Source organism: Lynx rufus, unplaced genomic scaffold, assembly GCF_022079265.1.
Source record: "Lynx rufus isolate CCGP_SWC_20201006 ecotype Redwood Valley unplaced genomic scaffold, mLynRuf1.p SCAF_1, whole genome shotgun sequence".
Classification (NCBI taxonomy): Eukaryota; Metazoa; Chordata; class Mammalia; order Carnivora; family Felidae; genus Lynx; species Lynx rufus.
In genome coordinates, this window is record NW_025814823.1 from 198,773,866 (window position 1) to 198,845,954 (window position 72,089).

Genomic DNA, 72,089 nt, shown 5'->3' on the forward strand with positions numbered 1-72,089 from the left:
AACTCCAATGAACTCAACCCAGGTGCTAGCTCTGTGGATGAAGAAAGAAGCCTGCAGTTGTTTCCAGACCCCAGACATTCCAATTATCCTCAGCCATTTGAGTTTTCCCAGCTGAGGTCCCAGCCTTCATAGAGCTGAGGCAAGCCATCCTGATATCTCCTGTCCAAACTCCTCGCCCAGAGAATTCACGAGCCATAACGAGGTGGTTGCTATTTTGCACATTTTATGTCTTGTGTGGCAATAAATCATGAATAAACATTATGTACAGTATAGTCATATTTTTTAAAAAGTATGAATGTATGTGCATGCACAGGAAATACCTAGGACGTTTGACCCCAAACTGTTAACAGAGATTATTTGGGGGGGAGGGGTATACTCTTATTTATACTTTTCTCTATTTTTAAAAATTTTATTTTTAAGTAATCTCTACCCCCAACGTGGAGCTCCAACTCACAACTCCCAAGACCAAGGGTCACATGCTCCACAGACTGAGCCAGCCAAGTGCCCCTATACTTTTGTATATTTTTTAAATTCTTTAAAATGAGGTCATATTACTTAATCAGGAAAAAAGAAAATGATTTTCATGTAGAAAAAAAGATACCACTGAAATATGGTGGTTTTGTTTTCAGCCACAAGTAATGAAAGACTCCTGGTGAAGGGAGGGGCATCTCTGTACTGTAACCGTAATTGACACACCAATTATTTTGCCATCAAAGCTTGTTTTAGCTAAGTAAACTACTAATCACAGGGCTGAGTCTAGTCTCTTCAGAGCTGTGCCTCATGGAAGTAGCAGTGACTGAAAAGGAGGTTCAGGCACTCCTCTGGCACTCTCCTTCTTCAGGGCCCAGAGCTCAGACAACCACCTTGTTCTTTGGTAATGGGGGAAGGCAGTGGTTATGCAGCGGTTTAGGGAGGGGAGCAGGTGGAAAGCACAAGAGAAGTGGGTGTGAACAAAGGGCCTAGAAGATGGAGACGGGATTCTGTGGCTTCCGTCTCCTGTCAGGGAAAGGGACAGTGTACGCATTTCCAATGGCTTGGCATAGGGGGTGCCCCCACACGCCACAGAACCGGGGCTGTGTGCTGCTGACGTTATGTCTGCCACTGCTGACGACATTTCTAACATAAAGTGTGTCACTGGAGCACATCCTTTTCCTTCAGAGACATAGTATTCAAAGGTTAACAACACGTCCTGCCAAGAGCACAAACCCCACTCTTGGCATGACAAATGAGGCCTTGGCCCTCTTGAATGGCCACACTTTAGAAACTGAGGGAAAGCAGAGAGAAGCAAAAGGCCACAATTGAAAAGAACAGTCCTTGTGACTTCCACAAAAAAAATGTCAGAATGGAGCCAAGGGTGAGTTAAGTATTATATGCACAGTTTCTACGGAAACTTGAAAAGCAAATAGTGCATCAGGGAGGAAGGCACTCATTACACAGATAAGTTCCCAATCCCAGGGACCAGCCCTCCCTTCCAGCTTCTATAGAACACTCCGTGGCAAGGTTCCCAGGCACAAAGACACCCAGGGGCCTCCATCGTGGTAGAGGGAATCTCAAGAGACCAAGAAAGAAGTGGGTGCCAAGGTGCTTTGAGCTCTGCCGGGCCAACGAGAGACACTTTCTGTGTAGCCCCCAAGATGCTATCACTCTATTAACTCTATTAACAGCCAATAGCCACTTCTGCTAAATTTGCAACCTTACGTGTGCCCATTTGCCCATCAGCAGGTAGTCTGGTTAACTACTAACTAAAGTTAACTAAAGTTAACTACTTACGTGGCTCTGGTTTCTAGAGAGGAAGACACACAGTGGAAAGCAATGCAAGTACTCCCAGCTCCTTCCTTTTGTTCTTCCCATTGCATTGTCTTGATGAAATGAAACCTCTTCAACTCACAGGCAAGGCAGTGGGTGTAGGGAAAGCCCCAAACCTACCAACTTTATAATTTATATGATATGATACTCTCTGCCTGTTCTGAGGCCCCTCTGATTGGCCTTCAGTTATTTATACATCTCTGACAGTTTCACACTCCACCCTCACTAACCTTTCCGGGGCCAGAAAAATCTCACTCTAACTCATTTCCCAGTGACCTTTGTTCTCACTCACAAGTCCTGAGGATCACAGCACACCCTTACCCCACCCCATTTTAGTGCATACGTGGGTGTATTCTCTTTCTTTAATATCCTTATGAAATTTCATAGCTTATTTTATATATATTTAATGTTTATTCCCATGTGTTCATTTTTTGCTATTAGTGTGATGGTTTTTTCCTCTATGTTTTATAACTGATTATTATTTGAATATAAGGAAGCTTGATTGAATTTCTTTGATAAATAAGATTTTTTTTCTATCTACAACTATTACCTTCCAGAACACAGTTGGGGAATGCTACAGGGGGTCAGAATGTTATATGTGGTGACAGTGTAATTCTTTATGAAAATATGAATTCATAGTAGTGAAATCTGCTTTATTCTGCATTTTGATATATTATACTACAATAGCTCCTGTTTTCTCATTACAGGACACACGATCTATTTTCATAGTGCAAACACAACGTTCAGCTTTAGTAATGGAGTCACATATGTCTGTTCAAAGATTGAACTTGTTTCAATATGCCTTTGTCCACTGAAACTCTGCATCTATGAAACGTAAAATCCTAATACATTCATGTTTTCAAGCAGAAAATGAGAAGGCCTCTATGTGGTTCATCACTCACCAAAATAAAATAAATCATAATTAATTGTGGCTATTTTAGCACATATAGAATCTCTAGATCAGAGATAGTATAGTTATTTACCCATACCAACCCTCTTTCAAAAACCTATGAAGAGAACAATGGGCAAGAGAAGTATATCACCATCTGTGTACAAAGGAGTAAGCGACACATCCATACGTATAGAATAGCTCTACAATGATATACAAAAAACTGTCATCAGTGGTAGCCTCTGGGGGGGAGACTGGAAGATATAGGCAAACAGGAGACTTACTTTCCATGGTGAACTCTCTTGCACTCTCTGAATTTTCTATCACACACAGGTATTGTACTACTAATAAGCTTCTGTGTCAAGAAGATACTGAGGAACAGTAATATTTTATGGGTAGCAATGGTATGGTGAGAATGAGATGGGAATTTCTTAAATTTGCAAATGGGACATAAGTTGGTATGATTGCACTTGACATGTCAGAAGCCTCAAAGAGTTCCTTTCTCTGCATTTCTGATTCTTTATGTAGGGTAGACTCCTAGAAGCAGAATTACTGCCTGTGGTAGGCATAACAATGGTTTCCTCAAATGGTCCCACATGTCCAAATTCCTGGAACCCATGAATATGTTATGTTACACGGCAGGAGGGAATCAGGTTGCAGAGGGAACGGAGGCTGCTAATCAGACGGTTTTGAGATGGAGAGGCTATCCTGGACTATCCAGGTGGTTCCAATGTAATCACCAGGATCTTTATTAAGTGAAGGAGGGGGACAGAAGAGTCAAAGTAATGCAGTATAAGAAGTCAATCAGCCATTGCTGGCTTTAAAGATGGAAGGGGCCATGAGTTAAAGAATGTGGGCAGTTTCAAGGAGCTGGAAAAGGCAAGGAAATGAATCTTTCCCTGGAGCCTCCAGAATGCATGCAGCCCTGGAAATACCTTGATTTTAGTCCAGTGAGACTCATTTTGGACTTCTGCAGTCCAGAACTATGCTGTTTGTGGTTTAAGCCATCAAGTCTATGCTAATCGGTGACAGCAGCAATGGAAAACTAATGCACTGTGTCAAAGAAATACTCATTTATAAGAATAAAAATCTGGAGAGAATCTAAATGTCCATTAACAAAGAAATAGAAAGTAAATGGTGCCATATTTATACGAAAGAGATTTTGAAATTTTTCAAATGTTTATGAGAGCATATTAAGTTGAAAAAGCAGTTTATAAACCTGTATCTGATTCCAGTTATAGAAATTATATACTCATATATACATCACTTCAGTCAGGGTTCAGCTGCAGAAAAGAGAAATTACTCAAGGCATTTTGAAGAGAAAGAGACATAAAAAAAATCAGATCCATACAAAATCATGGGGGAAACCGTAGGAGAGGGGCTCATGAGGCCTCTTGAGAGGTCGGCCAAGCTACGGGGGTCCACCCAGATCACCAAGGGGAGTGCCAGATGGAGCCCTAGCCTGGGGTCACACATTCAAAGGCAGTGGAGAGATGGCCCCTTTTCTTCCCTTCCTTTTCTCATAACCACTGCATTCTACTCATATGGTACAAAGAATATTTAAGTGTAATCCCACATTTTTTCTGCCTCCATATTTATAAACGAGAAACAAATACCAAAGAATCTATTGTTGTTAAGAGTGCATGCTCTGACTGATGAATGGATAAAGATGATGCGGTTTATATATATGATGGAATACTACTCAGCAATGAGAAAGAATGAAATCTGGCCATTTGCAGCAATGTGGATGGAACTGGAGGGTATTATGGTAAGTGAAATAAGTCAGGCAGAGAAAGACAGATACCATCTGTTTTCACTCATATGTGGATCTGGAGAAACGTAACAGAAGACCATGGGGGGAGGGGAAGGGGGAAAAAAGTTACAAACAGAGAGGCAGGGAGGCAAACCATAAGAGACCCTTAAATACTGAGAACAAACTGAGGGTTGATGGGAGGGGGGGAGGGAGAGGGGAAAATGGGTGATGGGCATTGAAGAGGGCACTTGTTGGGATGAGCACTAGGTACTGTATGGTCGCCAATTTGACAATAAATTATATTAAAAAATAAAAGAAAAAAAAAGAATGCATGCTCTGGAGTTAGATGACCCAGATTTAAATCCAGCTTGATCTCTGCCTACATGACCCTCACTCTTGGTGTCTGAGCACCATTGTCAGTAAAGGGAAAGATTTCAGTGCCTTCCCCACAGGGTTTCCTGAGGGTCCAACCATATTGGGGAGCCAAGCACTCAGCAGAGAGTAAGGTGAAACTGCTCAATAAATGGTAGCCATCATTTTTATAATACTTTCCTATACTTATCAGGTATTATTTATCATGTATTAATTTTATCATCATAGAAACAAAAACCCCATTTTGGGAAAACCCAAGCTGGATGTTAAACTTCCAAAAATAATCATGGTCTGAAGAAAAAAACAGAAATTTTATTTTATGTTATTTTTTTTTAAATAGAAATTTTAAAACTTGTTGCCTTGCATCAGTTTCTGTCCACTGTATATCTGCTTCCTGTTGATAAGGGAAATAATAAAGACACAGGTTCTATTTAAAAGTAGAGAGTCCATAGACTATTTTCATTCTCAAGGCTATTCATTCTGGATGGCAAATGTCACTCTCAATCTTTTGCATAAAAAGAACCCTATTTTGTCATTTGACAATGAGTGAATACGTTTTGGGGGACAAAGGGAAGAATTTGTGATAATAAAAAGGGATAAAGAAGATAAGTGGTTTTCGGTTAAGATTGATTTACTACTTTGACCACTGGTTATACAGCCATCTAAATATGGACATTTATAACCGATTAAATGTAAACTCAGAGGCCACCCAGTCTGGTCCCCAGATTCAGGCACCACTATCTCTCCTTATGGGACAGGGATCCTGAAGGAATATGTTTGACAGTTTACATTTTCACATACATCCTTTGTCACTTGGTGCCATGGTCTGTCTCCCTTGGGTTAATCAGCTCCAGATTCTCCTGCCAAAATGAGAATGTAAATCCGGTGCTCTTAGCATTGTCCTGTGCTGCAGAGGATATCATCAAAGAGCCACAGGAGATGATTTAGTCTATAACAGCCATGCCTTTTAATTAATGTTAAAACTTCCATGCTCGTATGAGTCAGGTTTTACTCCTTCCAAATCCTCAGCACGTTTGTGAGTTGGAAATACATTCAGCAGAACATAGACAGTAGGTAAACCATGACTCTCACTGAATTTCAGCATGGCATATTTTATGGCTTGTCCTTTTCCTACCTCAAACAACCTCATGGTCTCCAGAGACGAAGAAGCATCCAAGTACATGAACTTTACAGGACTTAAGTATAAACCCTAATAGGAAGTGATTTTACTTTTATTTCCAAATTCCATTACACACAAGTAAAGGAAGTAAAGCTATTAATTTGGTCAGCATTACAGATAAGGACCAAGCAGGAAATGACTTCTCATATGACATCATCCAGGGCCCGGGTCAGAGCAGTGATGGGCGGGGCCTATCCTTTGGCCCTTACAGATCTTTCCCAGCCTTTTCTGAATGAAATGGTACAGGCAGGGCCAAATTTAATTAAGTTACCTCAACATGGATTGTACTGCTCTGTGGGACTGTAATGTAGACATTGATAATGAAAGAAACCAAGAATGAGAAAAGAGGAAAGGTGGGGGGAAGAAGCTAAAGCCCTGATTGTTTAGTAAGATAAACCTTAGCTGGAGAAGCCAGTGAATGTTCCTAGGAATTTTATATTCTAGTTAAGTAACTGTGTCCTTGTGTCATTTTTAATAAGAGCATTTCAACCTTAGAGAATACTTGAGATGGTGCTCGATGGAAATCACATTCGTCTCACACCTGCACCATTAATTATCAGGCATGAGGACGCAGGAGAAAGACAAGCGGACTCAAATCCCAGTTTACATGACTCTGGGCAAGTTACTTAGTTTCTCCACATGCAACATGGGTCAATTAACACCTACCCCCCGCCCCGGGGTTGTTGGGAGAATTAAATGAGACGATGCTGGGAAATGCCCAGCACAGCTGGACCTCTATAATGTTTGCAGTTTCTCCCATGACTGCTTAGTAGATAACCAATTGGTTTTTGTGAGGGTTTTTTAGATTTTTTTCTTTAAATTGTGGTAAAAAAAATATACATGACATAAAATCTGCCATCTCGCTCTTTTCTAAGTGTGCAGTTTTGTAGTATTAAGTACATTCCTACTGTTGCGCAACCGACCTCCAGAACTCTTTTCATCTTGCAAAACCCAAACGCTATACCCATTAAACATCTCCCATTTCCCCCTCTTCCCAGCCCCTGGCAACCGCCATTCTATTTCCTTTGTGAATTTGACTACTCTAGGTACCACATATGAGTGGAATTTGCCTTTTTGTGACCAGCTTATTTCAGATAATCAGTTTTTTGGATCACTTGTTTTGACCTGACAAATACTGACGCTCAGACAAAAGTTTTGGCAGCTGCATGTTATATTGCAATATTGCACGATTATCCAACTATTTAGGCAACACGTGGCTTTTCAAAAATAAAGGTGATCCATTATGAGTTAGACCGTGTAAGTTGCATGGATGGATTTTACACTAGTATGGTCAATTCCCAAATCACCTGCCACCACTTGTGCTTTATCCCTTTAACTGCTTTGTAAATTTCTGGAGGTCATGTGGTGCCTGGCATGTATTAAGAGTATGGTAGGGGGGCGCCTGGGTGGCGCAGTCGGTTAAGCGTCCGACTTCAGCCAGGTCACGATCTCGCGGTCCGTGAGTTCGAGCCCCGCGTCGGGCTCTGGGCTGATGGCTCGGAGCCTGGAGCCTGTTTCCGATTCTGTGTCTCCCTCTCTCTCTGCCCCTCCCCCGTTCGTGCTCTGTCTCTCTCTGTCCCAAAAATAAAAAAATTAAAAAAAAAAAAAAAGAGTATGGTAGGGGCTCCGGGGAGGCTCAGTTGGTTGAGCGACCGGCTCTCGATTTCAGCTCAGGTCATGAACTCACGGTTGGTGAGTTTGAGCCCCGCATTAGGACTCTTTGCTGACAGTGTGGAGCCTGAGATTCTCTCTCTCTCTCCCTCTCTCTCTGCCCCTCCCCCAAGTGCATGAGCATGTACTCTGTCTCTCAAAATAAATAAATATTTTAAAAAAGAGTAATAATGGACTAATAAATTAATAAATCAATGGATTCAGGTCCAGTTTTATGAACTGTTAGCAAGAAAATGTCTGTCATAGGGTATTTCCTTTACTACTGATTCTGTACCACATCTTTACTCAACAACTGATGTTACTTACAGAATCCAAAAGAGATCAACTTTTGGATCATGGGCACTTCTGTGTCCCATCAGCTTCTTAATGTCAACACATGTCAGATTTGTTTAGTTTTCAAATTCTGTAGTACTAATTGATTTTTAACAGCAGGACTCGCAAAGATTTAAAACATTAAACTATTCAGAACTGGCCAGGGTGAAAAGAAATAGGGGCTCAAATACAGTGCTAGTAGAAATGTAAGCCTTTAAGAGGGCAATTCAAAACTTTTTGTAACTCCCTCCCCTCCCCTTAACTCTGCAAGTTAATTTCTAGTTAGTTTATTCCACAGAGATGGTCGTACAAATGTTCACAGATATATGACTGCGGTAAACTGAATAATGGTCCCCGAGAAATGGCTACATCCTAATCCCCAGAACCTGAGAAATTGTGAATATGTCATGTTCATGATAGGGGGTAATAAACACTGCAGACAGAATTAAGGTTGCTAATCAGCCGACCTTAATATAAGGTGCTGCTGGACTATACCAGGCGGTCCTAGTACTTAAATGTGTATTTAAATGTGGATGAAGAAGGCAGAAGAGTCCACGTAGGAGTGATTCAATGTTCCTGTGAAAAGACTCAGCCAACATTTGCTGGTCTTTAAGACGGAAGGGAGCCAGAGGCCAGAGGGGATGTAGCAGCTTTTAGAAGCTAAAAAAGGCAATAGAAAGGATTATCCCCAAGAGCCTCCAAAGACAAAGGCAGCCCAGCTAACACCTTGATCTTAGCTCAGTGAGATCAGTTTTGGATTTCTGACCTCCAGAACTGGAAGGCTATAAATTTGTGTCGCTTTAAGTCACCAGGTTTGCGATAATTTGTTACAGCAACAATGACCAACACAATGACTATAGATCTTCCGAGTAACATCATTGTGACAAAATTTGTAAGCAACCCAAAGCCCATCAATAAAATCCAAATCAAATATTGTGTCATTACTGTGGATGCCTTTTAGCAAAGAGACAACTACTTGAGGTAACCTCTCTCCCTAGTTTTGGCAAGTGCTTGCTAATCAGTTTAAAATAAAAGAGAGGGGAAATAGAGCAAATAATTCAGTTAATAAATGGCCCTGCTTGTAAATGCACAGCAAATATAACACAACACTGAGATGATAGTACCTTTGGGTCAGCCAGTCTTATCTCATCCTTACAATAAATCTATAAATATGCCAAGCACTGTGCTAATCATGGGAAAGTACTGAGAAAAGAAGCTGACTGAGTAGAGAAGGGGGAGAAGCAGGCAAGAGAATTCTATTAAATGCAAGAAATGCCAAGGCAGAGGAAAGTATGGTCACCTCGGGAGCACAGGGAGGCGTACCTAACTAAGTCAGGGTAGTAGGTGGGACAGGGAGAGCTGCCAGGAGGAGGAAATGCCTGAACCCAGTCCCATTGGGGGAGCAGGAGTCAGCCAGACAAAGAAGACTTGGAAGGCCTTGCTGGCAGAGGAAACAGCTTACAAAAGGCTAGCTGGCATGACGTCCCGTGTGGTGTGTGGGTGGGGTGGCACAGGAGAAAACCAGTAAACTCAAAAACGCTACACAAAGACGTTTACAGAATTAGCTGTTTTGCATTCTCTGAACCTCAGTTTCCACGACTTCATAATGGAATCATAAAACCTTCCTTGCAGGAAAGGATTCAGGGATCTGCCCAGAGTCTCGGGGCCAGGATAGGAAGAGCTGGCTCGTGGGGGTCCCTGCCCCACACTCTTTCCTCCAGGCCACGGCTGCTCCCAGGACAAGTCCCTCTGCCCAGGCAGGCTGGAACCATTTCCGGTTCTCTAAAGCCTCAATGGATAAAAAAATGAAAGACATTTTGTGGTATATTTTAATCATTTATATTTAACAGATCACTGCTCTTAACACACACAAAATACAACGAAATAAAATTGTTATTCAAATGGATGACAGACTAAAATTATACTAATTCATAGTTCATTGCAGGCCATGTGTTCTGGTAATGGAACATTTAAATTTATATAATGAATATTTTCTTCTTTCAATCCCTTCACTGATTGTCTCTGACTCTCCATAAAACCTCATTTAGAGAGAATCTTTGAGCGCCTTGGAGAATGAGAAGCCTAAGCAGCCTGCCAGTGCTAGGCCCTGTTTATACTGCCTTTAAGAAAGAAAGCAAAATTGTGCATCAGAATTAACGGGGGGGGGGGGGGGGGGTGCAAGATAGGGGGTGGCAGAGTGGAGGGCTTTTAAAATATACTAAAGCCTGTGCCCCACTCTCTAGATTCTGATTCTGTTGGTTTAGAGTGTGGCCCAGACACCTTTAATAGTTTTGGAAGTTCCCCAGGTGATGCTCATGTGAAGCCAGGGGGGGAAAAATACCATAGCTGAATGTAGGCGAGACTGACAAAGGAATCCTTTAAAGTTTTATCAACTCATTTGCAGGTATTTGTTAAGAGATAAACAATGGGAAAAAAATAGATGAGCAAAAGGAAGTTTCAATAAAAAGTCTCATGGAGGACAGACAATGGTACAGGCAGAGGAACCCTGGCCAGCAGGCAGAACACAAGGCACAATGGAGGCCCAACCACAAAGAGCAATAGACCAGATGTTTGCACATTAAGAGAGTGAGAAGGAATCTAGAAGAATTGGGAAGTCTGTTAAAGTTTGCCTATTCAGTCTGCAGATGTCATGTGGCAGCATCGAGACCAGGCTGTGATGAGGTCCCCGGGGTGGATAGAGAGGCAACCACTGGGCCCTCAACCCCTGTGTTGGAGGTACCAGCGCTGGGCAGAAGGAGCCACTATGGCAACCAGGCAGACATAACTGCACTGAGAGAAGAATAGATCCTCAGACCCTGACCAGGATGGCCAATCTACAGCTGAAATATGGGTAATGCGGCCCTAGAACCGTAGAAGTCAATTTTCTGTGTCAGACTTCTCTAGTCAGGCTACCATACCTCGGAGGCAGTGATGAGGTGGCCCCTAAGAACTTAAGAGTATTCTTAGAGCCGAGTTATAAAATTAATATTTAATAATCGAAAGAATCACTCTAAGGAGAACAAATGGCTCTTAAATCAGAGCAAGATAGATCATTAAACTATAAAGTAGGAAGTTTTCCACCAAAAGGGCAGTCATCAGCCATGGAGGCGCAGAAAACAAAAGAAGACACTGTTCTTAGGCTTGCTAAGCTCTACACTGGGCACATGGTTCCCTGGTCAAGGCACTCAATTCGACTGTCCTCAGTCTCCACTGCTTCCACTTTAGTGTGGGCCCCCGTCATGTCTGGATTATCATGAAGTCTCCTAACTGGTCTTCCTGTTTCTGCCTTAGCTGCCTCCATAGATCATCCAAAGTGACCCTGTCACACATGAGGTCAATCATGGTTTTTTTCTGCTAAAACCCCCCAGGAGCTCCCCATCTCAGAGAAGAAGCCGAAGTCCTCACAACAGCCTCCATATATAACCTTCTATGACCTGGATCCTCCCCACCTCTGGGATTCATCTCTTCCTGCTCAGCCCTGTACCCACCACCACCTCTCCCCTCTACCCCCATTCCACAGTACCTTCCTGATGGGCTTCTAACATGCCAGGTATGCTCTCCTGCCTCAGGTCCTTTGCACTTGCTGCTGGTGTTCCAGAATGTTCTTCCCCTAGGTATCCACATGGCTCAACTCTTGAGTCCTTCTGGTCTTTACCTCAGGTTAGAAGCCTATCCTGGCCACTTAAAATAATAAATTCTCCCACTGCTCACTACCCACACCTCCCCTCCCCACTTTATTTTTTCCCATTTCACTTACCACCTATATATTACATATTTCACTACTTTGATTATTGGATCTCCTTTACTGGAATGTGAATACATGAAGGCAGGGATCTGGGTTGGTTTTGTTCACTGCTGTATTCCTAGTGTCTAGACCAATGCCTGGAAATTAGGAATTCAATCGATATTTGTTGACAAATGAACAAGTTAATCGAGCCAAGTGTCTGGGGTATCTCTGCTGTGCCGGTGGCTTCATCAAGCTTTTGAAGCAAAATGACTCAAACGTGAGTTGATGTTGGGTAACTACCTTTTCCACAGCAACCTCTCGATGATGATACTTTCCCATGAGGTAAAGCAGGAGAAAATATGCTGGTCAGAAGACATGGGGTCTGGTCCCACTCAAAGGTTCTGCACTGAAGGAGTAAGAGAACCAGCATGACAATTTATTAGTTTTTCGTCTCACTCAGGGCTTCAGGCTCCACAAACAGCTTTGATGGTGGTGAATCCCCCATCTCGACCTGTGAGACGCCCCAGCCATCTGCTCAGAGGCCAGCCTTCCTCATGATTCGTGGAGCTCAGCTTGCACTTTTCTTTCAACTCACCCAGTTGTGCTGAGGGAGAGCAATCAGCAGTAACCTGGCATACAGGGATTTGACACTCAAAACGACAGTCCTTCACAACTGGCTGGGCAGGGCGTGATGTGCAGTCACGTGCCACGTCGCGAGGCGCAGATTTGAGTCCGGCAGGCTGGGGCACCGAAGCAGGCCCACAGCTGAACAAAGCCGGCACTGTGGCCCGGCTGTTCTCTCCTCCTGTGGCCGACTCCTCTGGCCCCTGGAAGTGTAACAGAGGTCTGTCTGTGGAAAATTGCCCTCATGAGCAGCCCACCGCCGGTGCTGATGGTGCAAACGCGGAGGGCTAGCATTTTGGCATTTCGTTTCCTTCTTAAGATGTGGTCGGTGTCGTTCAAAAACCTGGTGAGTCACGAAGATCGTCTGTTCTCCAGACCACAGTTTTTCGGTCTTCGCGGCCTGTGCCTAGCCCCTCCCAGGAAGGAGGAAGTCAGGAACAGGGCTTGTCCTCAAGGGGACTACCACACCGCCTCCTTGGTGCTCCAGCACGTCACCCTGTATTCTCAAGTAGGTTGTAGAGTGGTTAATAACACACGTCGCAGAGTCAGGTGCCCCTGGAGTCAGGAGGCCTGGGTCCAAATCCCAGAATGTGACCATTCTGTAATGTCTATAAGCCTGTCTCCTTGTGGGTAAAGTGGTTTTGCAAGAGAGTTCCCTAGATCAAATAATGCAGGTAATGGCAGGTAACAGAACCAAACCTGGCACATGATGAACACTTAATGTCTAAACGGTAGGAAGAAGAAGTAGATCTCAGCCCAGGACCTGTGGGTACTTAGCTGCTACGTGCCAGCACCAAAGTGACAGGGGTGTAGACAGGGGATCAGACCCTGGGGTTGGAGCACGGTGGAAAGCTTCACAGGACAGGGGGTGAGATGAGGGGCTCTGATCTAGAAAAGAACAGCCCGCGCCACAGACAACAACAGACTATGGTTTCCCAGACTATCTCTCCCTGTACAGTCTACACGTTCTCCTGAACAGTACACATCCTAACGCTGCGGCATTTCAACAGGGAACAACACAATGAAGACTGACTTGGCCGTAACTGTGGGTCCACTGCCCCTACAAGACTGATCCTTCTATGCTTGTACAATTTGCTTCCAGGTCTGGAGGCGTTTACAACTTTTTTTTTTTTTTTTTTTGCTAATGCCTCTGTCAATTTTAAAATTTATCTTTAGTTATTTTTAATCCAATTTTTATTTTTTAAATGGAAAATACATTCATTCAAATTCAAAAGATACAAAGGTATACAAGAAAAATCTTCTGCCTACCCTTGTCCCCCAAGCCATGTAGTTCCCAGATCCCAAAGCAAACAACATTACCTTGTTACCAACTGTTTCCATCTACTGACAGAAACAATCTATGAGTACATAAACAAATATATTTATTTTCTCTTTATTTATTTGAGAGAGAAAGATTGCATGCAGGGGAGGGGCAGAGAGAGAGGGAACAAGGGAATCCCAGGCGGGCTCCATACCATCAGCACAGAGCCGGGCTCAAACTCACAAACTGTGAGATCATGACCTGAGCCCAAATCAAGAGTCGGACACAACCAACTGAGCCATCCAGGAGCCCCTATTTTCTCTTTTACTCAAGGTATAGCCTATAAAATATTGTTCTGCTCTTTTTTTTCTTGAAAAAAATCCATATTGGTATATAAAGAGCCTTCTTGTCTTTTTTTTTTTAAACAACTGACACCTACAGCTTTTAATCCTTCAGATAACTATGCAATTTATCATGAAATCACCTGTCAGCATGAGTACCTAAAAGGCCAAATTTTCTTTTTCGTGGATCTCAGAATAGGAGCCATTAAAAAGCAACATTTTTCAAGAAAGCCCTATTTCTGGGATTACAGATTTCACTCTCCCTGTAAATACTTTGGTTCAGATGAAGAACATAAGCCCGTGGACTTGACAGCGTCCCCCAGGTGCAGCCGGGGGAAGATGTGGCTGGCCCCTGCTAACTCCAGTTGGCTCACAAAGCAGTTCACAAAGGGACCAGGTGATAAAGAATGATCAAAACTAGACTCGGGATGCCAACACATTACACTGAAACACCATCGGTTTTAGGCTGAATCTAATTTGCTACATCCTAACCTGTTCTTTTTTTTTTCAAGATTTTTCTCCCCAAGGGAACCATTCTGAATCAAAAACAAAAATTGTATTTTCTAAAACTGCTAGGTTGAACAAAAGCAGAACCAAGTGGCCTGATCAAACTTGGTCTAGGCCAGTATTTTATTTGATTCAGGGCATGGCTACTTCAACAGCCACCCAGAGGCATTAAATTCAACTTCCCAGACTGAATGCATTGACCATCAGTTAGAAATGTCTGTCAGGGAACCCATAGGGGAGGGGAAGGAAAAAAAAAAAAAAAAAAGACGTTAGAGTGGGAGAGAGCCAAAGCATAAGAGACTGTTAAAAACTGAGAACAAACTGAGGGTTGATGGGGGGTGGGAGGGAGGGGCGGGTGGGTGATGGGTATTGAGGAGGGCACCGTTTGGGATGAGCACTGGGTGTTGTATGGAAACCAATTTGTCAATAAATTTCATATACATAAAAAAATAAAATAAAATAAAATCATTGCACTGTGAAAAAAAAAAAAAAAAAGAAATGTCTGTCAGGGGCACGAGGTCAGGGCTGAGATACTAAACACTGCCCTTAGAGTCCTAGGCGTATTTTTAAGGTGTGAAAGCAGCAGGCGTCAGTATAATCGCGATTCATCTGGTGAACAAAAACAGAATTCTGAGCTGTCCCCGGCAGATATTTCTGGTAAGAGCTCCAGGACAACTTTCTAAACCTACTGGTAGTTAGCTCTTTGGGACCAAGTGGAGAGTGGTATTGAAAAGAGGTTCCCTCTGGAGAGCTGAGCTCCTCACCACCCTAACAGGAGGAATTTGAGGAGTCTGGAAAGTGGTGAAGTAGGCTTCTAGGCGGAATATGCCAGGACGCTGTACGAGGGTTCTGGGAGCAGGAACCCGGAGAGGGGTCTGGACCTGGGGCCGGGCTGCATGGGGGCAGAGCGAGCCAAAGCAGGTAGAAGGTGGAAGAGCTGTGCCGAAGGCAGGATCTCCTACCTGACAGCCACGTGTGGATTCCTCAGTTCTCCACAGCAGAGCTGATATGGCTAATGGCTAAAATTCTAATGGCTAAAATCCATCTTACCCCTTCTCACATCCTCACGGAGGATCTTTATTGTTCTTACACTTGGCATGCCTTGGGCTCAGGGATTTTTATTTGTCACTCAATTCTCAAAGATTTCTGTGAAGGGGATACTATATCCCACTGCAGACAGAAAACGGTCACAGAGAGATTGACTAGCTCAAGGTTCACACAGTGTCTGGGAACGTGGCTATCATCATTAAGTACCTACTTGTAGAATTTTTGTCACTTCCCATGTTTGTTATTTAAAAAGGGAGTACTGAGAAGTGGTTGAGGACTTTACATACTTGTTAATCTAATACTCTCAATAATTTGATAAAGTCTAAGTAGGCCTATCCTACCCTTGAGGAAACTGAGGCTCAGAGGCGAGTTGGGTAAGCTGAGGTCTTTCGGAGTGGAGAAGCTAGGCTGTGACCCCTGGCATCGCCTCTCTTACTGTAATGCTGGGTCAACTTCCCCACTGTGCTTGCAAATAAGTCCACTGACTCAGCAGTTATGAAGCCCTAAGAGACATTTCCTGGAGCAACTGAAAAGTTAAACCTCTATTCAAATAAGGTCTGATGCATCTGGGCCCTCAAAGTTAGAGAGCATTTCCAGATAGGCTTATGGGGCTCACAGAAACAGAACACCGTGTTTTCTAAGTCCTTTGGAAGGTAGCTTCACAATTGGAGCTCGGGACAATTGGCCTTGTCCTAGGCAGACTTCTGGTACAAATTCACCCGAGGAAGTTAAACTGTTCTCAAGCCACGTAGGCCCCTATAGCAGTTTTGGAAGCTCCATCTCTGCCACAGGCATGATGGGATTGAGACACTCTGGGAATAGAGCCAAGCGGGGAACTTGTGATCCCTAGAAAGGCTGTAGACATGACCCAATCCCAGATTCACTGCCCCCCCAAGCTCAGACGCCTGGGACAGAGGTAGACATTTGGCTGGTTTCTCCAGGTTTCCTGCTCCTAGGTCCCTAGCATAGCATCCTTCTGTACTCTGCCCAGAAGTCTATTCCATCACGTCCCAGGCCTTCCTGCATGCAGCATTCTGTTGCTGCTACTTGTGACCAAGCGGAACGTGCCACAGCTAACTGTGACCCTGGCCAACTGGAATTAAACATTTGACATTAGTTCCTATGGTTCTGCCAAGGCCATTTTTATGGCAACTGAAACCTGTTTATGTTTGCACAGAGGTGCAGTTAGAGAGAGGGGAAACCATTGGGTTTTGGTTCCTTTTCTTCTCTCCCTTAATATCACTAGGGAAACATTAATACCTTGCCTGCTTCCCCCATTGAGACAGAGCAGAGCGGCGCATCGACAGCCAGGGACGCGGTGACAGGACCACAGACTCTCATCTTTCCCAACAGAAATGACTCCAAAAAGGAGACTTTCTAAGCCTCCCTTTGCGCCTTCGAGCCCAGGGCACAAAGAGCAGAATCCCTGTCAGTCCAGCAGTGGGCGGGGACCTGGGAAAGTATTGGGGTTCCTGAAAAGCAGGGAAATGGCATCCAATGTAATCCAGTTTAAATTAGCATTGGCTTAAACCAGATCCCCATCTGACTCTCAGCTCCATCACTCAGTTGATGTAATCTTGGGCAAAAGATACGAGGTATCTCTGATCCTTTTCATTAATCTATGAACAGGAGATGGAATCTCCAGGTTTATTGTGAGGACTACCAGATGAAGTCCATATTGAGAGGTGCCAACCATTTCCTTTCTTCCCTCACACACACTTGCAGAGAACCCATCCCACCACCAATCCCACAGGTGATGTGTCCAGCTTGGGTCAGGTGTCCTCCACTGGCCTAAGGAACCCAAATAGATGTCTGGGCCATTTTAGACATACTGGAAGATACTGAGAAAGGCAAGCCACGGGAAGGGAAAAAAAGAATAAAACAGACTCATAAAGAAAAGAAGTTGACAGATTACAAACCCCGCATAGAATGCAAGCTTAGTTCCAGAGGGGACTTTGGCCTCATGTGGGATTCACCAGGTCCCTGTACTCATCCATGATCCTTTATATCTTGAATTAGGATGGTTTGAGCTGGCCTCTTTCTGGAAACCAACACAACAGACCCCAAGAGAGACTGTGTGAATTACTTTACTCACGCACTTATTAGGTATGTGTCAGACTCACAGTCGCTATTATTTCAAAATGATTCACTCACCGTTTACTGCTATGTGCTTAATAGTTACATAAGATACTAACAGAAGCAGACCCAGTGGGACGACAGGGATGGCTTATGGTTTTAAACTAGTCAAACTAGCTAGTTTCACAAACATTTTCTATGACGGGCACAGATGGAAGCTTAAGACCATGAACACACTCTTCTATTTTTCTGTATAAGTCTTTCACATTAAGTAAATGCCTCCTTAACTACTGGAGAAAAGATAATTATAATATTCCACCGAAGCTGAGAAATAAAGCAAACTTTGTTTATTTCTTTAAAAGATAAGGACTGATCTGTACTAATCATAACATTTTGAAGGAAAAAAAATGTTCGACACTTTTAGTCTATAAATAACTAATACCCTAATTTTTACTTCTTCTGTTAGCCAAAGAGAAGGCTGCAAACGAGAAAACTGGATAATGCTTATTGATTTAAAAGTACCAGACATGGTTATTTGTTTCTGAGGAACTGAAAACCTAAGTGGAAAAAAAAAAATACCTATAGCAACGAGCTTGGTAAAGAATGACATTTAAAGGTTGACACATAAATTTTACATGCTTGACTTGACAGACTACATTTTTCAAGTCCTTAATTATGAGAACAGCAGCAAAACTTAAGACAATTAAAAACCAGCACTGAAGAATCTGCTGTGTTGTTACAAATACACGTAGGACATCTGTGTCAGTGAAGCCCAAAAAACGAATCTATTCTCAGTGACAGGAAAACCTCAGATTGCGAGTAACTCATTCTGCGAGTGTTTCACAAGACAAGCAAACATTCCTAATAAACTTTAACTTGATAAACGAGTGATGTCTTGCAATATGAGTAGTCCGTGATGCTGAACGACACATGCTCACCACTGAGTCAATGGTTCTTGAAATTTGCTTTGATATACAAGTGCTCTGGATTACAAGCATATTTCTGGAATGAATCCTGCTCGTAAACCAAGGTTTAACTGTACTGCTCTATTTAAGCCAAAGTGCACGGACTCTTGTTTCACTTTCAAACGTGTTCCCTCGTTCTGGGTTTACACTGTGCCTTTAGGTACAACAGACTGGGCGAATAATGGGGGTTGTATATAATGCACGGCTGCAAAACCAGTCTCACTGCATGACAATTACAGCACATCAACAAGTCCGTCTGTAATTAGAATAGCAAAACCAGCTCAGGCGGACACCCTCATGTCATAAATACATCACGCATCGAAATTATAAATTATAGAAATAAAGACAAATAATGGCATGAAGGGCATGATAGTTTATTTTTTAAAAAATTGTACCACACTGATCATAATGACCAGCATACACATTATGATGGCTTTTCTCTTGGGTATTAACATTGCAGTATTTTTGTATACTGAAATGTTTCAATAGGACCAAGAACGTTAGAGAAATAAAGATCTTAGATGAAAATGAACACTAATAATTCTGGTGTCCTACCCCACAGAATTCATTTAAACCCCTTATGAATCAGTGGCATTATAATGTTATGTAGTTATGAAGAACAAAAGTTCTCTTCTAAGTAGGCAGCATGAACTTATACCTCCTTGTACTTTAATTTTTAGTTTTTATAATTTAAGCTATGTCCACCCTGGCTAAAGCACAATCATAACAAGACACCTCAGATAATTTCCATGCTACCACTGCACATCTTTAGTGATTTTACTTAAAAAAAAAAAAAAAAAAAAAAAAGAATCAAACCACCATCAAAATAAAGAGGCAAATAAAACTGATTTTCAAATCATTTGAAAAGCATAGTGCTTATCTGTCCAATACAGACTCAGATTTAAATTAAATGCTATAATTATAATCTCCAAACTTCTGCAATAAAATTAACATAGATATATGGGTTTTTTTTTATAGAACTATATTTTGCAATCAACAAGATAAAGTTACTTTTTAGAGAACAATATATTTGGTTACAATTCCACAATTCCACATATCTGTAATAGAAACAAAGCCACATGATGTTAAATCTGGCTCTAAGTTACCTAAGGTATAAAAATTTCATCAAAATTACAACACTCTGATCTTAAAAATTCAACCCATATGAGATTATTTTTTTTTAATAAATGTGCTGTTGAGTAATTATTTCAATAACTGTTTCTTTTTTGAGTGTCTGAAAACTGACCCTGTCTTTTTTAATCAGTGTGACTCACCAATATTTCAAATTGACCTCTTTACTTCTGTGTTAACATTTCAATATCCAGGGATTTGTGAGGCAGCATAAGTTTGACTTCATAAAAACAGTAGATACTTCGACCTTTCAGTGACACTTTTTCAATCTGTAAACTCAAGAATCACATTATTTATAGCTCAGCAACTATAAAAACATGGAGATTTTGGCATTTGAAGCCAGAATCTCTTTGTGCTTTTTAAATTAAGCTGCTTTTGAATCTTTTTGGTATTTATCAGCCATTCATATTTCCCTTATAATAAGAGAAGAATATATTTAAAATAATTTTTAAGGTTAAATGTCCTGGGGGCTTACAATATGAAAAAAAAAACAATTTTTTTTTTCCTTCAGCATTTGGAATAGTAATTATTTCTGGTCCCTCCTTAGATCAACCAACGCTACTTTCAGTCACGTATAACACTGAATTTTACAGACATCCCTGAAAAGTTTTTGATTAAGTAAACGAGTGAATCACAGTGGAGTCTCAATCAGTTAACAGTGTAGATCATTAAAAAAAAATAATAACACACACACACACACTGAATATTAAAATCTTCAAGATAAAAAAAAAAAGAAAGAAAAAGAAAAGAAAACCCTCTTAAGAATTAAACCAGGTATGTGTCATCACTGATTCTGTGCTTGTGTCCCCAACTGATTAGACTCCTCCTTCTCTGTGTTATAAGACATGTTGGTTTCGATCTCCACGCCAAGTTTCTAGGACACTTGTGTGAAGAGGCTATGCTACTACAGCATCTAAGGAACAGAGTGGCACCATTTTATTCCCTAATAGACTTCATATTCCAAGATGAGCATCAGGTCTCCCTTGGTTGCCCTCACCAGCGTGTGTCGGGAGACAAAACTTGCCAGGCAAACTGACGACAGCTGACCGCCCACCCCGCCCCCAGCGCCAATATGAGGTTACCAACAGGTTTGTCATTGTATGCACTGGCCTTTCACTCTTTCAATCAAGAAAAGTTGTGGTTACTTACAAAAAAAAAAAAAAAAAAAAAAAAAGGGAGGGGGTGGAGAAATGAAAAACCAAGAGTTTAAAGGCACAAAGTCGCATAGCTGCTCTAGTTGGAGTTTGTAAACAGAGAATAGGTTGAATTTAGGTAATCCCAATCTATGAGAGTAAAAAGGCATCCACAGCAGGCTTTTATCCAGCCAGCTTCTTTGAGACCCTTCATGGGTTTTGAGGTCTACAAAGTATGCACTAAAATACCCATACTTCAAAAAGCAATAAGGCAAATAGTATAATCATTATTCCAAAAGTTACAATGGTAGTGTAGGCATACATAGTATAATTTAGTTACAATGTGTGGTACTGTTTCTATTATATAACCATATTAACTGTTTCTTTCCTACGTAATTATATATTCAGCAGAGCTTCAGTTGAACACAAAACCATCCTTGTACCACCACTGATAGTTGGCAATAGCTCTTTGATAGCAGTTTTTATTCTGCTGTAGAAATATCCTTGAACTGAAAAAAGTCCACAACCCAATGTCCAGTCATTAAACACTATCATATTTGTGAAGAGCTTCTTCCAACTTCTGTGTCACTTTTTGGAAAAATATTATTTGCTGTTGTAAGAAATGCTGCATCTGTGATTTAAAGTCTCTTACTCGAATTTGATGGAAGTGGTGAATTTCAGCCAAAGTGGCAAAAGAAATAGTGTTACAGCGATCTTGAATGCCATCAGCCTTTTGGACCTCCATCTTCCCTTCTTCCACGTGTCGCCTACTCTCCTTTACTTTGGTAAGAGCTCCTGTAGTTTAAAAAAAAAAAAAAAAAATTAAATATATACACACACACACACACACACACACACACATATCCTAACAACATAGCTACATAGCAAACAGACTCCTGCATTATAACTACTTGCCTACACTATTTCAAGCCTTTTGGAACTTAAAGGGATGAGCGTTATTACTTATTAAAAACAAAGGAACCTGATAGGGTTACTGAAAACACCACCGTTGCTGCAATTTCACTTCTCAAAACTAGCACCTGCCATTGACCAAGTACCTATAACAGGTTTCATCTCTTCCAGGGAGAGATACTACACGGAACAGATAATAAACTACAAGTAATGGTCTCTAAAAATACAAACCAAGAAACTGCGATTTTCATTTAAGAGAAAGGGTGTGACACCATTGTACACAAATATATTAAGAAAGCTATCTATAAACACAATGCCCCACAGAAGAGGCAAATCTACTTCCTCAGAAAGTCTCACTGAAGAGATACCGTATAAGACCCTAGAACCACACTCTGAAACTTGTTAGTGCCAACTTGGGTTGTATTTTAGAAATTATTCATGTCATGAAGGGGACTTGGAAATGCGGACAGTGTACAACTGGAGGCCACCCTCACTGGGGCTGGCCAAACCTGTGTCTTATTGGCAATGAGGGGGCCATTCCGTGTTCTATCAGGAGACCCACACCTAGAGCATGAGGCCTGTGAAGTAAGAATTTGCCACCTTTTCTTCAGGGCTGTAAGGACCAATGAGTTTTGAGTCTGCCTTAATGATGATCTGGGAATGAAGCCAGAGGTGTCATAGCCTCCTGTCAAGAAATGTCACCAGAGGAGCACCTGGGTGGCTCAGTCAGTTGAGCATCCGACTTTGGCTCAGGTCATGATCTCACCGTTAGTGAGTTCAAGCCCCGTACTGGGCTCTGTGCTGACAGCTCAGAGCCTGGAGCCTGCTTCAGATTCTGTGTCTCCCTCTCTCTCTGTCCCTCTGCCACTTGTGCTCTCTCTCTCTCTCAAAAATAAACATTAAAAAAATTAAAATAAAAAAAAAAAAAAGGAAATGTCACCAGAGTATGTACAAGGGAGAAGGAAGGGGACGATCACTCTGGCAGGTGCCACGTGAAGACACAAAAAGCCAAGGATATTTAGGGGTAGGAAACAAAGGACCTTCATGGGTTCTTGGAAAAGAATGATGATCAAGTTCAGATCATTTGCTCATGGCCACCTCAGGAATTCGGCCTTCCTGGCTCCATCTAGCACTTATTCTACTAAACCATGATGAAGGATGAGAGAGAAACCTCTACCACACCTGGCTGGGCAGTCTTCACCATGATGACACCAAGGGGGACAAAAGAAGGGAGCCTGTTTAGGAGGAGGTGGGAAAGCTGAGGAATTCTGTTTCAGAAATACTCAGTTTTAGCTAATGATGAAATACACAAGGGGAAAAGCCCTGTTTCTAAACTTCTTCAAATCTCCTAAATAATACAGAGTTAAACCTAGCATTACATAAAACCCTTGGAGGGTAAACAGTATGTTTGTTTTGGGGGGAATTTTTTGACACAGCTCAAAGACCTGAGAAATTAAAACCCACCGACAAGCGTCACACATACATATGCAGGTATGTGTATACATTTTCATTTATTTATTCTACACGAGGTCTTTAAGTGAAAAGCAGTAGAGACCCCACTTAACCCCATGGCAGAGACAAGGGGTCTCCTCTGTAGAGAGAAGTCATGGGCATTAACACGGCTTCAATTCCACCTGACCAATTCCACCAGGAAGCCGTCCCTTTAAAGTGTGGCACTTTTCACTCTTCTGCCGTTGCCCCCTGGCAGGGGAGCAAAGCCATAAAATCCGCCTGCTTGTCATTTATATCAAAGAGAAAGAACTCCTCCCCATAAAAGAGAAAGAAATCATTTTTCATAGCAAATTTATCTTTCTTGTATGTGTCCATCTCTCACAAGTTACATACAAAAACTGAAGTGGGAAAGACCAGGAAAGCATAATGAGACAGAATTAAAGGAAACATTTTTTAACAAGATGACTGAGAATATGAAATTATGAAATGTATGTTTAAAATGGCAAAGAGAGAGAGAGAGAGAAAACAGGAAGTTAAGAGAAAAGTCTCAGGTAATTTGACTATTTTATGATGATTCCACTCGCAGGTGCCCAAGCCCACTGGGCACACACCAAGGACATGCAGCATCCTACCCTGTGCCTCCGTGACATGTCTGTGCACACGCTGCCACACTGGTAATATGCTCCAAGGATCACTCGTTCTAGTCATCAGAGCCTGCAGAGTAGAGCCCTGCATACGGGGGCTCCGAAGCCTGGCCCAGAGCTGGGTGAATGTCCAACTCTAAATGACAACCATATTCTTAGAAACTACCCCCATGATACGGCATTGCACATCGCGCATCTCTAAAAACCAACTTAAAAGAGAATGAGTCTCAGGTGTTTGCAATTTATCACATGGGCATACATTTTCAAAACTCCTGGACCCAACAGCAAGTATTAAATCTTGCTGAGGCCTAAGGACCTTTTGCCATTTAACACCTTTAAGTGTTTTAAGTGTACATCCTGAAAGAGCCAACGGGAATTTAAGACTCGTTTTTCTCCCAATTATCAATTTAGTAAGTCACACAAATGTTCCTACCTTCAAGTCCCAAAAGGCTCAGCCCTGGGGCAAGGATTTGATTTGTTTAACAAATGTTTATGAAGGACCTGATGTCTACAGAGCACATTGCTAAAACAGAGAGATTCAAACATTTCAGCATCAAGTCCCTGCCCTCCCTCCCTTCCTTCTCAAGGAAGCCACCTGGCAAAGCCCACGGAGGACAGGCACACAACCAGGACATGAAGTGAAACAGGACCACAAAGTATGTAATTCTGCATGGGAGTTAAATATGTCTTTCTCAAGATAACATGTGAAATCGTGTCACGAGGGAAAATGCTCAGAGGGCCTACTACATGCCAGGCACTGTGCTGAGGACAAGGTTGGGCGTGGGAAGTTGGCAGGAAAACAGGTATATAAAAACAATAAATAGTAGCTTCCCAAACCAGCAAATAATACATGCTAAGCATTATTCTAAAATTTGTATGGAACCACAAAAGACCCCAAATAGCCAAAGCAATCTTGAAAAAGAAGAACAAAGCTGGATATATCACAATCCCAGATTTCAAGACATACTAAAGCTGTAGTAATCAAGAGAGTCTGGTACTGGCATAAAAATATTCACGTAGGTCAAAAGAACAGAATAGAGTCCAGAAATAAACTCACATTTTTATGGTCAATTAATCTATCACAAAGGAGGCAAGAATTTACAATGGGAAAAAGACAATAGTGTTGGGAAAACTAGACACCAAAACAATGAGACCGGACCACTTTCTTACAGCATAAACAAAAATAAACTCAAAATGGACTAAAGACCTAAATGTGAGACATGAAACCATAAAATTCCTAGGGAAAAAAAAACACAGGCAGTAATTTCTTTGACATCTGTCAAAAAATTTTCTAGATATGTCTTCTCTAGCAAGGGAAACAAAAGCAAAATTAAACTGTGACTATACCAAAATAAAAAGTTTTTGCACAGCAAAGGAAACCATCAACACAAAAAAACAACCTCCTGAATGAGATAAAATACTTGCAAATGATATATCTGATAAGGGGTTAATATCCAAAATATATAAAGAACTTCTACAACTCAACACCAAAAAATTAAATAATCCAATTAAAAATGGGCAGAGGACCTAAACATTCTCCCAAAGAAGACATGTAGATGTCCAACAGACACATGAAAAGATGCTCAACATCACTAATCATCAGGGGAAATGCAAATTAAAATCACAATGAAATATCACTTCATCTGTCAGAATGGCTAAAACCAAAAACACAAGAAATAACAAGTATTGGTAAGGATGTGATGAAAAGGGAACCCTTTTCTTGGAAGGAATGCAAGGTAGGAACCTTGGTGGAATGCAAATTGGTGTAGCTACTGTTGAAAATAGTATGGAGGTCCCTCAAAAAATTAAAAATAGAATTACCATATGAGCCAGTAATTCTACTACTGGGTATTTGCCCAAAGCAAATGAATACACTAATTTGAAAAGATATATGCACCCTTATGTTTACTGCAGTATTATTTACAATGGCCAAGATATGGAAGCAACCCAAGTGCCCTCGAGAGAATGGATTAAAAAGATGTGTCACACACACACACACACACACACACACACACACACAGAGGAATATTACTCAGCCATAAAAAAAATAATGAAATCTTGCCATCTGCAATAATATGGATGAAGAAGGTATAATGCTAAGTGAAATAAGTCAGAGAGACACAAATACCGTATGCCTTCACTCATACATGGAATTTAAGAAACAAAACAAAGGGAAAAAAGAGACAGACAAAACAGCCTCTCAAATACAAAGAACAAACTGGTGGTTACCAGAGGGGAGGTGGGTGGTGAGGATGGTGGAACAGGTGAAGGGGATCAAGGGTACACTTATCTTGATGAGCACTCAGTAACGTGCTGAATCTCTACGTTGTACACCTGACACTGTATATTAATTATATTTGTATAAAAATATATATATAAGGCATCTGAGTGGCTCAACTGGTTGAGCAACTATTAATTTCGGCTCAGGTCATAGTCTCAGGTCGTGGGATCGAGCTCCGTGTAGGGCTCTGCACTGAGCATGAAGCCTGCTTGGGATTCTCTCTCTCTCCCTCTGCCCCTCTTCCCCTAGGCACTTCTCATATACTATCACTAACCCTACTGCAATTTTACAACAGACATTAGTCTTATTTTCACAAGGAAACTGAAGAAGCTACTCCACCTCTTTGAGCATCAAATTTGCAAGGTAACCAGGTAAGATATGGAGATGGGATGTGAATGCACGATTGACTTCAAAGTAAACACTATTTAGAAATATTTAGAAAAGAAATTAAAGCCTGAATGGGCAACAAAGCCAGGTGGACCTAGGTGAGCAGAGTGCTGGGGGATAAAAGCTGGGCAGGTGAGGATCAGGTATTTCTCCTTCTTCTCTCCACCCACTCCCCATCCCCCCACCCGTGGCTGAGGTTCCTGCACCATAAGCCACCTCCCTTATGAAGTCCCTGGCTTCTGTTTTGATATACAATTCAGAAGGCCTTGTGAATATGTAAAAGAACTATATAGGTTTTGAAAATTTCCTTCTGGAATCTTATTTAACCACATTCAATTCACTAATTGTGCCTGTAAAGCAATTTAATATTTATAAGATGTCTGATCTTCTTGTCTTGGTAACAACACTTAGGTGCCACAAAACATTGAAAAAGCAGCACATATTTCATGATTTTGAAAAATCTAAGCCCAAATATACATGTGCGGGGGTGGGGGGGGGAAGGCATCTCTTTCTCTCTCTTGTTCTCACTATCTGCCTAGATCGTATAGAAAGATTACATAAATTAAGAACTACAACCAAAAATAGTAACATACAATCCCTTTAAGGATATATAGGCTTTGCTTCTTTGCTCTGATGTAGTCATCCCAGAAAAAAATATTTATTTGGCAAACTAGGAAAGACAGAACAAATCACTGAGGAGAGTAAGTACCCAAAGGCCAATTCCACTTGGAATTCTGGTTTAACCCACTTAATGCAATTCAAATCCATTAGCATAATGTATCAGGATTATAGCAGCAAGATGACAGGAGATATAAGTGACTTCTTTTAAAAAAGAGACCTAGTTCCTGTTTTAGGGAGCTCAAATTATTTTTTAAGGTGACTTATGTGCCTAAAACAATGAAGGACCTATACAAAGTGGCATATATTAACTTCACAGAAGTACAAACAGGAACTGGTTTGTACACTCACTATACATAGTGAGTGCCATGTTTAAGCAAGGAAGATTAGTTCCACAAAACTGTACCATAGGGGCGCCTGGGTGGCGCAGTCGGTTGAGCGTCCGACTTCAGCCAGGTCACGATCTCTCGGTCCGTGAGTTCAAGCCCCGCGTCAGGCTCGGGGCTGATGGCTCAAAGCCTGGAGCCTGTTTCCGATTCTGTGTCTCCCTCTCTCTCTGCCCCTCCCCCGTTCATGTTCTGTCTCTCTCTGTCCCAAAAATAAATAAACGTTGAAAAAAAAATTAAAAAAAAAAAAAAACTGTACCATAAATTTACAGCAAATTTATTTTAAAAAATATTTTTAATGTTTACTTATTTTTGAGAGAGAGTGAGCACAAGCTGGGGAGGAGCAGAGAGGGAGGGAGGGAGGGAGGGAGACACAGAATCCAAAGCAGCTTCAAGTTCTGAGCCTTCAGCATAGAGCCCAACGGACTCGGGCTTGCGGGGCTTGAACTCACTGAGCAGCGAGATCATGACCTGAGCCCAAGTCGGCCACTTAACTCACTGACCAGGCGCCTCTAGAATAAATTTTAAAACAACCTCTTTTAATTGAAATGTAGCTGACTTACTCCCAGATCTGCCTTCAGAAGAAAGAAGATTAACAGTAAAACAGGTTGACAGCAATATACTTTTTAAAAAATCATTAAGAGTTCCTGAATATATCCTGAGTTGAAGTGACAGCAGCCTAGTTCCTCCTCTGAGTATATAGCAGCTGGCTGTTAAAGTTCAGGATGAAAACAACATCCTAAACCAATTTTAAAAATAATAATAAAGTTACCTTTTGTAAAATATTTTGCAAAGTTTAAAAAATATATTACTTCTTTTAAGAAGAAAACCATTTTGGTCTTAAATATTCATCTCACAACCCTCCAGCTAGTTTTTCCATAGACATTTAACACACAGGAAGGGTTTAGTGTGATAAATATTTCTTTCTTACAAGAAAGATAAAGTCAAATTACTCGGTAAGCTAATTGTATAAGTTAACTGACGAGTTTACTGCCTGAGAATAAGCGGGAGAAAAAAAAAAGTGACATCTTTTAAACAGCTCAAGCTGTCCATGTGAACAAATTGCAAGGGTGTTTAAATTCTTGGGGACTGACAAACAGAACTGCTTTCTGAAGACCCAAGAAGCTTCCCTCTACCCTATCTCTACCCACTGTGCTTGTAAACCCTGGGTCCTGTCAAGATGAACACAGGAACATATTTTTCCAATAGAACTGATATTACAAATACTGGTTGGAGGTGAATGAAATAGTATTATTAGAACTAGAATTTGGGTTTTGTCATAAGTAGCTATGTTTCCACAGTTGATTTGACAATTCTCAAATTGGGAATTATCTGTACATATGTCTACACTTCACATATTTTCATATTGAGAATTTTAAATATCACAAGAAAGGCAGAGATAGACAAATTTTGAATCAGGTGTGGCCCCTAAGGAGTGAAAGTTTGGAGAAAAAAAAATATCGGGACAGAGTTAGATCAGTACACACTTGCTACTTTTAGGATCACTTTAAAAATTGGTTTGTAGCTGCTTAAGAAGCAACAGCAGAGGTTCGCTGTAACCAGCTGCGAGCTGTAACGAGGCATTACTGCATCATGTAAGCATTCTCTCAGCTGTACTGGTTTTTACCAAACCCAAGAGGAGCGTAAATAAAAGCCAAAAGCGTTGCCCAGAATCTAAAGAACAAAGCGAACACACATTTTTATCATAGAATAAATATAAAAACAGGCAAAGGTTTTCAAAATCTCTACCTTTTAAGTGGCTGTTTAGGAGGAATCTGCCTTCTGCCAGCCCCCTCCCTCATAAACATCACCACCGCCACACTGCTTTCAAAACAGAAAAAGGAAATGAAAGAATACAGCAGAGACATTACACAATAAAGTCTAAGGTACAAAGTGGTCACTGCTGGATTAAACAAGAGACCTGGTAATATTCATGGTCAGGACAACAGTTTTAAAACAAAAGAAAATTTAAATAGGAGTGATCAGAGGGAAAAACATTTTAAACTGGGGAATAGAAGTACATCATTATGAAATTGTTTCTTGGGCTAACAGACATAGGTAGTTGCGTCTGGAATACGCTATGAACTGAGTAAGATTTTATTATGAAAAGAGAACATAGGCAAGTATTAAATTCTGAGATTAAATAAGAAGGGGCTGACCATACGGAGCAATGTGAGTACATTCTTCCCAGAAAATAAATAGCCAGTAGAATGGGAACATAGAAGGAAATAAACTTGTGAGAAGGTAACACATGAAACAGTGTATGTTCTTCAAACGTATTTTTAGGATAGGAAAAAGTTATTATTGAAAGCAAGGCAACATATTTCAACCATTCCCCATTACTATGCTCCCAAACAGGCAAGGGTAAGCCAGCTGCGCTCCAGGACAGGGGCTGAGTCTAACACAGTTGTTTCTCTCCCTCAGGGAGTGCTGTGGAAGGAGGCAGAAAGGAACACAGAGAAGCCTCCTCCCCAAAAGGCTTACAGGTTAAGAATGAACTTTCAACTGAGCACTCAATTATTAAATTAGCTGGGTGGAGTATTAGAATTTCTCCACAAAACGGAAAGTTCACTGAGGAACCAATAACCCTAAGACTTGATTGCAAAAGGGGGAGCAGGAACCCTGAGGATTTCCTTCTCCTCACTCCACCCCTGACAAGATACCCACTGGAGAAGTCTGTAGGGCTGAGTCTGAGGTGACAAGGGCAGAGCCGGTCCCCAGAGTTTGTGAGTGTGTGTGTGTGTTGGGGGGGGGGGCTGGCTTTGTTTTTATTGTTGTTGTTGAAGAGCTGAAAGGACCTTAGAAGAGTCTTTGGTACAATTCTCTCAATCTTACAAGTGGCTAAGTGGTTTGTCCAAAGTACCACAGCTAGCTCATGACAAAGAATCCCCAACCCCTACCTGCCAGCCAGTCCTGCCACTTTGCATTTAACATTCCCTGCAGGGCCTCTGCTGCACTCCAGTGAAGAGGGGTCCCTCCCTTTCCACACTGGGAGTGAAAAAAGGAAAACTAAACGAGTATTTTTTCACTTTGCTTCAGGACCTGTTATTAACAAAATCTCCTGGACTTCTTTGGCATTGTTATCTGCCTCTGCACATGCAAAATTCCCAACAGATTCATGCTTATACTTACTGCAATTGCCCAGGCTCAAAGAGAGGCACTCTGCCCCCTTCCCCATCGCCAAAGTTCTGCAGAACTCAGGTCCTAAATTCAATCCCACCCCTCTCTGACCATTTTCTTTGAATCTTACCAGTGTGAGCCATCTTGCACAGTTTTAAAGCACGCTCAGGCTGGAAAGAGCGAAGCATGAAATAACTACATCCTGGTTCATAATCCATATGTACTCAATTTCCAAGGGATTACATTATGCATGTTTCTAAAGAATACAAAATAATTACAACTAAAGAACTTAATCATATGACAGGGCTCATTAATATTATAACTCTAAAGGACTCCAACTCAAACAAATTTCATTTTATAGATTAATTATGATCCAGGAAGTCAGCACTATTTTCAAAAGCATCATATTATTTACATACCATTAAATTATTTCCATCAGCAAAAACTGCTTAAGGAGCATTTCTGTGTCATTTTGGTGTTTGTAAAAGAGCAGAGAAGGTCTGGTGTCATCCAGCCAATGAGCACGAATCAAGGGCCCAATGCAGGCTGAACTAAGCCACCAGCAAATGTAGTCAGTCATAGTACACTACACTGTATTATTTCCTTCTGATTTCCAGAGAGACATCACTTTCCTGGCAACTTCTGACCCAGCAAAGTGAGATGGGCGTGTGGGGTGGGGAGCCTCTCAAACACTTCCCTGCTTCAGGCATTTTAACCTGGGAGAGCCCTCAACTCAGTGGTAGAAGTTGTGGGGCCTCCTTTCAGCTTCCCTCTCTGTGTCCCTCTCTTCCACCTCCTGGGCCCTTCGGAGCTTGCTGGCTGCCCCAGCTGCCCCCCACCTCCAGCTGGGGCCAGTGTCAGCACCTGAACTTTGCCTTCCTTTCCTCAACCAAATCTCTTACACTCAGGATGTTTTGTCCCTCCTAAGACCAATTATACAAAAGGCCTAGTCACTAAGCAACAGGGATCCAAAGGCTACATTTTCTCCCTTTTAAAAAAACAAGAGGAGGAGGAAAAAAGAAGCCAGCACTTTATTTAATTTTGAAATCATGAATGTGGCAAAAACATTAACTAGATTTTCTGTCTTCCCAGGGCCTTGTCCCAGAAAACCAAAGCCACGGTATGGGGGACAGAACAGGAGGCGGGCTGAAAGGCAACACAGCAAAGTAGAAGTTGCCCAAGACTGGACTAGGCCTGTTTTTCTTCACTCCCTCCAACACATAAAACTTTGAAAGAAAATGCTAATTTGGTCAACGTGGCCAATTTGCTCTTATTCTCTCATCACTGGTCCCCACACCCTCTCATCCCTGCTAACTCCCCATTAGCTTCTGCCCCACCCCCTTCCTTCCTCCCTTTCGGTCTCCACCCACCCACTGGTTGATTACTCTCTCCCCTTTCTGCTCCAACATTTACTTTTTGGTATTTTTTTTAATAAAACATCTCAAAAAATAAAGGCCAATATGCACTTAACAGAGAGAGGCAGAATGGCTGTCCATCCAGGCAAAATAGTCTGTGAATCATACCACTGTGGAAATCTGTGCTCTGCACTTTGCATATCTCTTTTCCTTCTATTTAACCCTGAAAGAAAAGCAATTATCACTCCCATTTTCAGAGGTGGAAAGTGAAATTCAGGAAAAGTAAATAACTTTACTGAAAGTATCGGGCTGCATGTGACCTGGGTCTGCCCAGCTTCTCAACTCAAGTAGTTAGTTCCCAACTGAGACTGCCCCACCCATGACCTCAAAGACCCTCAGAGGAGCCCCAACACAATGCACAAGGGTAGCTCAGCTACAGGCCCCTCAGAAGCCACATCTCAGGGATAAGCAACCCACGAACCATCTCCGGGTTCTCAAAACTCGATTCCTGAGTCAAATCATCCCCAGTGGGCTCCTGGTTTAGAGGACAATAATAACCTCCAGGGGGTGCCAATAGTAACACTGAATTTAAGTCAGTGAAAGCAATTTTCTGAAGGGACTAAAGGTCCCTACAGCTGAGAACTATCAAAATCCAAAGGTAAAATTAATATAAAATTCACTTTCAATTCATAAATATAATAAAATGGCAAAGAGAACTTTTGAGTAATTTTAAAAATGAGCCTTCGAAGAGAGTCAGACACAAGGGTAATGAACTGCAAAAAGAAAGAAAGAAAAAAAAAAACTGGCTGCCAGATGATGTAAAAATCAATCATTTAAAGAATCTAGGCCTCTGAGTTTGGTCTGGTCCTGAGATAGTTTGTTGGAAAAGCCTTGTGCCATGCCGACGAAGAGGCCCTTTCAGCTCAGCTCCATGCAGCAGTCAGCAAACGTGGGAGGGCAGGAATATGGCAGGAGCAATGGGAGCACTCACTTGAGTGTACCTTACATCTGAGGACTGCTACTAAGCACATACCCCTGCCGGGCACCCTGCTCCAAAACTGAAGGGGGAACCACACGATTATACCTCTTGTGGCTTACTTGGCAGGACAGATGGCTCTTTGCGAGAAAATTTTATATAAAGCTTCTTGTGTTTCAGCTTATATAGAATATCAAATATGTGACAAAGTTACCAGGGTTGTAGATTCAAGAGAACTCTGTAAACATGGTATGTTTTTACTTCAGAAGAGTCTGCATACAACAGTGAAAATGCTGACTTGCCTCTAGCCATGCAAATATAAATAAAGACTTTAAAATGTGAGAATAGGAAAAGAAAAGCATGTATCATTTCTTTTTTTAAAAGATTTTATACCCATAGAATCCTCACAGATAGAAAGGGCAGGCTTGATAATTATGAGCATACAATAAAACTTTTTAAAACAACCAATTTTGTAAAACAAAATCCACATGATGGTTTAAATTCAGAGAACACAATCGATGCCTACGGGCTGCAGCTCATAATCCCCAATTTCCTAATTCTTTTGTTACCTGATACACATACATGGATGTACAAATAGGGCAGCATTAGGTATGTTTGCAAGCTGCCAGCACTTTGGGTTTAGATGGCCTTTGACCTATGATAAAACATACCTGAACCAGGGAGAGTGAACTCTGGAAACTACTTTAATAGTTGTCTTTTTTTTCTAGGAAGATAAAGGGAGACATAAGCTAAAATATCTAAGAGAAGCTGCTAAACAGACAAGCTGCTCCGCACAGGGCAGAACGGCGGTGAAATGTCATCAGCTCTTTACAGATACTGAGGAAGCGTGAGCCCCAAACCCAAAGCCAGGTCCTCGACTGGATGAGTGCCTCTGAGAGTGCCACAGTTAACACTGTACTTGGAAGGGTAATTCTAAAGAACTGATTTCTTGCTTTCAAGTATTCTTCCCAAATAACGTCTCGTTTTTAACTTTAGAATTCTAATTGTAAGCCACAGTGTTACAAACTGCCACTTAGCTATGGTGGCACTAACTGGTGAGCAAGCAGCACAGCATTCATCACCGTCCTTAGTGCCATCCACTGTGGCCACTATGACTGTGTGAAATGGGGTCACTTATGTCAAGGGGTTTTAAGGTGGAGCCAGGAAGCCATTAAGGAGAAGGGCCTTCTGCACGTCCTCCCGCCCTCACTGGGTGGAGCCATGAACTTGCGAACTGGGCCAAAGGGCCTGCGTTCCAAGGACTCAGCCCAAACACCTGTGGCATGCTCCAGTGAGGTTCTGCTGGGTGACAGCCTTAGCAACCAATTATATTCAACCCAGATTTAGTTTTCTGCCACCAACACCAATAGAAATTCTTTGTAAGCCACATTTATAAGCATTCCTTTTTGATTTAAAAACCCTTGATTTTGTTCTCTGGGAGGCACTGTTTGGGTTGCTGCCCAAATCTGTGTTCATGGAACTGTAATTCTGGGACCCCAAACAAATACTTTTGTTTTTATTTCAGCTCAGCCTCTTTCTTCAGCTGACATCTAGCAGTTCACATCGCTTTACGATCACTGAGCTTTGGGGACAATTCCTAAATCAGCTGTTTCAAACTTAAAAACACCTCTGACCCTGGAGTTTTCCTGCTTCCTCATGCTGGCAGGGATCAGGTTTCCAGGGGTGACAAGTCTTCACTTGGTCTGTATCTGGGCTCCCTTGAACTAGACCATAAATAACCATCTGAAGACAAAACAAAGCACTCAGAAATACATCATTTTTAAAAAGACCTGAAACACAAGTCATAAAACATGAAACCTTACAGAGGACCCATGCTGACACCCATGTATTTAAAGATATCTCACTGCAGACAACAGGTAGCTTTTGTGATTTTCACAAATGTCAATATACCTAAATACAATAAAGGCCCAGAAAATAGGATTTAAGACTCCCTTCAGCCCTGTTCCTTCTCTTTCCTTGTAATCCTGCTCATCTTCTTCACCTGCCTATTTCTCTTCCTGGCATCACTCCTTTCTGTCGCCAAACTTAAAACGTGGAAGGTAAGAGTACATTCCTCAGGAAAGCCACTCCTCACCAAGTCTGGCCACTCTACTTGGCAGGTATCTCAAGCTCACCTGCTACTTTCCAAAACCACCCGCATGCCTGGTCTGCCTCGACTACTCCAACAGCCCTCTCATCTCTGCACTCAGCCAACAGGAGGATCTTCCGGACGGCCTGCCCTGGGGCCAGGCTGCACAGCGGTGAGGGACACTTCTAAGAGCTCACAGTTAAATTTTGTGGCTCATCTCCTGTCTGCAAAATGGGGATAATGAGGGTATTTACCTCAAGATCTCCTATGAGGTTTATATGGATACAACGAACTTAAACATGAAGCATAATGCCTGGCACATGGTAAGCCCTCAAAATATGTTTTCTTTCTTTTTTTTTTTTTTTTATTTTTTATCATGATTCAGACTTCACTTTTCAGTTTCAAACCTTTAGTGGCCGTTGCCTGTCTACAGAATACAAAATGTTCTAGCAGGCATGCTAGTTACTGTAGCATAAAGAACACTAGTTTTCAATCAAGGCAAAAAATGAACTCAAATTCTGGCCCTGCTATTAGCTGTGCAATCCTGAAATTCACTTAACTTTCCGGAGCCTTAGTTTTCAAAGGTCTCACATGGGGATAACATCCCTTTGGGGAAGATAATAGCTGTACTGGGTTGAACAGTATCCCATCACCACCACCCAAATGCACATCCACCTACGGCCTGTGACCTTACCTGGAAATCGCCTTTGCACATATAATTAGTTTAGGTGAGGTCATCCTGGATTAGGGTAGGCCCTAAATCCAATGTGACGAGTGTCCTTAAAAGGAGAGGAGACAAAGAGACAGGCACACAGGGAGAACATCGGGTAAAGATGGAGGCGGAAACTGGAGTGGTGGGTACAAAGGCCAAAGAACAGCAACGATGGCGTAGGATTTCCCCCAGAGCCTTTACAGGGCACGTGGCCATGCCAACACCTTCGTTTGGAAGGCTGTCTTTTTAGCCATGTTACAGCAGCCCTAGGAATCTAATACAATAGCTAGGAATTCACGCATAGAAGTATTTGGCATGCAAAATGATGACTCCATGTTATACACGAGGAAACTGCAACCAGTTACACAGTGAAGCTGGTGGGAACTCCACTCCAGCTGTTTGCAGGATGCATGCAGTCAGACCCGCTCCTACATGGAATTAGACACAGTGTATGTAACTGCCCAGAATACTGCTACTCACACAGTAAGTACTCAAAAGATGGTAGCAACTACTATTACTACTCATACCCCAGCTCCCTAACCTGCCAGACCTCCCAGTTAAGGGTAAACAAACATTTTCCTTAAGGGTCAGATAGTAAATACTTGAAGTTTTGTACGTCAAGGCAAAACCGAGGCTTTTATACCCATTAAAAATGGAATCATTTAGAAATGTAAACACCACCCTTAGCTGAAGTGCTGTAAACAGGGTACATGGGTAGGCTGTAGTGCAGACCCCTGCTCCAAGTATCTCTGTTGGTAGCTCCAGTCCCTTGTCTGCAGGTCATTTTATACCCCTCCCTGTCCCTTACCCTCACTCCTGCAGGCACACAGCCCCCTCTCTCTCCTCCTCCCCAACCCCACACACAGGGCCCCAGTTGAGGATTTCATCATGTTTTGCCTAAATCACTAAGAGCCTCCCATCTCACCTCACCCACATACCACCCTTTACACCTGTCACTAGGACCTGTCCATCTAAAGTGCAGGCCTGAGTGTGTCAATACCTTATTTGATCTTTCCATGACTCTCCCCTCTATCCCCTCCAGCACGAGCTGTAAACCGAGTGGCACATTAAAATCCCACGGGGAGCTCTTTAAAGAACACCACCACTGTCTAGGCCACAGGTCCCTAACATTCTGATTCATTAGATCCAGGGTGGGGCAGCTGTAATCACTCAGGGCAGAATCTGAGAGGCAGCCAGGATCTAGTCCCTGATTTTTGTACATGATTGATTCCCTCTGCCCAGAATGCCTTCCTGCCTCTGACTGCTAGGCAAACTTCCAATTTATTTTCAAAAAACTTCTTACAGTGAGACTGGAAAAAGCCACCCCTGAACTCTATCCTCTCCCCATAGTTGATTACCCCATCCTCTGTCCTATTTCACACCATGGCACATGCCCACAACTGCACATGTGTCATACTGTATGGTGACAGCTACTCAACCTGTCAGCCAGCCTCACTGACCTGAGCACTGGGCATGCAGCGTATCAGCTATTATATGCTTATCCTAAAGCATGTCCAAGATCAAGAATGCACTTTCTGACTATTTTCCTCTGAAAGTCAAAATATGACCATCTACTGAAGCGTACGGGTGGCTCAGTCAGTTAACTTTCTGACTCTTTTTGATTTCCACTTAGGTCATTATCTCATGGTCATGAGATCAAGCCTCAAGTTGGGCTCTGTGCTGACAGCATGGAGCCTGCTTGGGATTCTTTCTCTCCACCCCTCCCCTACTCGCATGCGTTCTCTCTCAAAAATAAACAAACATTAAAAAAATATATATCACCGGGGCGCCTGGGTGGCGCAGTCGGTTAAGCGTCCGACTTCAGCCAGGTCACGATCTCGCGGTCCGTGAGTTCGAGCCCCGCGTCGGGCTCTGGGCTGATGGCTCAGAGCCTGGAGCCTGTTTCCGATGCTGTGTCTCCCTCTCTCTCTGCCCCTCCCCCGTTCATGCTCTGTATCTCTCTGTCCCAAAAATAAATAAACGTTGAAAAAAAAAAAATTAAAAAAAAAAAATATATATATCACCTTGATGGGCACTGAGGAGGGCCCTTGTTGGAATGAGCACTGGGTGTTGTATGTAAGCAATGAACCATAGTAATCTACCCCCAAAACCAAGAGCATACTTTACACACTGTATGTTAGCCAATTTGACAATAAATTATATTTTTAAAATACATGTATATATATCATATACATACATATATATATCCCACCATCTTTCAGAGGAAGAAACCAAATGCTACCCACCTAAGCTCCTAACACAGTTGACAATGATTCATCCTTGGGACTCCTGTGCACTCTTACAATAGGCACTAAGTTAAGTCGACCTCCTGTCTCCCAGTTCTCTGCACACACATCCTATTTCCATTATGGAACTGCACCTTCCATGAGAGCAGGCACTTACTGCTCAACATCTAAGCTCAGTGCTTTGTGAATCCAAGTCATTCAACAAGATGAATGTGTGCTCTAGATCTTGTGCTTGGAACTATGCAAAAAAGGGACCCCGACAAATGTGTTAAAATGAAAGCTTACCAAAGAGGAAAAAGTGTATACATATAAGTTTAAACATCAAGAATCAATACAAAGTGAAATCATGAGGTACATAATATTAATTTTTCTGGCACATAAAATAAATTACTTTAAAACTTCCTCTCTTCTCAATAAGTTTAGGAAAGTTACTTCATAGATACTAAAGTTGAAGACTTTTTGTCTTCTTCATTTATTTATTTTTCAGAGAGAGAGAGAGAGAGAGAGAGAAAGAGTGAGCATGTGGGAGGGGCTGAGAGAGAGGGAGAGAGAATCCCAAGCAGGCTCTGCGCTGACACAGAGCTCGATCTCAGGACTGTGAGTTCATGACCTGAGCCAAAATCGAGTTGGATGCCCAACCGACTGAGCACCTCAGGCACCCTGGGTGCCTACTTTTTTAATTAAACAAGCATTTAATAAGCACTTATTATTATGCACGTAAAAAATAGTGGAGCTACATACTAGAGGAACATAAAAACATGACCCCAACACACTACCCCACAACTAAGTAATGTATAGTCTTTGGCATACCAGTTAGCATTCTCCCAGCCACGCCTACTCAGAAAGGACTGGGCTCCAAGTAGGAAACTCCAAGGAGGGAACTAGATTTAAGGCTTGCCTGTCCATGCATGTATTGGAGTAGGGAGATGTCAACAGAATGTAGGAGCCCATCAACCTAAAAGGGTTAAATTCTAGTCCTGATTCCCATCCTCACCCCTGTTCCACTCATAGCCTTCCTCATTTCAGTGGCTGGAAACTCCATTTTATTGTTGGTCAGACCAAAAACTGCAGTTACCCTTGATGATTCCTTTCGCTCTCACATGCCCCTTCGGATCCCTTAGGAAAACCGGTTGATTCTAATTTCAAATTATATCCAATGTGGGATATATCTCCTCGTCATCTCCATTGTCTGCACCCTGGTCCCCACGTCCATTGTCTCTCACCTGGATTACTGGAGTGGTTTCCTACTGGCTCTCTGCTCCTACCTTTGACACCCTACCTTCTCTCCATTCTACTGTCAACCAGCAACTGGAATAAGTCTGTTAACAGGTCCAGGTGGATGTCATTCCTTGGCTCAGAGTCCTGCAATGGCTCCTATCTCACTAGGGCTTTTACTCCAAGCCCTGACAATGACGTACAAAGCCCTACTAATTGAACCTTGCAAGACTTCATTTCCTACCCAGACCCTCTTAGCTCCATCACCTGGCCTCCTACTGCCTGATGGCACATACCCATCCCAACACCTCTGCTCTAGCTGTACCCTTTGCTCTAGCTGTACCCTTTGCCTGAAAGGCTCTCCCCCCAGATACCTGTTTGGCTAACTCCCTCACCTCCTCCAGGCTTCCATTTAGACCTCACCTTCTCTTGGGATGAGCACTGGGTGTTGTATGGAAACCAATCTGACAATAAATTTCATATTTTAAATAAATAAATAAATAAATAAATAAATAAATAAAAGCAAAAAAATAAAAAATAAAAAAAAAATAAACCTCACCTTCTCAGTGAGGCCTACTTTGATCATCCTTCTTCATTCATTCATCCTTTTTCATTTATACTTCCTTCTGCCTCCCCATGCATACTTGCTCTGCTCCACTTTTATGTTTTCCCCTACCACATACATTATAATGTACTTACTGTGCTGGTTTTTCACTGTGTCTCCACCCTGCCAGAATCAGAATGTAAGCTCCACAAGGGTGGTGATCTTTGTTTTGGCCAGTGATGCAATTCTAGCATCTTTAAGAGTGCCTGAACTATGATGGGCACTTGCACATTTGTTGAATACAATCAGGTTTATCTCTGAGAGGATACTCTGAATAAATCTAAGATCTTGGCTCCCCTCCCTAACTGCTGTCTCACTACCTGGCAAATAACACATAAAATTTCCTTGTCAGGAGAGGAAAGTCCAATCACAGTGACAGATAAAAACTTCTACGGAAAGGAGTAGAAATGACAAATGAACTAACACTCATTCACGCTAAAGTTTAATGACGCTACAAATACAAGACCAACAATACAAGATTGTTTCCACCTTTGGAGAGGAGATAGTATTTTGAACTCAAAGTGAAGTACACTTTACAGGAGGAAAAACCCACCACAATTTCTCTCTCTGGTGGCCCTACTAATTACATCCCTTGTTCTCCAGCTGTCCACCACACCTCAGCCTCCAAACACCTGGGAGCTCTCACCAGCAGGTAGGAGACCAGGTATTTATCACTTTCACATTCCCAGCACCTGGTAGGCTAAGCCCTCTCAATCTATGCTTGTTGATCTGAACTAGAAGTGCACAAATTTTGTTTCACATCAGCTGATAAAGAATTTTCATGCTCGCAGGTTACAAAGTAACATAAGCAGATAGAATGCTATTGAAACTCGTCTGAAACAATGCCTACATGTTCATCATATATTTTCCAAATATTTTCTTTTCAGTGTACGGATGTTACCTTTTTTTTAAGTCAATTAACAAGCAACACCTAGGAGATTGACAGATATTGACAGATGAGGGAACAGAAGCTCAGAAACGTCAAAGTGATTTGTGCAAGGACACAAGTAATTTAGAAGAAGGGAGTGGCTACTGATAGGAAACAATTTACACAAACTCTTTAATGTGAACCACAAACCACTGACTCCAAGTAACACTGGCCTTTATTTCTGTTACCATTTCTTCTAGTGTGCAATGCAGGACAGCCATGTTAAAATGCAATACTTAACTGCTATACCAATGACTTTTTATAGTTTTTATACTTTTGCCTGCAATTCTGAGGGCAGGAGGCTACCAGAGGGAAGAGAAGATTACTGGAACTATCTTTTAAAGAAGAGTGTTTCCCATTTGAAAAGTCCTTTCTATTTTTCAAATTAAGCATTTAGTAATAAGTACTGAGAACCATAACATTTAATCCTTATGACCTTAGGAGGGAGCGTTCCCAGTTTACCAATGAGAAAACTGAGACACAGAGGTTAATAAAATCATTGTCCAAAGCTCCCCTCACATCCACACACTAGCCCCCCAGATTCCATACTGGCCCACAGTGAGGAGACTCCGAACATGGGCTCTTGCCTTGACATGGGCACCCTTTGTTTGTGGGGCTAACTAAGCTCCCCTGACAGACTCGGGCCAGCCCCATCTCTTCTTCATTGCCTTGGAGGGCTCTCAGTAATCCGGCACATTACCTCTCTGCCACCAGTCAAAGAACGCTGTGAGGATCTAAGTCCCATATGTCCTTCCTGCAGATGTGACTCTAGTCTGTGCTCTATAAATAGTGACAAATGGTACAGGTCCTTGGAGTACAGTCTCTCTAAACAAGAGCTAAGCATTACTGTGCCATTTTATTTGTGACAATCATTTAGTTGGCGGTATCACAAAGTTTCAGAAATAGATGGCAAAATTAAATCTAACTTGGTATTAAACTTTGGTTTTAAAATGCTTTGGGACAATATGGCAGGAAATTTTTATTCAGCCTGAAGAAAAAGATCATCATTTAAAAGAAGTGTCATGTTCATAAGGGAATTGACACCTTCTCCCAGAACTTCTTCCTAGTTTGGGTTCTGATCTTCATGTTTGGAAATCCTAAGATGACCAGACAGGAAACTGTGCAGATGACATTTCCTAATTAGGAGGGAAGTCCAACGAACTCCAAGAGTTATCCGAGGAACATGAGTGGGAGTGCAGGTTCCTGCCTCCTTTTGATTCTGCCGTCATCAGCCTAACAGACTGGGACACCCCAGTGTAATTTCAAGGATTCATGCCTCAAAAAGAAGTCTGAGAAACCAATGACAGGGTGATCTGAGCAGTATCCCTACCTAGCTTCATGACCAAGACCATCTGTGGCCAGTCACATTGTCATTTTAACCAAAGAACTCAGGCATCTATTTCAAAAGCCCCAAAGGTAACCAACCTCATTTTTATTAAGAAAATACAGACAGGGACAAAGGTTATGGCTAGAACTGAAGTCTCCTTAAAAAATAGCTGGAGGTGTAAGTAGGGGAGAGGAGAAATGGGTTCAATTAAGACGGGGCTAAAACAAAACAAAACAAAAAAAAAAAAAGAATGACCTCAATTTCCAGCCCAGAAGTTTCAAAACAAGGATGCATTTGTAAACAGCCCGCTTATTAGACCTTTTCTCTATATTCCTGGCACCACCCTCTCAGTTCTATTTTTAGCCACAGGAGAATGGGGAGCAGACAGGGAAGGGCTAACTGTGGCCCAGCCTTACCTTGGGTGCCCTGCCAGGACTCTAGCTATCTTTAATTAATGTCTGAGGGACATAAGACGGACCCTACGCATGGTGAAAGGAAGCACAATGGTGAAACTCTACCCCACAAGACTGATAAGGCCCACTACTGGTGTACCATTCCTGAGGTCCTGGGGCTATTTTTTGTTGAAAAGAAGGCGCCATCTGGAACGTTTACAGAGAGCAATGTGGACCCTGCATATTTAATTTGAGAGTACAGAAAACAGGACTGCCTGCCTGTTTGTTACCTAGCTCAGCCACCCTCCTTCGCAGACTCATGACATTTTACCAACAAATCACTTTTACGTGACATATCTCTTCTCGGGAATCAAGAAATTTCTCTTCAAGTGCTTCCCTCCCAGTACCTAGTCCATATTCATAAATAAAGATGAAGCCCACACTTTTCACCACACTTTCCCTTTCACAGTATTCCCCAGGAGATAAGCCTCAAGCTTTTAAACCACAGCAACTCACTGCCATCCAGAGTAAGCTTTATTAAACATTAGGGATTAATCATATCTTTGGAAACAGAACAGAATAAGCTAAGAAACTGACAGTGAAGAGATTCTCTGTACCACCCAACTCACCAACATCAGCATTATAAAAGCATACTATGGCAGGGAGGATAAAGAGGAGATAAAATGCTACCATTTCAAAAAAAGAAAATCAGACCACAGGGTTACAAAGCTGGGCAGTGACAGACATGTGACTAGACAGGAATCAATGAGAGGCCTATGAACAAAGAATTTAAGGGACTCCTGTTAAGACAGAGCAAAATATGAGCAACATTCAAACATATTCTGAATTCCCATCTACTGTACTTCAGACTATAGCAAACTGCCTTCTTCCTATGCTTGACTCCATTAACCAAAATTGTCTGTTTACCTAAGACTCCGTTAGTTGATGAAAAAACATTAGAATTCTAGAATTCTCTTTTAGCTAAAGAAACCATATGGCTTTCTTCGCTTTTGCAGGAAGTGCTTACACTAAAACCATTATTAAGTTTAAGCAATGGTTTCAGTACTAAGTATAGTCAGAAAAATGCCAGTCCACCACATTTAAGAGTATCTGAGTTTTCCACCCTCGTTCTGGAGCTGGTTCCTCCCTAGTCTCAGACATCCACTCTGATACCAGTTATATTTTTCTGAATGGGAGATGAAGGCAGGATGCAGAGCAGATGAACATCCTCACACCACAGAAATATTACTCACTGACTGAGTGCCTGGGAAGTTCTGTAGAGAGGGGTCTAGCAGGGCCTGCTTCCCCTCCCAGTTTTTATTACTTAACATGGAAAGGACGGGATGCCAAGTAAAAAGAAAACTATCTGAAGAGTATGCAAAGATCATCAGCTTACTGGAGAAATTTGAAAGGACTCACAGTTAAACCATGGCCCACTGTTTAGCACAACACTGTCTAATAGAACCTTCAGCAGTGATGAAAATGGCCTGTTCTGTATCTGTTGTCTAATGTGCAGGCCACTAGCTACAAAGCACATGAACCAGAGCTAGTGTGATTAAGGAACTGAATTATACTATTTTATTTTATTTTAATTAAATTTAAATAGCCATATGTGGCTCACAGACCCAGCATCGAATACCACAGGTTTGGAACACTGGAAAAGCTGACCACAGCAGTCTCCTGGATAAGAAAAAAGCCCAGAGGAGACTAATGTTCCTGTCCTTTCCCCCCAGGAATTAAGGGGGAAAAAAACTTAACTCCCCTACTTAACTGTGTTAGTAATTAAAAAAGCACTTTCTAATCATTTCTGTCTCATCTGAATGTGGACCTAATATGACTAGAACGTGTAAAAAGTAGAAGAACTGAAACTGCTTTTCTCTTCCTGTAAACAATGAGGGCTTAAGTGTTGAAATAATTATTTTGAATTTTTAAGTTTCTCCCTAGGTTGAACTATGAACTTTGAACCACATACTTAAAACAAAAGACTGTTTAAACTGCTTAAAGATTTTTATCATTTTTTTTCTTCTTTTGGTTCTCCTCTCAAAAGTTACAGTAAAATCTTTGATGTGATTATACTCTGAGACCTTAGAGGGTGAAAAAAGAAAACCAACCTGTAAACAAAGTCCCCAAGTGCTCAGACCAAAAAAGACTCATTCCAACAGCAACTGTGTAGTTAGGGGAGGGGGGGGAAGGGGAGGGTTGAGCTGCTTTTTACAGCCACAAGTTCTGAACATCCAGAACATGTTCAAAAAGCTTTAACATGACTTACGAAATTTGTCTCATCTGTATTCCTAAAAATTGCCAACACTAGCATCCTTGATACACAAGCATCCTTGATAAAAACTGGTCATAAGCAAATGCTTTTTAGCCTCCTGCATCGCACACTATAGCTTTAAATAGCAGTACATTCTAAAGACCTGCCACCTAGGGACACACATTCCCTGTACGTTACACACAAAGGCTACAGCAGAAACAAACTATACTTACTAATATTAACTGATTTTCTTTCTGAACTTCCTAAGGATTATGTTTAGTGCCCTTGAATCTGTTTAGACAACATAAAATGGTACTGGTTTTAATGAAAAAAGTTTCTCAAATCCCCAGAAATAGATTACAATTTTAATTCTAGGATTTGAAAAAAGTAAACTATAGTTTGATAAACTACAAAAACTACTGCTGTAAACTCATAACAGACCTCAGAACAAATACCATACCTTTTCTAATAGTTTCAACAGCAGGGCATTTGACAAGGCTGTGTGTGGTCTGAAGGACAGTAAAGCCAGTGAGTAAACCTATGCCACCCTGTAGCAGCCAGTCACCTGCGTCCGCCTGCAGATGACTGTACCTGCCTCCACCCTTTCAACTATTTACCAACAATTTGCATAAACTCACAAAATATGTAAAAAGGCAGCATGGGTCCAGGTTGATATAACACAATGGTATTTAAATATAAGGTCTTGCACGAAAGGCTCAGAGTCAGTCCCACCAGCACCAGCCAGAAAGTCAAGGATTCACAGCAATTTACACACAAAAAAAGGTATAAGGAATATAGATGCAGGTTCAATATGGTTGTTCAAATAGCTACCTCAATCTTAGATTGCATTTACAAAATGTAAATTGCCAACAAAATTACTATTCTCTACCAAAATCAGTACTGCAGATGTTTCAGAATACTGCATTTTAGCAGGACCAAGGACAAATTCAAGGATTTGGAAGGATCCCCTCCTTGGTGGGTGGGAAGACTAGTCACACACTTGGAAGGCGGCGGGGGGAAGAACAGCACAGGGAAGGGAAGGAAGCAAGACTTCTGTCTCCAAAAGTGTAAAGGGCCAATATGTTGAGGAATAGAACAACTTTCTGTGGGTCTAGGGAACACAAAGACAAACAAGAGAGGCAAATTTTAGTTCAATGTAAGGAAGAATATGTCAAAGATCAGGGCTGTTCATAACTGGACTGGTGCACCTGGAAAGGCGGTAAGCACCTCCTCACTGAAGGCCAGACCTCACGACCCAAGGAGGTTTCCAACATCACAGGAAGTCAGATTAGGTAACTCCCTCCCTGCCACAAATGCCACACTGAACAGAAGATATTTACCGGCAAGACCACCTCCCTAACTCCAACACCTCCCCATTCTCTCACTCCAAGCTTGACGGTTCTAATTTATTTTCTAAGAAAATAATCTGCAAAGGTTAGTGCTTTAACAAAAATTAGGGACACTAACAACTAACAATAATGAAACAAGCTCTGAGAGTTGGGCAGCTAACTCACTGGGAAACCAGGAACACCGCCCTCAGACGAGATACTCAGATGCTGTGCATTCTTTGTAGTTTCCCTACATCGTTTTCCTAGATAATACTCTTTTACTTTCAGTCGGGTAATAGACTCCGAATTCAAAATGACTGAGCTTAAAGAGATTTTCGTAAAACTTCCTGAAATTAGGGGCACCTGGGTGGCTCAGTAGGTTAAGTGTCCGACTTTGGCTCAGGTCATGATCTCATGGTTTCGTGGGTTCGAGCCCCACATCGGGCTCTGTGTTGACAGCTCAGAGCCTGGAGCCTGCTTCGGATTCTGTGTCTCTGGCTCTGGGCTCTCTCTGCCCCTCCCCCACTCACACTCTGGCTCTCAAAAATGACTAAATGTTAAAGAGAAAAAACTTCCTGAAATTAGAGTGAGCCTTTTTTTTAAACCTCATTCTACAAAGGTTGCAAGAAGCCTAGGCAAGACATTCTTAAACTGCCCCAGCTAGAACCCTCAGAGAATTGATTATAATTCCTCTACCAAACTAGGGATTGCGAGGTGTGGAAGGAAGATACGGGGCTTACTTTATTTGCAGATATCCGTTCTTCCCCCATGATCTCCATGCTTCCTGAAATCCATCACTAAGTAAGTGACCCTGCAGTGTTCAAATGGATGCCTAACATGGTTTGGGTCCTCTTCTAATTCTACCCTAGGTACAAGATTACAGATCCCAGAAGCTCATTACCCAACCATTCAACTCGAAAATGATAGCACTGTCATAAAAAGTACTCTCAGAACTTTCTCTGAAGAGTACCCACTCCCTGTCTGGAATTTCTTTAAGGAGGCAGCTACCTGCCCACAATCCATCATACACTCAGAAAAACAGGCCAGCTGTCCACATCTCTTCTTGATTCCCAACCCATAGAACACCAGTCTGAAACAGAGACTGGTGTTTCTGTCCAAATCAGAGGCCCTTTCAGCCTCAACAACACATTCCAGACCATCTGTTCTAACGGCCAGGCTTTACCTTTCTGAACGTGGATGATGTCGGGGAAGTTGGCCAGGTGCCCCTGATACAGCGCTAACAGGTCCATGACGGGGTCCAGGTCCTGCCTGGGCTGCTCGGCAAAGAGCTCGCCGATGGCGTCGTAGGCATCTCCGGTGAAGGCGATGGCCTGGTTCAGGCCGGCGGAGAAGGCCTGCTGGTCCAGCTCAAAGGCCTGGCTGAGGCCGCGGAAGGACTGGCCCACCTTCTGATACTCCTTCTTGAAGCCCGTCACCTGCTTGCGGGCGAACTCGTTGGCTGTGTGGTTGAGCTGCAGCGCGCTGTCGTCCATCTTCTTGGTGAAGCACTTGAAGCCATCAATCTTGCTCTCCACCTCCTGCAGGTCGAGGGCGGCGGCGGGGGGCGTGCTCAGGGTCAGGAAGAAGTTGGCGCCCACCATCTCATCCTTCTCGGCCTTCCTCTTGCCCTGTTTCCAGGCCTTCTCATCCGTGCTGCTGGGGCACGTCAGGAAGTGCTGGAAGACGTCGCACTGCGCCAGCACCGGGTGGCTGGCCATGTGGTTCATCCACCAGATCAGGCCCTTCCTGCGCTTGGAGATGAAGTCCTCCTCGAAGCGGCCCGTGGCCTGCTTCTCAGGCAGGTGGGGCACCGAGATGACAGGGAACTTCTCCGCCAGACGCGCGTACAGCCAGTCGAAGTGCTTGTAGCGCCGGTGCACCGGCACCTGCGTGTGCGTGGGCACCAGCTTGTAGGAGATGTAGCTCTTCATGCCCTTGAACTTGGTCTGTTTGGTGGGGTCGTCGATGGTGCATTGGAAGGGGTAAGGGTTCTCCTGCCACTCTGGGCCGTAGGGCCCCAGCACTACGCACAGCTTGTCCCCGTCCTTCACGAAGCCCGATGCTTCGCCCAGCACGAAGGCCTCACCGCCCGACTTGACGAAGGTGGAAAAGCGGTTGAGATTGCGGCTTACAGTAGCCGAGCTCTTGGCCCCCGACGGGTGGTGCTGCGGGGGTGCCGGGCCGCCGCGGGAGCCCAGCGACAGGTCGGAGCGCGTAGACAGGCGGTAGCGGCCGGCCGCGCCGCCCGCGGACGACGAGCCGTCGAGGTCCGGGTACGCGCCGCTGCCCAGCGCGCCGGGCTCGTCGGCCACCGTGGAGCTGTCGTCCCACTCGTCGTCCCAGTCATCGTCGCTGCCCTGGCTGGCCTGGTAGCCGCCGCCGTAGAGCTGCTGAGGCGACGGCTGCAGGGCGCCCCCGCCGTACGGGAAGCCCGCAGCCGGCGGCTGGAAGGTGCTCGGCGGTGGCGCCTGCTGCGGTTGCAGCAGCGGCTGGAAGGCGTCGGGCGGCGGCTTGAAGGAGGCGGGCGGCGCGGCGGGCAGGGGCTCGAAGCCGCCGGGCGGCACGTTGGCGTAGCGAGCTGGAGCTCCCGGACCCCCGTCGCCCGCCGGGCCGGGCTCAGGGGCGCGGATCACCTGCACGTACGAGGCCGGGAAGAGGCCACGGTCGCCGCGGCTGTTGACCCCCTCGAGCCAGCCCTCGATGTCCTGTTCGCTGCACAGGCTCAGCACCTCGTGTTCCCGCAGCGAGATCTCGCCCGGGTTCTCCGACCTAAAGTCATACAGCGCCCGGGCGCGCAGCGCCATGGTCCCGGCGTCCCGGCGAGCGGCCGCCGACTCCCGGCGCCGCGAGCCCGGGGCCGGCCGAAGGGACCCGCGGTGTCGCCCGCGCCCGGCGCGCGAAGTGGAGGCCAAAAGATAGCGCGCAACTCCGCGCCCCGGCCCGCCGGTCGCGCCCTCCGCGTCGCTCGGCTCGCAGCGCCGACTGCCGCGCTGGGCCGCCGCCGCCGCCGCCGCCGCCGGCCGGGGGCGGGGCCCGCGGCCTCCCACGTCCCCAGCTGCGCTAATCCACGGCCGAGAGCCGCGCGCCAGGCGAGAGCAAGCGATGGCCGAGCCGCCGCGCCTGCCGGCGGAGCCCACTCGGCGGCCGCCACTGCCCCCTTCAGGCGGGCCCTGAGCCGTGAGGCGCAGGGCGAAGATTTCCACTCAGAAAGTGAATTGTCTGAGATGTTTAGGCTCTTAGGTAAAAAAAAAAAAAAACAAAAAACAAACGTATCCTAGAAAGTAAATTAATATTTGCGTTCCTGACGAACGTTCCCACTCTGAGCGCTCAGTGAATGCTTCTAGAATAACTGAACCACACATCTAATAAAGGAGTTTCAGTGAATATTAGCGACGGCACTAAGAAGAAGACAAGATGCCTGTGCCGGGGGCTGTCCGCTCCCTTTCGTCTTCCACCCGCTGGAACCTTCTGGCAAGAAGGGGAGAAGAATGACAAGAGCAAAGTAAGGAAGGTGTTGTGCCTGACAAATGAAGAGGCTAAGGGTGGTGTGGGAAGAGAGGCATCAGGGCGGGAGAGAGCTGGCATTTTGCATATGTCCCTTCTGCTCCCTGAGCCTCACGTAGTGCGGGGAATGAGAGTTTACACTTCCGAGTCAGGCTACTGGGTTCGAATTCGCTTTCTGACACTACCTAGCTTATGACCTTGGGCAAGTCACTCACTGGACCTCCCTCCCTCCTAGGGTTGTTGTGGGGATTCGATAATCATGTAATCCCTACTTTACAGATGGGGAACATGAAACAGAGGGATTCATATATGGCGAGTACAGTCAGGTGTTTGTTGCTGCTGTCGCTAATGTTACTGCTGTTTGGGAAAGCAAAAACCCCGTTCTCCTTCATAAAGAGAATGGGGTCCTAAAACCACAATCCCAGGGCGTAGCACCAGAAAGGACCCTCATGTTCACACCCCTACTCCTAATCTGAGATCAATGACCATCTGTGTCCATTCATCTCTGTCTCACTGTATTTATATTATCTTTAAGATACGTAGATTCAAAAAAGAAAACTCACTTCCCGAGATACTAATCAGCTCCCATCTCCGAAGTTGCCTTCACATCTTCTTTTCCTTCAGTGTATAATTTGCCCCAAGTTTTTTCTTCTCATAGTCCCCTTTTATTAAGTCTAGCCTAATGATTCCTTTAAAGACACCTCTAACTGGGATTCAGCATTCATATGTCATTAATTTCAGCCTGTCCTCTGACCCTTTTCAAGCAAATCTGGGAAACGGGCCAGAAGAGTTTACAAGTATTGTGAGGAAGGGCTGTGGTATTCTAAGCATCTTGCGCAAAACCACCAACCCAGTATACCAGAAGTACTCCCACAGTGTTTATCCCTAATGCAAAAACCTTTATTCAATTCTGTAAGCAAATTCTGAATTACAACATTTTTAGTTGAAAACTCTGAGTTAGGATCCTTCTTACAGTAAGCAAGAGAGGTCATTGAATTTCATCGTCAACTATTTATGTGGTCAGAAACATGAAGTCGACATTCACGGAACATCTACAATACAATTGATTTTGTTTGTTAACTGTGAGAAGCTAACCTACCATATTTAGGATAAGTACGTTTAATTTCACCCTTACCATTCATCTGGTTTTTTAGGTTAAAGCGTTCACTAACACGAAACTTGCAATGCTTCAGGTTTTGAGACAGAGAGACTAAAAATCTATTTCAGGTGTGAAAATTCCAGGACTTAGAGGTGATGGCTTTTAAAGACTGGTTGGGCTGCTCCTTAGAAACAGTAGTTGAGGAACTACTGGATGTCAGAGGTTGTTTGCAGTTCCAGAACAAACAAGCATTCAGTTGGCAGGAGTCCGATGGGAGGCCAGGCATCAGGCTTGGTGAAGGAGAGAAACGGGCTATCCATGGTGCCTGGCTTTGTGGCTCCTGGGTGACAGGAAAAGTTCCTTAGGGTCTTGGATATTTAGAAAATGTGCTCAAGTATTAGAAAATCATAACTCTGCACTCAGGGAAGTAGATACAGCAACACATTTTTAAAAGAGTTCTCTGGAAAATGGAGACTATTCATAATTTAGTTTACACAATCATTTTTATAACCATCAACTATTTCTATTTCCTTGTGCGTTTGTAAAAACACATCATTCCGCGACACTAAATAGCTCCACACGACCGTATCTTCACACTTCTTCCTTTGGCCTGTGAGGCCTTATGTGGTGGCCTGGCCCTTGCTTCTCTTTCCATTCTTCTCTTCAACTAGAGTGAAACCACAGCGGTTTCTTTGCTATTTCTGGAACAAGCCAAGCACATTTGTGCCTCAGATTTATTTCTTTAGAGCAGTTTTAGGTTCATAGCAAAATTGAGCAGAAGGCACAAGAGATTTTCCATATAGCCCCTCCTCACTGTCAACATCTCCAATCAGAGACGTGCATTGGTTTCCATCGATAAACCCACACTACCACACCTTTATCCCTCAAAGCCCATAGTTTACATTAGGATTCACTCTCGGTGTTGTATATTTTATGGGCTTGGACAAATGTATAATGACATGTATCTACATCTATGATTGTAGTAGCGTACAGAGTAGTTTCACTGCCCTAAAAATCCTCTGTGCTCTGCCTGTTCATCTCTGCTTCCCTCCTAACCCCTGGCAAACACTGATCCTTTTAATGTCTCCATAGTTTTGCCTTTTCCAGGGTGTTATATAGTTGGAATCATACAGTATGCAGCCTTTGTAGATGGGCTTCTTTCACTTGGTAATATGCATTTAAGCCTCCTCCATGTATTTTCATAGCTTGATAGCTCATTTATTCTTAGCCCTAATAATATTCCATTGTCTGTATGTATCACAGTTTATTTATTATTTGTCTAACTGAACAATATCTTGGTTGTTCCTAGAATGGGGCAATTATGAATAAGCTGCTATAAACACTCCAGTGCAGGTTTTTGTGTGGATATAAGTTTTAAACTCCTTTGGGTAAATGTCAAGGAATACAATTACTGGATTGCATGGTAAGAGTATGTTTAGTTTTGTAAGAAACTGCCAACTTCCAAAGTGACTGTACCATTTTGCATTACCACCAGCAATGGAGCAGAATGCCTTGTCAGCATTCGGTATTGTCAGTGTTCTGGATTTTGGCTATTCTGATAAGCGGGTAGTGTCACCTCATTTTAATTTGCATTTCCCTGATGACACATGATGTAGGACATCTTATTTGCCATCCGTATATCTTTTTTATGATTAATTTTTTTAATTTTAGAGAGAGAGTGTGTGTGTGAATATGGGGGAGGGGAGCAGAGGGAGAGAGAGAGAGAGAGAGAGAGAGAGAGAGAGAGAGAGAGAATCTTAAACAGGTTCCACGTTCAGCACGGAACCAGATGCGGGGCTTGATCTCCCTACCATGAGATCACGACCTGAGCTAAAATCAAGAGTCAGTCACTAAACTGACTGAGCCACCCAGGTGTCTCTGTATGTCTTCCTCAGTGAGGTAGTCTGTTAAGATTTTTGGCCCATTTTTAAATTGAGTTGTTTGCTTCCTTATTATTGACTTTTAAGAATATTTTGTACATTTTGGAAAAAAAAGAAATTGTGTACATTTTGGAAAATAATCCTTTATCAGATGTCTTTTGTAAATATTGCTGTCAGTCTGTGACTTGTCTTCTCATTCTCTTGATGTTGTCTTTTACAAAGCAGAAGTTTTTAATTTTAATGTAGTCCAGCTTATCAATTATTTATTTCATGGATAGTGCTTTGGAATTATAACTAAAAAGTCATTGCCATACCCAACATCATTTAGGTTTTCTTGTTATCTTCTAGGAGTTTTATAGTTTTGCATTTCATATTGAAGTCTCTGATCCATTTTGAGTTAATTTTTGTGGAAGGTATAAGGTCTGTGTCTAGACTGATTGATTGATTTTTGCATGCAGATGCCCAGCTGCTCCAGCACCATTTGTCAAAAAGACTATCTGTGCCTCTTTGTGTTGCCTTTCCTCCTTTGTCAAAGATCAGTTGACTATATTTGTGTGAATCTATTTCTCGGCTCTATATTCTGTCCCATTGATCCCTCTATTTTTCCACCAGTACCACACTGTCTTGATTACTTCAGCGTTAGAGTTAAGACTTACAGGTGCCTGGGTGGCTCAGTCGGTTAAGCGTCCGACTCTTGGTTTTGGCTCAGATCATGATCTCACATTTTGGAAGTTCAAGCCCCATATTAGGCTCCGAGCTGACAGTGTGGAGCCTGCTTGGGATTCTCTCTCTCCCTCTCTTTCTGTCCCTCCCCTGCTCACTCTCTCTGTCTGTCTCAAAATGAATAAATTTTTAAAAAATTATAGAGTAAGACTTAAAATTGAGTAGTGTCAGCCCTCTTTGTTCTTCTACTTCAGTATTGTCTTGGCCATTCTGGGTCTCTTGCCTCTCCAGGTAAACCTTATAATCAGTTTGTTGATAGCTACAAAATAATGCTGGGATTTTGATTGGGATCACATTGAATCTACAGATCAAGTTGGAAGGAGCTGACATCTTGAATCTTCCTATCCAAGTACTTGGAATATCTCTCCTTTTACTTAGTGCTTTGATTTCTTTCGTCAGAGTTTTGGTTTCTCCTCATATAGATCTTTTACATATTTTGTCAGATTTATACCGAAGTGTTTCATTTTCAGAGGGTGCTAAGGTGAGTGGTATTGTGCTTTTAATTCCACTTGTTCATTGCTAATATGTGTAGGAAAACAATTGGATTCTGTATATTAACTGTGCATCCTGCAACCTTGCTGTAATCACTTTTGAGCTCTAGGGGTGGGAGGAGGGTTTAGTTGATTCTCTTGGGGATTTCTACAGAGCCAATCATGTCATCTGCACACAAAGAGAGTTTTATTTCTTCCCAATGTGTATGCCTTTTATTTCTTGGTTTTCTTTATTGCATTAGCTAGGACTTCCAATATAATGTCGAAAAGCATTGATTCCATTTTCTCTGCTTTCTTACATATCAGTTAAACTTCTTTTTTAGTAGTTGGCCTAGAGTTTGCAATACGCATTACAAGTAATCCAAGTCTGCTTTCAGTTAACACTATACTGCTTCACAGGTAGTGTGAGTACCCTCTAATAACAAAATAATACAAATTCTTCTGGCCCCTTGTAGCATTGATATCATTTATTTTATGTATAAAATATGTATAAGCACACATAAGTGTGTGTGTGTATACATATTTATTTATATCATTTATTTTATGTATGTATAAGCACACATATATACATACACACACACACATATATACACACTCATAAACATACATAGTTGAATAAAGCACTGCTGTTACTATTTTGAGCAGTTATTTGTTAGATCAATTAAGAAAAATAGGAGATTTTATTTTACCTTTACTTATTCCTTCTCCAGTGTTCTCCCTTTCTTTAAGTAGATCTGAGTTTCTAATCTATTAACCATTTTCCCTCTCCCTGAAGAACTTCTAACATTTCTTGCAAAGCAAATCTACTGGCAACAAATTCTTTCCATTTTTATTTGTCTAAGAAAGTCTTAATTTCTCATGGCACAGAATTCTAAATTGGCAGCTCTTTTTCTCAACACTTTACATATTTGACTCCACTCTCCTCTTGCTTGCATCGTTTCTGAGGAGAAGTGAGATATAGTTCTGATTTTTGCTCCTCTATAGGTAAGATATTTTTTCCTTTGATTTCTTTTACGATTTTTTTTCTTACTCTTTCATTTTCTGTAGTTTAAAATTATGTGCCTAGGCATAGGGTTTGTTTTTTTTTTTTTTTTTTTTTTTTGGTATTTGTCTTCTCTGGTGTTCTTTGAATTTCCTGGATCTATAGTTTGGTATCTGACATTAATTTGAAGAAATTCTCACTTGTTGTTTTAAATAATTCTTCTGTTTTCTTCTTTCTACTCTCCTGTTATTCCTATTACATGTATGTTACATTTTTTGTAGTTGTCCCAAAGTTCTTGGATATTCTATGCTGGTTATCTTTTTTTAGCCTTTTTTTTTTCTGTATACTTTTCAGTTTTGGAGGTTTCTATTGATATATCCTCAAGCTCAGAGATTCTTTCCTCAGTCATGTCCATCTACTACAAGCCCATCGAAACATGCTTCATTTCTGTTACAGTGATCTCTAGCATTTCTTTTTGGGTCTTTCTTAGAATTTCCACCTCTCTGTTTACATTGCATTTATTCTTGCATGTTGTCTACTTTTTTCATTAGAGCCCTTAGCATACTAATCACAGTTGCTTTAAATTCCTGATCTGGTAATTCCAACATCCCTGACATATATGAATCTGGTTGTGATACTTGCTCTCTCTTCCACCCGTGTCTTTGGGGTTTGTTTGTTTGTTTGTTTGTTTTGTTTGTTGTTGTTGTTTGTTTGACTTTATTTTTTGGCCTTTTAGTATGCCTTGTAATATTTTCCTCATAGCCAGGCATATTTTGCTAGGTAAGAGGAACTTTTGTAAATAGGCCTTTTATTATGTGTGGTAAGGTACAGTGGGGAAGGGAAGCATTTTATGGTGATTGTTGGGCCTTTAGTGAGCCTCTGCCTCTGGACTGTGAACTTCATGTGTACTTCTTAGGGCTTTTTTTTTTTTTTCCTCTTCCATTAAGTGGGACAGGGTGGTTAGAGTGTGCTGGAGTTGGAGATTTCCTTTCCTCTAGATCAATTAGGCCCTAATAAAATCCCAGCAGGTTAGGCTCAGGTTAAATAGTTTCTCCTGAGGTCGCACCTTGTTAGAAGAACACAATGCTCTAGCATGTTTAAAAATGGTTTCTTTTCCCCTTCCCCTGCCAGAAGCAGTAGAGGATTTTTCTCCAGTATTCACTGTGAGGACCTGGTAGAGATCCAGGAGGTAAAACTCACAAAAATGTGGGGACTGTCTAATGGCTGGGTCTCCCCGGAGTTTTTAACTCTGAGTTGTCCGCACGGGTCCTCCAGCAATTCATCAATTACAGTTCAGATGTTCCCACCCCAACACTGTTTCCTACAGAGGCTTCTGCTCTGCCAAGGTGTGATTCTCTATATTCATCTGTTGGTCTCTCCAATATGGATGTAGTGGTTTGTGCTGTAACTTCACTTCTCTTATGAATCTAAGAATATTTGATTTTTTTCAGTTTGTTTGTCTTTTTACTTCTCCTGAGAATGGAGTAACAACTTCTAAGCTTCTTACATGTCAGACCAGACACCAGAACTTGCCTCAGGTTTTGTCCTTGATGTTTTTTGTTTGTTTGCTTGCTTTTTCTGTCTGGAATCCTCTTCCCCCTGAGATCCACCATGCTGCATTTTCACTTTATTCAGAATCAGTGTAGCTCCTCTATCCCTCCTTTCTTCTTCTGCATTGGAGAACCCAGAAGTAAGGTGGAGACGGCCTAGGTCCCTGAGTCGCCGACACCAATCAGACTTTCTGAGAAGAGAAACCTTTGTTGGTTCAGCCACTGAGATTGCATGATTTGTTTATTAATGCAGCTGGCTTTAATTATCCTAACTAATACTTGCTCTCTCCCTTCCACCCCCCAGCCATCATTCAGTGCTTCTTTTCTGTGTAGCACTTACTACCTACTGTAAACACATCTATATAGTAATTGTCTCCCTTGTTGGAATGCAAACCTTTTCAGAGCAGGAAGTTTGTCCCAGGCACTGACGATAAGGCAATGAATAAAACAGACATGGTAGGCAATTAACAAATACTTCTTCAGTGACTTTCCTCCCTGGAGGTCAGCTCTTCTCAGTAACTCTTCATGTATCTGGGTCTGTTTGCCTCTGCCCCTCTGTGTCCAGCTGTAAGGAAATGCTTCTAAAGCAATTAAATGACACTTCTCGTTACGTTAGCAATCTTAAAGCTAGCTCAACAATCCAGAACAATACTCCAGATTTTCTGAGATTTCTGGGAATTTCACCATTGGTTGATTTATATTTGCATTTGGCTATTTGTATAGTATTACAAATTACACTGTATTTATATTTACTTGAAAGTTTTTTGTATAATATACCAAACATTATACAAATATATACATAGGATTTCATAAGAACATTCACCTCTTAAAATCTTATTTCCTGCTGTATTTTCACTGCAACTCTTCCATGGACAGAGCAGGTATTATCATCTCTAGTGTCACAGGGCAGGAAATCCAACTGCAGAGGGAGCTCAGCTGAGATCACGTGGCTGGGAAGCAGGCCAGTGACTACTTAGCTGTCCTGAGAACTTTCATTGTCTGAGTCATAGGTCTGCCCCCTGCTGGCTCTGTAAAACTGTTGTTATTAAAGAGTATTGGCTGCTTGCTGGAAGCTTTGTAGCTGAGAATAAATAGAAGGCCTGGATTCAAAGAAAGCGCCATGTCTGAAAGGAAGGCTACTTACTGTACTTCTGTGTCTACTTGGTTTCACAAGGATTAAAACTCTTTGAGGACAGGGATTTTGTCTTCTTTGTGCAGTACTGTATGCCCAGCATAGTAAATCAAATAAATGTTAGGGGGCACCTGGGTGGCTCAGTTGGTTAAGGGTCTGACTCTTGATTTTCGCTCAGGTCACCATCTAATGGTCCATGAGATCGATCCCGGAGTTGGGTCCTGTGCTGGCAGCACAGAGCCTGGTTGGGATTCTCTCTCTCTCCCTTGCTCTCTACCCCTCCTCCACTCAGGCTCATGCCCTCTCTCTCTCTCCCCCTCTCCCAAAGTAAACATTAAAAAATGTTTTAAATCCAATAAATATTTGTCAACTGAATGAATAAATGAATGAACAAATGAACCTTTCTCAACCTTAGTTTCTTAGTCTGAAAAATGGGAGTAAAAAAAATCACTTCATGTGATCTTAACTCGATTTAATGAAATAAGTCCATATTATGTTCATAAGTTCACACAATGCTCATGGTATAACATTAATTTTAATATAATTTAAAGTATTGTCTAATGATTAAATTTAATTTGTTAAATGGTGTGATTCATTGTTGAGGTGACTTGGACATATTTTCACATTTGGATTTTATGATGTTCATTTCTATAGTGATATGTATAGCTGAGACTGTACCCCAAGTCTCTAAAAAATTATCTACTACTATTAAAGAAATCCCTCATTTTTCAATACTGGACCTCTTTCACAGAGCTCATTCCTACTCCAAAATCAGACTAAGGACCTGATCCAATATTCATTACTTGACAGCCCCCTTTATAAATTGTCCTCTTTCCTCAAATACGTTTCCTAGATTAACTCAGCTAGTGGCTAATGAGCAGTTCTTGTAGATCTTTTTTGTCCCGCCTTTTGAATTGTGGCCTGTTTTTCTTCCCATCGTCAATATATATGCAATGTCATAGTTTGTAAGTCTGCTTTTCTTAATGTTTTATACCAGGAGTCACAAATTGCCAAGCCACTGCCTGAATATGGCCCAGTGTTTAGTTTAAAATGTGAGAGACTTCTCACTCATTAAAAAATAGGGATTTCTGGGTCCTTTTGGAGAAAGAAGTCAGAAGATCTGGCTACACTGGGCCAGTACTTCTGCATAGCAGTTATAGCTGATCCCCTTTCGATACGGCTGTTATTGCTAATTCACCACAGTCCCCACTCTCTTTGCTGTCTCATACCCAGGACTGTCTCCCATCTCAGCCCCTATACACCTAGAAGAGTTTGTCCCTCACACATTTTCTAGGGTGAGAATGATCACCCCAGTGGCATCACCATGGATAATTCAGATCTCTGTCTGCCATAGCCCTCTTGTAAGCTCCATACTCATTTCCAAATATGTTCTGGACATTTCCTACAGAATATCTGCCAGTCTGTTCTTCCTTCTTTGCTAGCTTCCTTCCATCAAGCAAATAGGCACCAGGGTATAAAGAAGATCCTGCTTTATCCCTCATGGAGCTGGTTGGTGAAATTGGCACTCATGGAAACTACATGCTGTGTGCTATGGTTAGGGTGTATACAGGAAATTATGGAACTTAGCAGACCAGGGAGGTGGGGTAGTAGTCAGGGAAGGCTTTCTGAAGCAAATGGAAACTAATTTGATTAACTGAAGCTAAAGTGGGATGGGAGAAAGGTAGAGGATGACATTTTTTCCCAGGAGGGTTGACAGAAACCAGACACGTAAGAGCCCGTTCTGCCTCATTCATTTACTGTACCAATATTTGAGTGCTCTGTGTGAGCCACTCACTGTGTTAGTGGTAACCAAGACTGAAATGGTCGCATGGAACTTAGACTTGAGAGGAGTCAGAAACCAAGTAGATGGAGGGCCATTGGCTGAGATGAGACATCCATGAGAGCCAGGGAAGATGAGAGCAGTTTTGGATGTTGAGTTTGAAGTGCCTGTGCCCTGATGGAAATGTCCTAGGCAGTTGCACAAAAGTCTGGAACCCAGAGAAAGATTGAGGCAGACATGGAGTTAGAAGTTAGTCCATAGGTGGTAACTGAGGGGCTGTGAAATAGAAAATAGAGTGAAAGAGCATAGACACGAGATAGGAACAGTGAACCGACAACAGATAGCCTCCCTCAGTCATTCCTTTTCCTCTGCAAGCCTGAGAAGGAAGGATCACATAGGTAAAAAGGAATGTAGGAAGGCGATGTATTAGAAAATAAGAGAAAAGCATTTCAAAGAAGAGAGGGAAAAAGTCATATCAGAAAAAAAAATGAAGACCATCCATTTGGATTTCACCAAAGAGATCATTCATCAGACTCCCAGCGTCCCATCCCTGCTGGCTGACCCCAGATGTGCTGCCTCTTGTGTTTTTCCCTCTGATATTGTTAGCGTGCAGAAATGCTCCCACAGAGGAAACTTCAGTTGCCCCTGACTGCTACCGTCCCTTCATCTTCTACCTGTACCCTGAATTTAGCCCCCCTTCATCCATTCTACTACCACCCAAGTTTCGGCTGCATTTCTTACTGTAATGGATTGTTGCAAACGTCCTCTGAAATGCTCTGGTATTACTATTCACTTTAGCCATACTAGCTTTCCCATCATTTCCTCAACAGGTTACATGTGCATCGAGATTTGGGCCTTTCACATAGGCTCTTTCCTCTGCCTGGAGTACCCACTTTTCTTCCTGTGTGGGCAAAACTAGTCATCCTTCAAACTCCTGTTCCTCTTCTCCCAAGAAGCTTCTCCTGGCAGAATAACTTATCCCTTCCCTTGAGTTCATAGAGCATTCTGTTCATACCTGTTTTGTGGCATCTGTACCAGTGTGTTACTTATTCATTACCAATCTGTCCATCTGCCCCATTTACATGAGTTTCAGGGTGAACACTCCAAGAGTTTGAGGTGGTAGTGTTCACAGACTGGCATTATCCTGGGTTCATAACTATTTCCCTGTGGCTGTCCTAATGGCAGGAATACAGGAGATACTCAAATATTTCATGTTGGAAGTAATAAGATGTGTAGTAGCTGTAGGAAATATAAACATGAACAGTAGCCAACTTTAGGAGAAGAATTGAAGGATGTGTTTCCAGATAAACATGGTAATTTTTAGTTCCTAGATGTGGCAGTGGAAAGAATCTGCTGGGTTTTTTTCCTTTAGTTAAAAAAAAAAAAAAAGTCATTTGTAAAGTTAAAATGTAGGAGATTAGGAAGAGGGGCGGGAAGGGAAGCATTCTGTTACTCCAGGGAAAGAAGCTAGTGCTCTGAGAGAACCCTTACTTCCCTTATTGCTGATAATGCTGGCTCTCTCTGCAGCAGCTGTGCCTGTCTTTCTCTGATTAATTCTAATGAGACCTTTATCTCATTAACATATCAGAACTCCATTCATTCACCTTGCCTGGAGGTCAGAGATTACAGCAGAATCTAAAATTCAAAGAAGTGGGGGCACCTGGGTGGCTCGGTCAGTTAAGCCTCCAACGTAGGCTCCCGTCATGATCTCAAGGTTCTCAAGCCCCGAGTTGGGCTCTGTGCCGAAAGCTCTCGGAGCCTGGAGCCTGTTTCTGATTCTGTGTTTCCCTCACTCTCTGCCCCTCCCCTTCCCTCTCTCTCAAAAATGAATAAAAATATTTTAAAAATAAGTCATTAAAAATAAAATAAAATTCAAAGAAGTAAATCAACAAGCAAACCTAAAAGAATTACAAAAAAAAAAAAAAACTAAGTGAAATTTTACTAAATATTGATTTGCACAGTATAGTGACAACTCCTCAAAGACACCTATCAAAACATACTAGTGTCTAAGACAGGGAGTGACTTGGAAGAGAAATAATATGTACATAATAGAACATTTATCACACTAAGAACTTAATCAACATAGCAATTTAGGAGAGTATTGCTAATTACAAATTAGATTTCTGTAAGGATAATCTAGCAATCTAATCTACATGGGCTGGGTAGAAAGTAGACCTATTATTTAAACATGAGAGAGGGGTACCTAGGTGACTCAGTGGGTGAGGTGTCCAATTCTTTTTTTTTTTTTAATTTTAATTTTTTAATGTTTATTTATTTTTGAGAGAGAGAGAATATGGGAGAGGAGCAGAGAGAGAGGGTGGCACAGAATCTGAAGCAGGCTCCAGGCTCTGAGCTGTCAGAACAGAGCCCAATGCGGGGCTCAAACCCATGAATCGCGAGACCATGACCCAAGCTGAAGTTGGATGCCCAACCAAATAAGCCACCCAGGCACCCCAGATGTCCAACTCTTAATTTCCTATCAGGTCATGATCTAACTGTTCGGTTCGTGAGCTCAAGACCTGTGTGGGGCTCTGAGCTGACAGCATGGAGCCTGCTTGGGATTCTCTCTCTCTCTCTCTCTCTCTCTCTCTCTCTCTCTCTCTCTGCCCTCTACCCCCACCCCACTTGCACACACTCTCTCAAAAATAAATAAACATTAAAAAAGTAAACATAAGAGATCGATGCTTCAATATGAGCTATAGATAACATTTTAATTAAGAAGTCATCAATTCAAATGCCTGCATGGGACAGGCAAGTCATGTAAACAGGCCTAGTGGAGGGGTCCAGAGGGGTGGGGAGTCGGGGGCCTGTAGTGACCTGAGGAGAGTGCACCTCATCTAAAGTGGACAAAGACTCAGCCCCTGCCCCTTGGTGACATGCCAGAATACAGGCCCTATATTGCCATATGGCTTGATTTTTCTAAGAAGCAACTAATCTTCATTTGTATGTAAAAATGTCCTGATTTTTAAAATATTGTGTGAGTCCAATGACATGTGTCTGAAGGCAACATTTGCACTATTGGCTTCCAGTTTGCAACACTGATTTTGAAAGTCCAAGTTACTTCTTACCTGCCTTAATCCTTGCTGGAGAAAACAACTGAGCCCTGAGAAGTGATGCTGCGTTGCATGAACTGTATTTCTCCTGGAAATGCTTTAAGATCTTCAAGGAGGCCAGACCACAGCACAACAGACATCTGGAGGAGAAATGCCCATTTCCATTCAAGGTAGTATAATTGATTTTCCCCAGAGCAGCTTTGGACCAGCTCCTCCTTTGGAGAAAATTTCTGCTCCCTTAAAATGACAAATGTCATTTAAATGTCCCCTGTCATAATAAGAGAAGACAGGCTGCTTAGCACTAAACATTTTCCCCATCCCATTCTATGCATATTGACCCAGCTGAGAGAACATGTTTATAAAAATCAAAGGGGGGGTGTGTGTAGCAGAATGGATCAGATGCCTTTTCAGTGGCAGAGACAATACTGACATCAACAAATTTGCTTAAAGATCTACAGAGCCACTAAATGCCATTTATGTCTAACCTGACTCAGAACTATACCTAGAGAAGAATTTTAAAAGGAAAAAGCATATATTAGATTCATTTAGTCTAGGGTACTACACACATACACTTACATCGAAGATACTGGTTTTATAGCGGATAAATAAAAAAAATAAGATTCAGGTAAATAAAATATTTTAAGTGAACAAGGACAGTTTTCTTTTTAGGAAATCTTGTGAATGAATTCTATAGGAAAGAGTCCTTTTAATATATGAAGTAGGGTATGTAGAGGGTCTTTATAAATTTATATTCATATATAAATTTATACAAATAAATTTATATTCATATATAAATTTATACAAATTCTATAAATTCATGTTTCTATATTAAATATCTGGAGATGAGTCTGGTGGCTAAATCAGGCATGCAGAAAAATTACCAACCTGAAATATTTTTTTAAACAGCATTGTTATCCTGGGAAGCACATCAGAGGCTTAAGCTTCATGCCTTGATGCAACGAGGCAGGACGGGTTGGGAGCCAGCAGAAGACATAACACCGTGTCATTTCTGTGTCTAGAAGGAAAGGATATTTGCACTGCCAGGTGGACTGTTAAAGCTGAACTCTCAGGAGCAAGAGACTAGCCCCAGTGAGCTAGTCAGGCTTTCCTGTACCCCAGCGGACTCTCAGGGGACCCAGCTTCAATGGTAAGCCAAACTCCTACTGGGAGGAAAAGGGGGGCACAGACCTGTCTAACTAAACTGCAGTTTTTCTTTTTAGAGGAATCCAAAGAATTCCTGTTTGTGCATTGCCTGTTTGTGCTGTTTATTGGAATCTGGGCTTCTATAAATTTTAAGCCAAGGGGATCAGCAAATTGAAGTGTGGTCTGGATCTGAAGTTTTTTAAGTGCAAGTACTTGGAGGAGCTGCTTGCTGGGGGGGAGCACTGAGAAGGGCAACTCAGGCACAGCATTTGTCCTTCATTCAACCCTCAACTGGTTCTAATAAGAACCTATGATAGAAAAGAATCTCCATCTCTGGCTCCGACTGGTCTATAAATACTTTTCTGGCCTTCATGGAGGGGCAAGGTATAGGGAGAGAAGAAAATAGCAATAATACCAACCTTAGCGGTTAGTATGACTTGACTGAAAATTTTCAGGATATTTCTGTTGATTTGTTTCCCTGTGTTCAGAGAGTCTTAAGAACTGGCCACGCTTAGTTCACCAACAATTTAACAAATATTTCTTGATCACTTAAATGTGCCTGTACCAGAGATAAAAATATTAAGAAATCATAGAAGCCTATGGGGATGGGGACAAGGAGAGTTGATGTGGAGAGAAATAGACACAAACAGATCATTTGATCATTTCAGTACAGTGTGTTAGTCAAATGCACATATGTGTAGATATATATGCAAGTGCATATGTTAATATAGACAAATATATATGTGTATACTTATATGTGGGTATGTGTGTGTGTGTGTACATATAAAATACCAGGTGCTAATTTTATGTAAGTCACTGTGTTAATTATATTACAAACATTATCATACTTTTTTTTATATATATATATATATGAAATTTATTGACAAATTGGTTTCCATACAACACCCAGTGCTCATCCCAAAAGGTGCCCTCCTCAATACCCAACACCCACCCTCCTCTCCCTCCCACCCCCCATCAACCCTCAGTTTGTTCTCAGTTTTTAACAGTCTCTTATGCTTTGGCTCTCTCCCACTCTAACCTCTTTTTTTTTTTTTTTCCTTCCCCTCCCCCATGGGTTCCTGTTAAGTTTCTCAGGATCCACATAAGAGTGAAACCATATGGTATCTGTCTTTCTCTGTATGGCTTATTTCACTTAGCATTACACTCTCCAGTTCCATCCACGTTGCTACAAAAGGCCATATTTCATTTTTTCTCATTGCCACGTAGTATTCCATTGTGTATATATACCACAATTTCTTTATCCATTCATCAGTTGATGGACATTTAGGCTCTTTCCATAATTTGGCTATCGTTGAGAGTGCTGCTATGAACATTGGGGTACAAGTGCCCCTATGCATCAGTACTCCTGTATCCCTTGGATAAATTCCTAGCAGTGCTATTGCTGGGTCATAGGGTAGGTCTATTTTTAATTTTCTGAGGAACCTCCACACTGCTTTCCAGAGCGGCTGCACCAATTTGCATTCCCACCAACAGTGCAAGAGGGTTCCCGTTTCTCCACATCTTCTCCAGCATCTATAGTCTCCTGATTTGTTCATTTTGGCCACTCTGACTGGCGTGAGGTGATACCTGAGTGTGGTTTTGATTTGTATTTCCCTGATAAGGAGCGACGCTGAACATCTTTTCATGTGCCTGTTGGCCATATGGATGTCTTCTTTAGAGAAGTGTCTATTCATGTTTTCTGCCCATTTCTTCACTGGGTTATTTGTTTTTCGGGTGTGGAGTTTGGTGAGCTCTTTATAGATTTTAGATACTAGCTCTTTGTCCGATATGTCATTTGCAAATATCTTTTCCCATTCCGTTGGTTGCCTTTTAGTTTTGTTGGTTGTTTCCTTTGCTGTGCAGAAGCTTTTTATCTTCATAAGGTCCCAGTAATTCACTTTTGCTTTTAATTCCCTTGCCTTTGGGGATGTGTCGAGGAAGAGATTGCTACGGCTGAGGTCAGAGAGGTCTTTTCCTGCTTTCTCCTCTAAGGTTTTGATGGTTTCCTGTCTCACATTTAGGTCCTTTATCCATTTTGAGTTTATTTTTGTAAATGGTGTGAGAAAGTGGTCTAGTTTCAACCTTCTGCATGTTGCTGTCCAGTTCTCCCAGCACCATTTGTTAAAGAGGCTGTCTTTTTTCCATTGGATGTTCTTTCCTGCTTTGTCAAAGATGAGTTGGCCATACGTTTGTGGGTCTAGTTCTGGGGTTTCTATTCTATTCCATTGGTCTGTGTGTCTGTTTTTGTGCCAATACCATGCTGTCTTGATGATGACAGCTTTGTAGTAGAGGCTAAAGTCTGGGATTGTGATGCCTCCTGCTTTGGTCTTCTTCAAAATTCCTTTGGCTATTCGGGGCCTTTTGTGGTTCCATATGAATTTTAGGATTGCTTGTTCTAGTTTCGAGAAGAATGCTGGTGCAATTTTGATTGGGATTGCATTGAATGTGTAGATAGCTTTGGGTAGTATTGACATTTTGACAATATTTATTTTTCCAATCCATGAGCAGGGAATGTCTTTCCATTTCTTTAAATCTTCTTCAATTACCTTCATAAGCTTTCTATAGTTTTCAGCATACAGATCCTTTACATCTTTGGTTAGATTTAATCCTAGGTATTTTATGCTTCTTGGTGCAATTGTGAATGGGATCAGTTTCTTTATTTGTCTTTCTGTTGCTTCATTGTTAGTGTATAAGAATGCAACTGATTTCTGTACATTGATTTTGTATCCTGCAACTTTGCTGAATTCATGTATCAGTTCTAGCAGACTTTTGGTGGAGTCTATCGGATTTTCCATGTATAATATCATGTCATCTGCAAAAAGCGAAAGCTTGACTTCATCTTTGCCAATTTTGATGCCTTTGATTTCCTTTTGTTGTCTGATTGCTGATGCTAGAACTTCCAGCACTATGTTAAACAACAGCGGTGAGAGTGGGCATCCCTGTCGTGTTCCTGATCTCAGGGAGAAAGCTCTCAGTTTTTCCCCGTTGAGGATGATGTTAGCTGTGGGCTTTTCATAAATGGCTTTTATGATCTTTAAGTATGTTCCTTCTATCCCGACTTTCTCAAGGGTTTTTATTAAGAAAGGGTGCTGGATTTTGTCAAAGGCCTTTTCTGCATCGATTGACAGGATCATATGGTTCTTCTCTTTTTTTTTGTTAATGTGATGTATCACGTTGATTGATTTGCGAATGTTGAACCAGCCCTGCATCCCAGGAATGAATCCCACTTGATCATGGTGAATAATTCTTTTTATATGCTGTTGAATTCGATTTGCTAGTATCTTATTGAGAATTTTGGCATCCATATTCATCAGGGATATTGGCCTGTAGTTCTCTTTTTTTACTGGGTCTCTGTCTGGTTTAGGAATCAAAGTAATACTGGCTTCATAGAATGAGTCTGGAAGTTTTCCTTCCCTTTCTATTTCTTGGAATAGCTTGAGAAGGATAGGTATTATCTCTGCTTTAAACATCTGGTAGAACTCCCCTGGGAAGCCATCTGGTCCTGGACTCTTATTTGTTGGGAGATTTTTGATAACCGATTCAATTTCTTCGCTGGTTATGGGTCTGTTCAAGCTTTCTATTTCCTCCTGATTGAGTTTTGGAAGAGTGTGGGTGTTCAGGAATTTGTCCATTTCTTCCAGGTTGTCCAATTTGTTGGCATATAATTTTTCATAGTATTCCCTGATAATTGTTTGTATCTCTGAGGGATTGGTTGTAATAATTCCATTTTCATTCATGATTTTATCTATTTGGGTCATCTCCCTTTTCTTTTTGAGAAGCCTGGCTAGAGGTTTGTCAATTTTGTTTATTTTTTCAAAAAACCAACTCTTGGTTTCGTTGATCTGCTCTACAGTTTTTTTAGATTCTATATTGTTTATTTATGCTCTGATCTTTATTATTTCTCTTCTTCTGCTGGGTTTAGGCTGCCTTTGCTGTTCTGCTTCTATTTCCTTTAGGTGTGCTATTAGATTTTGTATTTGGGATTTTTCTTGTTTCTTGAGATAGGCCTGGATTGCAATGTATTTTCCTCTCAGGACTGCCTTCGCTGTGTCCCAAAGCGTTTGGATTGTTGTATTTTCATTTTCGTTTGTTTCCATATATTTTTTGATTTCTTCTCTAATTGCCTGGTTGACCCACTCATTCGTTAGTAGGGTGTTCTTTAACCTCCATGCTTTTGGAGGTTTTCCAGACTTTTTCCTGTGGTTGATTTCAAGCTTCATAGCATTGTGGTCTGAAAGTATGCATGGTATAATTTCAATTCTTGTAAACTTATGGAGGGCTGTTTTGTGACCCAGTATATGATCTATCTTGGAGAATGTTCCATGTGCACTCAAGAAGAAAGTATATTCTGTTGCTTTGGGATGCAGAGTTCTAAATATATCTGTCAAGTCCATCTGATCCAATGTCTCATTCAGGGCCCTTGTTTCTTTATTGATCGTGTGTCTAGATGATCTATCCATTTCTGTAAGTGGGGTGTTAAAGTCCCCAGCAATTACCACATTCTTATCAATAAGGTTGCTTATGTTTGTGAGTAATTGTTTTATATATTTGGGGGCTCCGGTATTCGGCGCATAGACATTTATAATTGTTAGCTCTTCCTGATGGATAGACCCTGTAACTATTATATAATGTCCTTCTTCATCTCTTGTTACAGCCTTTAATTTAAAATCTAGTTTGTCTGATATAAGTATGGCTACTCCAGCTTTCTTTTGGCTTCCAGTAGTATGATAAATAGTTCTCCATCCCCTCACTCTGAATCTAAAGGTGTCCTCAGGTCTAAAATGAGTCTCTTGTAGACAGCAAATAGATGGGTCTTGTTTTTTTATCCATTCTGATACCCTATGTCTTTTGGTTGGCGCATTTAATCCATTTACATTCAGTGTTATTATAGAAAGATATGGGTTTAGAGTCATTGTGATGTCTGCATGTTTTATGCTTGTAGTGATGTCTCTGGTACTTTGTCTCACAGGGTCCCCCTTAGGATCTCTTGTAGGGCTGGTTTAGTGGTGACAAATTCCTTCAGTTTTTGTTTGTTTGGGAAGACCTTTATCTCTCCTTCTATTCTAAATGACAGACTTGCTGGATAAAGGATTCTCGGCTGCATATTTTTTCTGTCTAGCACACTGAAAATCTCATGCCAATTCTTTCTGGCCTGCCAAGTTTCAAAAGAGAGATCAGTCACGAGTCTTATAGGTCTCCCTTTATATGTGAGGGCACGTTTACCCCTTGCTGCTTTCAGAATTTTCTCTTTATCCTTGTATTTTGCCAGTTTCACTATGATATGTCGTGCAGAAGATCGATTCAAGTTACGTCTGAAGGGAGTTCTCTGTGCCTCTTGGATTTCAATGCCTTTTTCCTTCCCCAGTTCAGGGAAGTTCTCAGCTATTATTTCTTCAAGTACCCCTTCAGCACCTTTCCCTCTCTCTTCCTCCTCTGGGATACCAATTATGCGTATATTATTTCTTTTTAGTGTATCACTTAGTTCTCTAATTTTCCCCTCATACTCCTGGATTTTTTTATCTCTCTTTTTCTCAGCTTCCTCTTTTTCCATAACTTTATCTTCTAGTTCACCTATTCTCTCCTCTGCCTCTTCCATCCGAGCCGTGGTGGTTTCCATTTTGTTTTGCATTTCATTTAAAGCGTTTTTCAGCTCCTCGTGACTGTTCCTTAGTCCCTTGATCTCTGTAGCAAGAGATTCTCTGCTGTCCTGTATACTGTTTTCAAGCCCAGCGATTAATTTCATGACTATTATTCTAAATTCACTTTCTGTTATATTATTTAAATCCTTTTTGATCAGCTCATTAGCTGTTGTTATTTCCTGGAGATTCTTCTGAGGGGAATTCTTCCGCTTGGTCATTTTGGATAGTCCCTGGTGTGGTGAGGGCCTGCAGGGCACTTCCCCTGTGCTGTGGTGTATAACTGGAGTTGGTGGGCGGGGCCGCAGTCAGTCCTGATGTCTGCCCCCAGCCCACTGCTGGGGCCACAGTCAGACTGGTGTGTGCCTTCTCTTCCCCTCTCCTAGGGGCGGGATTCATTGTGGGGTGGCATGGCCCGTCTGGGCTACTTGCACAATGCCAGGCTTGTGATGCTGGGGATCTGGCGTATTAGCTGGGGTGGGTAGGCAAGGTGCACGGCGGCAGGGGGGGCAGGCTTAGCTTGCTTCTCCTTAGGTGATCCACTTCAGGAGGGGCCCTGTGGCAGCCGGAGGGAGTCAGATCCGCTGCCAGAGGTTTGGCTCCGCAGAAGCACAGAGTTGGGTGTTTGCGCGGAGCGAGCAATTTCCCTGGCAGGAACCGGTTCCCTTTGGGATTTTGGCTGGGGGATGGGCAGGGGAGATGGCGCTGGCGAGTGCCTTTGTTCCCCACCAAACTGAGCTCTGTCGTCCCGGGGCTCCGCAGCTCTCCCTCCCTTTGTCCTCCAGCCTTCCAGCTTTCCGAGCAGAGCTGTTAACTTAGGACCTCCCAGACGCTAAGTCGCGCTTGCTGTCGGAACACAGTCTGTCAGGCCCCTCCGCTTTTGCAAGCCAGACTCAGGGACTCTGCTTGGCCGGCGAGCTGCCCCTCCGCCCCGGCTCCCTCCCGCCAGTCCGTGGAGCGCGCACCGCCTCGCCACCCTTCCTACCCTCTTCCGTGGGCCTCTCGTCTGCGCTTGGGTCTGGCGACTCCGTTCTGCTAATCCTCTGGCGGTTTTCTGGGTTATTTAGGCAGGTGTAGGTGGAATCTAAGTGATCAGCAGGACGCGCGGTGAGCCCAGCGTCCTCCTACGCCGCCATCTTTCGCACCTCCCCAAACATTATCATACTTAATATTCACCCAGAAAGGTTGTTTTGAGAATTGTCATTCCCAAATTATAAAGGAGGAGAATGATTTTCCCAAGGTCAAAAAGCTGGTAAGTGCAGGTTAGCCTGGTGCCAAGTCTCGGTTTCTGGCCACCACTCTGAGCTTCCTCTCATCTGAAGGAGACAGAAGAGTAGAGGTGATGGCTGAGGTTTTGTTTTTTCTTTTGTTTTTGGTGTATGTCTTTTGCATAGGTAACAAATTCACAGGACTCAAAACTGAACAACATAGAGTGTAAAGTAAGTCTTGCTCCCATACCGACTCTCCCATACTCTCTACTCCCAACCCTCTTCACTATCTCTATCCAAAAACAAAAACTTTTGTAGTACCTTGCTGTTATTCAAGAGTTCCCTTACACAAACATGTTTATCCCTCCTCCTTCATTACACAGATAGGCACACTATACACATTGCTCTGCCCCTTGTTTTTTAAATTTAATGATGTATCTTAGAACTACTTCCGCGTCGGAGTTTAGTATCCTCATTCTTTCTTACAGCACCATAACATCACATTATATGGATGTACCGTAATTTATTGAAATGTCCCATTCCCCATTTGATAGACGTTCCTGGGTACAATCTTGACCATGCTACCTTATGGAACTGTCTTACTGCTGGTAGAAATTTTTCTGTTGTTTCTTTTGGGTTTTCCTGGATGACAGTATCCTTTCCAATATTATACTTCTGATTTCCCTTTCTTGTATCATGTCCTTGTCTATTACAAGACCTGAGTTTTTAAAGGAAAAGGGCTTAGTCAAAGAGAGGATTAGTATTTGAGGCAGAGAAAGCATCAGAAGCACAAAGATACAAAACACCATGGTGGGTGCTGAGAAATACAGGAAATCAGGAATGTTGTAGTGTAAAATAATACAAGGTGAGGTGTAGAAGGAGTGAAGGGGAACGCATGCTATAAGGAAACCGTGCTGTATGAGGATGGGAGGCGTTTGCAATGAGGGACATGAAAGGATCAGTCAATGTAAGACAGATCCATTGAAAGTGGCAAGCCTGAGGGAACTATTGAATGATTCCACGTGAAACATGATTAAGGTAAACAATGTCTGCAGGGAGAGAAAAGGATGAAGAGAATAATACTTAGTAGATAAAACTGGCAAGCCTTGGTGACACCGAGGCATGAAGATGGAGAATCTGGATGGATAGACAGTGTCTATAAGTGAGATAAAGAGAGCAGAGAGATAAGGAGAAATTTGACTTTCAAAATGGCAATCTTGAAGTGTAACTCACTAAACAAATGGGAGGTACTATGGTATCCCAACTTTACTACCTGAGTGGCCTCATGGGTGTGTTGGTCTCTTGACAAGTGGTAAACTTTGGACCTAAACACAGATTTGTTAATGCTAAAATCAGCAATCATTCCACTGTGTGTGCTGCTTTCTAAATAAGCAGAGCGTATGAAAGAACATAATTGAAAACAAGCACAACTGATTAAAATGAGGAGAAAAGCTTCAGGAGAGAATAGTAGAGTAAGTGAGCTAGATAGACAGACTGGGACCACATAGCAGAATCCAAACAGTTGGGGCTTTGATCCAGTCCGGTGACCCAAATTTAGAGAATACAACAGAAAATAATAGTTTTTTTTAGATTATGCACATTTTAGGTAATCCGTCTCCACCAGCTCTGTTGGAAAGGTAATCTACCATGAGCCCTGGACATCCCTGCACATACTTGCTTGGTATGTCAAGAAACCAAGGCCCTAAGGCCCTGGCCACACTTTATCTAGGCCATTTGTCAGGATGTGTTTGCAGAGAGCAACCTTGAGGCATGAGGTAAGGTCTCCCTCTGGGACAAAGGGGAGGCTGTTTACTGCTGGCTATAAAACAGTGGGTTACCCAAGCTCAGTGTCCTCTGCTGTAATGCAGTTCGCTGCATGTGCAGGTG

General features: G+C 42.3%; 1 protein-coding gene across 1 annotated transcript; it reads right to left on the reverse strand.

Annotated features, from left to right (window-relative positions):
- Nucleotides 1–18,889: 18,889 nt before the first annotated feature.
- On the reverse strand, nucleotides 18,890–48,983 carry SNX18 (sorting nexin 18). Its single transcript, XM_047092613.1, has 2 exons — nucleotides 47,205–48,983; nucleotides 18,890–21,590 (listed from the first exon to the last, which is right to left on the reverse strand). The coding sequence occupies exons 1-2, from the start codon at nucleotides 48,823–48,825 to the stop codon at nucleotides 21,337–21,339; spliced, it is 1,875 nt and encodes a 624-aa protein (XP_046948569.1). The 5' UTR covers nucleotides 48,826–48,983; the 3' UTR covers nucleotides 18,890–21,336.
- Between the last annotated feature and the right edge of the window lie 23,106 nt (nucleotides 48,984–72,089).

Excerpts from the sequence above, each read along its gene's own strand:
- SNX18 (XM_047092613.1), bottom strand. The coding sequence starts at position 48,825 with ATGGCGCTGCGCGCCCGGGCGCTGTATGACTTTAGGTCGGAGAACCCG. Across the intron at positions 21,591-47,204 it reads CATCATCCACGTTCAGAAAG|GAGCTCTTACCAAAGTAAAG; the intron begins GTAAAGCCTGGC and ends TTTAAACTACAG.